Raw genomic sequence first — 60,372 nt, 5'->3', positions numbered from 1 at the left:
CAAGATATATCTAGAACAGCGATTGAGACGTTCTGTTTAAGAGTGTCTTATTAGTTATTAATTATTGCGCTTTTATTATGGAACATATCATATGTTTTGTAGAAATGATGAATACTTGTAAAAATCTACTTTAGTTTGTTTGTGTAATGCAACTAATTTTAAAAATTAAATTATGTCTTCAACCAAAATAATCATGTTATGATTATTTGTATTTGAACTAAATACATATTTTAATATTCGAAGATGGATTGTGTGTTTCTTTTTTTCAATTTAGCAACTGTCTATCACCGATTAAAGTTGGACAAATTTTCAATTTTTTTCTAAAGAAGTAAAATAACAAATGCATCGAACTCCAAGTAAAATTAAAAACGGAACGTCCTTAATCAAAGAGGGACGAAAGATACCAAAGGGACGGTCAAACTCATAAATCTAAAACAAACTGACAACGCCACGGCTAAAAATGAAAAAGACAAACAAACAACAGCTCACATGACACAACATAGAACTAAAGAATAAACAACACGAACCCCACCAAAAAACTAGGGGTGATCTCAGGTGCTCCAGAAGGGTAAGCAGATCCTGCTCCACATGTGGCACCCGTCGTGTTGCTTATGTGATAACAAATCCGGTAAATAGTCTAATTCGGTAGGTCACATTCATGAAAGGGAAGGGGAGTGTAGTTACGACGTAAGGAACATATCCGATATCATTTGTGAAACGGTTATTCCATAACGATCAACTAACTCGTGATGGCGTCCGTAAAATTTACGAAGGGATGATTTCAACTTCACCATTTGGAACTCTTGGTTTAATAGCTTCCTTGTGAGCAGCAACCCTCTATCAAGAAAATCATGATAGAAAATGCAAGCACGGGAATATCGTATCAATTGGGAGATATATACCTCGTATGAAAGTGCTGCTGGAATGTTGCTACTTAGAAATGGAAAGTTCACAATTGGAAAGCTGAAATCATCTTTTTTGTCATAAAGTTTTGTTTTCGTAATCAAATTGTGAAATCTCAAACACATCAAACAAATTGTAAACAACTGTTATATACCTGACTTGGTACAGGCATGATCTAATGTAGAAAATAGTAGATTTATTAACTGTACTGCTCTTCACGCCGACCATTTCCTTTATCCAAATGAAAAAGCCCACCAATGACTTAACTACACTTAAAGCACGTTTCGTACACACAGAACTTTTCGGTTGCACTGAAATCACAATAGTTTAACGAAAATTAAACTTCAAAGTAAATTGAAAAAAAATCACTTAGAGGAAATTTTTACAATTTGCTAAGCGGTATAAAACGAAGTGTATAAATGGTAAATTTGAAGCCATCTCGTCATAAGTGTAAAAGACGCAATCATGGTGCATTGGCCGTTATGAAATGTATGTCTCCCATATATGTTCAACTTGTAGCCCAAATTAAATCCTGCTTTCCTCCTTAACGACATATTCAGACAGTACCATCACTGAATTAGTCTTTTGAATTAAAATATCATCCGTTTAGTAGTAAAGTAAAATTAAAAAAAAATTCTGAACTCCGAGGAAAATACAAAAACGAAAGTCCCTAATTATCAAAATTATAAGTTCAAACATATCAAACGAATTATATTCCTGACTTGGTACAGACATTTTCTATTGTATAGAATGGTGGATTACACCAGGTTTTAAAACTAACAAATTGATACGTATTTACCCTTTACACACTCATTCAATACATCCGATCCTCGTGGTATCTTTTCCCTCTCTTTTGAACATTGATATATGAAATAGACCAACGTAGATAAAGCTATCCTGTTTAAGGAAAGGATAAATAAAAAAAAATCACTAAACTGAAATGATCATAATGATAGAGTTTGGAAAAATCACAAAGACCAGCAATGGGGACTTTTCTACTGGACTGAAAATGATGAGTGGGTTCACATTGTATACATTATCACAGAGTTCTTGAATTATAGTGATCACATCTAATTCTCCCAAACCATATAATAGGTACTTGAAGTTTCAGATTATCCCTAAGCCTAATTTGTAATTATTGGAAAGGTAAAGGTAATAATTTTGAAAGATATTTTTTGTAGCATTATAAACTATTAAATTTAAGTTCCAAGAAAGTAACAAATAATAATAGAAGCAAGAGTTCCAAAAGGTGAAGTTGAAAACATCACTTCGTGAATTTTACGGACGCTATCTCGAGTTGGCTGACCATTTTGTAATAACGATTCACATATGATATCGGATATGTTCCTAATGTCGTAACTTCACTCCCCTTGCCTTTTCACGAATCTGACCTACCAAATCAGACTTATCACTGGGCTTGTTATGACATGAGCAACATGACGGGTGCCACATATGGAGCAGGATCTGCTAACCCTTCAGGAGCACCGGAGATCATCCTCATTGTTTGAAGGGGTTTGTGTTGCTTATTTTTCAGTTTTCTATGTTGTTTTTTGAGTACTATAATTTGTCTGTTTGTCTTTTTCTTATTTGGCCATAGTGTTGTCAGTTTATTTTCGATCTATCAGTTTGGCTGTCCATCTGGTATCTTTCGCCCCTCATTTATAACGAAAATTGTTTATCTTTAGTTGAAATTGCACAAACAATACAACAGGTTTACATGTAGAAATGTACTATTTCATTATTTATTTATGTATTTCTCTGACTTACGAGATTTTGCATGTATTTGTACTGTATTCCCCCTTGTCATAAAAAGTTGTCATTTTAGCTTTTACTTTTATTGTTGACATGATCAGCACGAGGTTCTGCTAGTTACAAAACCAGGTTCAACCAACAATCTGTTTTTACAATGTCCTGTACCAAGCCAAGAATATGGCAGTTGTTATCTAAAAGTTCGTTTTTATGTATGTTGCATTGTCTTTTTTTTTTGTTGCACTTTACTGTTCTGATGTTACGTTTTTTCCTCTTCTAGTTGATTTGTTTCCATCGGTTTTAGGTTGTCTCCGGATTTGTTTTCACTCAATCGATAAATGAATTTTGATCAGCGATACACTACTGTTCCCTTTATTTAAACTGTTCAGGATCTCTATCGAGTTTCTTTACATGTATAACTATATTTGTAGGCTGATTAATAAAAACTGTAAAACATGTGGTAATGTTTGGGCGGATTTTCTTTTCATTTAAAGAATTATCCTTTTTAATATTCACTTCAGCTTATTGATATTCTAAATTTAAGTATTACAGATTCTGTTAATTTCAGTTTTTTTCAGTAGAAGTCTGTCATTCATGTAAACTAGCAGCTGATACTTATTTTATAGTTATATTGTCTCCATTTATAACTCGTATAGTACATGTAGTACACGACCGGTTATTATACATTGATTAAATTGCTCTAACCACTCGTTTCTTACATAATTAAACTACATGAGATTTCTTCCTGGAAAACAATTAAAATCCGTTTATCTGTCAATACCAGTCCTCTTTTTCAAGCACTGTTAAATACGTTTGTATACATAGTTATTATTTGCTCCAAAAGTGTTAATGACACATTGCATAATAATAATGTAATATTAACTTATACAAAAGGTACAGTTTGTTTGTATTGTTACATAAGATAATCTAAAATCACTTTCTTTGGATTATTTTTCGAAATTTGATCAGAGAATACGTAATTTTTAAAGTAAAACAAGCACCAAGGGAATGAGTAGTGTAAATATGTGTTTTCTATTATTTGGAGATAAACTCATCATATATACCAGGATTGATTTTTATATCTACGGCAGACGCGCGTTAAGTCTACAAAAGACTCATCAGAATTTAGACGGATTTTTTTTCAGATTTTGGCCATATACTCAATTTCGAAAGGGCAAAGTTGCCACTATGCCTTTAAATATAAAAAAAAAATGTAAAATACGCTATACATTTATCGTTTTTGGATACCATACGACATCGTTTGTTAATAGTGAACAAAAGGGTAAAACTTGCAACACATATTCTTACTGACGACATATTTGTTAAATTGAGGTAGATTTTTTTTCAACAAATTATCGGCATTCCCATGTAAAACAGCTGTGTGTTTCTCCTTGCGATTTCTTCTTAATTTCACATCAAAGTATATTGATGATGTTTTTTTTATCAACAATCTAAATATTTCCCCCATTTAATAAGCAATATACCTTCTTCAGCTCCATATGGGATATAGATTTTTCCAACATCGCGTCCTTTTTCTAAAACAGTTCATCAGAAAATACCAAGACCTTGATTATAAAAATGACGTATCAACTTCACAAATAGTTCATAATAGATTTTAGGTACTGATGGTGTTTATCATTTGAATTGCGTGTTATTGTGTTCTTTTAATTTGCCATTGTACATTTCTAATCTTTATTGTGTAGTGCTTTTAAAAAGTAAAATAATTAACAAAAATACTCCAAGAAAACATAAAAAGTGGAAGTCAATTTTCAAATGACAAAATCAAAATCTCAAACACCTTAAACGAATTGAAAAGAACCGTCATATTCCTTACATGGTACCGGCATTTCCTTATTTACCAAAAGCCGAATTTAACCTGATTACTGTCAGTTTGGTATTTTTTGAACATCTGAACGATACTATCGTAAAGATGACAATTGTTAACTGACATTGCATTTAGCTAAACCTCTAACTTGTATGACAGTTGCATATAATTAAATTACTATGACAACAGGTAAAATTGTCAAAACATGGGGAATAGTAGACAACAATGTCTTATAATCTTAATCACTATAAAAACAAATGACTATATCACTGTATATATACGCGCAAAAACACAAGGGCGGGAAATACAAATACCGAGCTACACCAAAAGTATATTACCAAAAGAGGACTACACAGTAAAGGTTGGAAATGTACAAAGACACGCCTAAAGAACACTATAACGCGTAATTGACATCAAAACCCAGAATCTATACTACAAGACCATTATGTATTAGTTCAACTACATTTTACCTAACATTTAACAACATCGCACTATAACGGGATGGATTTGATTACAAATATCAGCAGTAGTATACCGTTGTTCAAAACTCGTAAATCTATGGACAAAAAACAAAATCGTGGTAACAAACTAAAACTGAGGGAAACGCATTAAATATAAGAGGAGAACAACGACACAACATTAAAATGTACACAAACAGCAACGGACTAAGCATAAGACAAAATCCGATGAGAATAACCAATATAACATCAAAACCAAATACATGAATTTGGGATAGAAAAGTACCGTGACACGTCGTATAGTAATGTGAATTCACACTCAAATATAGGAGAAAACAAACGACACAACGGAAACACAACGTAAAAATGTTACATACACAGAAACGAACTATGATATATCTATTGTCATTTTCCTGACTTGGTACAGGACATTTTTAAAGAAAAAAGTGGTGGGTTGAACCTGGTTTTGTGGTATGCCAAACCTCGCACTCTAATGGCATTGTTAAATATAACATTAAAATGACAACATAATAATACAGGACTACATTACAAATAAATAGGAGAACGTATTAGGCAAAGAAACACATGATCAATAGATAACAAAAGGCATCTGGTTAAACATTCAATACGTCACACGTCTCGTCCACACAAGACTTACCAGTGACGCCCAGATATAAAAGTTCGAAAGTAAAAAAAAAGTACAAAGTTGTACAGCTCTGAGGATCAAAAGTTGAAAAAGGTTGTGCCAAATACGATTAGGGTTTTCTGCTTGTGTTAAGAACATCCTTATTTTTTAAAACAATTTATGCTATTGCAAACAGTAAATAATATCAAATGAATATAAAAGATATACATGTTAAAACTGACGTCTTAACTAATTACAGAAAACAAAACCCGAATACATAATACATTGGAGACCAACATAGAAAATAGACACACCCGACTTAGTCCAGGCCTGAACGCAAAAAGTCATAAAAATGACGTCACATACGAAGTGGTGAAAAGGCGCAAAAATTACGTCACATTTGAAAAACTATATCTCAAAAAAAAAGATAGAAATAGGATTGATTTAAGATTATGATTTCAAATTTAAACACAATGCACATTGCAATACTAATTATAACAATTAACTATATTATATATATGTCCGGTTTGTTTTGAATCTAACTTTAAACATAAAATATCGTACAGATTACGTTGAACAAAATCAAAACTAATAAATGAAGGCGGTGACTAATTTTCTTTACCATAACACATGAATCTACGTCAACCAATTTGACAAAATCCGATGAAAATTACAAATATAACATCAAACTAAATACATGAATTTTGGGATATATAAGTACCGTAACACGTCTTATAGTAATGCGAATTCACACTCAGCAAAACAGTCACAATTGGGAATAAGTCACGTTCGGTAATTAAAAAATTAGACGACGTAATGACAAACCACAATCTACCATGTGGTAAAAATGTCCGTAGCTAGTTTGGTCAAAGACACATCGTATGGATCAACTAATTCGTGATGGTGTCCATAAAACTTACGAAGTGTCAATTTCAATCTGTCCTCCTCATAACTTTGTTGAAGCTGTTTCTGTGTAAGGAGCACACTTCTGTATATGAAGTCCGTAAAGTGTAAACATGCACGAGAATAACGTATCAATTGTGATATGTAAACACCATACGAAGGGGAAGAGGGAATGTTACTGCTGAGAAATGGGAAATTGATAATTGGGAAGTTGAAATCGTCCCGTTTATCATAGATTTTCGTGTGAAGTCGTCCATCTGCGTCAATATTGAGGAAAAGATCAAGGTATGAAGTAGTCCTTCTAGTATCAGTAGTATCCTTAATTTTAAGTTCGCTGGGATATATGAGATGTAAGTATTGGCTGAAATATGGGTTATTCAATGATAGAACATCATCAATATATCAGAAAGTAAAATTAAAGAATTCCGCAAGGTGCTTTTTCTTTTTGTCTTTTAGAAGGTTCTGAATGAATTCTGCCTCATACGAGTACAAAAACAAATCGGCCAGTAGGGGTGCACAATTAGTACCCATTGGAATACCGACTGTCTGTTGAAATATAAATCTTCCAAACTCAACAAATATATTGTCGATCAAAAAGTCCAGCATTTTGATAATATCATCTTCTGTATATTTTCTGGAAGATTCAGTGTGATTCTTCACAAAATATGAATTAGTGTAACCAAAAAACAGAAATTTGTATCTACAATTCCCATTTTTATAGAAAAAGCTCTGTTTTATGAGATGGTGAAGTCGATCTTTCAACTGAGCATGGGGAATAGTAGTGTATAGCGTAGAAAAATCAAAAGTCTTTATGTTGCTGCAAAATTGCAAAGATTGTGATCGAAGATTAAGAAGTAGATCTTCTGGTTAACACCACTGGTAGAATATATCTCAATATTTGTGAAGCCCATCTTTAACTGTAGAAAGAATAGTAGTCAGTACTTTAGAAAGATGTTTAGTCGAACATTTTGAAGAACCAGCTATGTATCGTTCTTTATATGGATTTTTTGTGTAATTTAGGTTTCCTGTATAAGTAATGTAAATATTCTTCGTTTTCTTTGATGTTGATACAAAATAGAGCTATTGAATATATAATAAAGTCTTATGTTTTGAATTATTTTTTTCATGATTTGATTGAGTTTAAATTTAATAGCATTTGAATTAAAAGATGTCCCTTGAAGTTTACGGATAAGAGAGCAAACGCATAAACACAAGTTTCAATGTGTTAAAGGAAAGTGGGAATTTTCCCCGGTGTTCGGTATATTTGTGATTTTTCTTGTTTGGTACAATCAAAATTAATTTGTTATTTTAACCACAATATTTGTTAAGGCAAATACAATACATTACATGAAAAAAAAAAACATCTTAACAAGTTTTAGCAATAAGGTCAAACTTTCTACAACTAATCTAGAAATTTTAATTTAAAGTGACATATGATTTATAATACGTTCGACAAGCTATCAATAGTTCATCGTCAGAATGACTGTCTTGTTGATGTATGTTTCTTTTTATCCCATTTGTCATTTTGACATATACTGAAATTGAATTCTCCTGAACAATATATATCTTCTCTATTTTAAACGCAGTCCAGACATGACTATAATCTTTTGTTTGTTAGGTTGTTAATGGTAAGAAATGGACTATTTTCGCTTTCTTTAATTTGATAAACATATGTTATCTATCCGATTATGTTCAAGTGGATTAATCAATTATCAGTAATATGGGTTGAATGAATTGTGTTAACCTGAAACAGTAATGGATGAGAGGAAAATGATTGTTGTGAAGATACGCAAGAAGGAAGAATAAAACAAAAAGAAACGTAGTACTGTTTTGTTTACTAAATCGTACATTTGTACAAAAGCGACGTCTGTGAATTCTAATACAAGAGTAAAATCATATAAATTCAAATCGCCTTATGGATTGCAGGGCCACGGCCGACACTCGGCTAACCGAGAGATTGGTCGGTTAATCTATCTTGAGTATGCGGCTATATGGGCGATTGGTCTGTTAATCGGATTGGTTATACGTCTGTTAAGAGTAAAACACACAATGTAATGCTAAACTCTGTTAAATACACAGATTTTTGGCATATAATAAGAATCAAATCAAAAAAAGAAAAGTGTCTGACAAAATGATATATATCATAGAACATTTTCCACCTGTAAAAACATTTCATAGTCTGCGCAGTTTTCAGTAAAACTAAAAGGCGTCACGCAAGTGTGTAGTATTTGTGCTTATACGCATAGCATTTTTTTGTTAATCAAAGGCGAAACAAGTTTTAGATATCATTTAGAGGACACAAAACAGTACTTTGGTTCTAAAAAATAAATTGACATTACTAAACATTTCAAAATTGTAATATGACGTGAATAATACCACATTTTAGTGAAAATTATGGGAATAAAGTCTGTTAATGGGTTGGACAATTAAAATTGTGTCAGTTTAAAGTTATTTAGCCATGACATTAGTTTTGATACCTTTATATTTTTCCATTGAAAAAGTTAAGAATGAGATGATTTTCAATAAAAAAAAAATGACAATACGGTGCAACAGTATCCTGCTAGTAAGAGCATTTTTATTGTGACTTTATTTGCATTTTATTGAATGGTGTGTCACTTCAAAATAGTGTGATAGATTATTTATGGGTTGGCCGCTGGACTATGCATGAATTTATTATTAACGTTGTTAATCTTGTATGATTTTTAATTTTAGTTTCTTGTGTATAATTCGGAGTTTAGTATGACGTCCAATATCACTGTACTAGAATACATATTTTTAAGGGGCCAGCTGAAGGACACCTACGGTTGCGGGAGTTTGTCGCTACATTGAAGACCCATTGGTGGCCTTCGGCTGTTGTCTGCTCTATGGGCGGGTTGTTGTCGCTTTGACACATTCCTTTCTTAATTTTATATGACAAATTGGTGTCATTCATGACAATTAAACAGAATCCTAATGATATATGCGACCATTCTTGGATGAAATTAATATTACTTTAATATTACACTTTTTTAAACCATTTTTATCAATTTTAAATTTCCAAATGTCTAAATTGTTCAATGTTCATGTGTTGTTTCCGTATATTTCATGTTTTTTTTGTACGTGTGTTTTTTTCCGTATATTTTTGCTGCTCGTCTTCAGCCTACCCAATTAATCCGATAACACCCTATATAGCAATACAATTATACTTTGATTGCCATTCTTACCTCTTAACAGACCAATTAACAGACCGGGTTTTATACATCCGACCCATTAACAGACCAGGTTTTAAATAAGAATTGATTAATGTCACTAAAATACAGATTTTCGTTTCGATTTTTCACACAATGATATTAATATGATTAACAACCACAATGCCTGTCTTTTTTCGATGTTCAAAATATGGCATGCAAGTAAATTCAACCAACGTGTCATTTTGTGTACATTTTGTGTGTGTGTAAAATGTGTATAAATTTATTGATGAGTAACCCGTCTTTTTATTTTATAGATTGATTATCGAAGCTAGAAAAAAATAATTTCACCACTGGATTCAGTACATTGAATTGTTTTGTCAGACACGAATAATCTTTGTTATAAAAATATACTTAAAAAGTTATACAATGAAACATACTGAACTTGCAATGATTTTCTCGATAACACCTGATTAACAGACTTTAGCCAACCCGATTAACAGACCAACGCCGATATAGCCACATACTCAATATAGATTAACCGACCAATCTCTCGGTTAGCCGAGTGTCGGCCGTGAGGGTTTGTTATTAATGCTACAATGTATGTGGTTGACGTAGAATATATTCCTATCACTGGTATTAAAGAGATAATCGTAACTGAAAATACGATTATCCCAATATGGCGACGGTAGAAATAGGTAAAATCTTCACACTTATTTTTCTTAAATGTAGCATGTTTTTGTCAATAGTTACTCAGCTGCAAGGTTTATCTATACCATTACATCATATTTGAATCGTAACGGTGCACTTGACTTGTCTAAGCGCTTTCAAAATAGCCGTTGAAAAATTCGGGATGATAATCGTAACTCTATGGTATTTTTCTTCTTTGACAATCGTAATTTTCTTTATCGGATAATAGTAACTGAAACATAATAAATGTGTCTTTCAGCATTTTAATGGTATTTTGTCTGTTAAAAATGCAAATGTCCAGTTTAACGATGACATTAACGCATATAAAAATAAATGAAGAAACTTACAGGTTAATATCTAGGACAAATTTACCTATATATCTCTATTTATAACTGACAACAATATGCATAACCTCTTGATATATACATGTTCTTGTTAAAGATATGGAAAATGAAGCAGCTGTCGAGTCAGTTATTGAGGTAAGTAAATATTTTGTTATTTTGTTTCAAAGTTTCAATGTTGTGTGCACTTTTAAGTTTGTTTTTGTTTGTTTGGTTTTTTTTAGGGAAAAATGGGAAAGGGGGGGGGGGGGGGGGGCGGGGGCGGGTGAGAAAAAGGGTGGATTAGCTATATCCCATATCCGAAAAGTGCAATCCTTTCAATTCATTGCTAAAACTGAAAGTCACGTATACCACATTTTCATATGTCATGTTTTGCCTCCAATATCACGTTTATACTAAAATTCTATGCGAAATGAACAAAAGTTTCCGTCAATAACTTTATGACTGCATTATCGGATTTAACAGTTGATACTTTTATCGAAAGATATGAGTGTTCATATTTCCCTTTTCCTTACAATTCAATAAGTATAGCCGTCCATATTTTTCCCTTGGATTCACTTTTTTCTATTTTATACTGATATAATATATGATTTTAAAAATTAAATTCAAATGTTTTGATCAAATACCCATGTATTTTATGACGTTTCTTTAAAACAGTGTGGATGGTAAAGAATCTAAAATAGTTACCAGTTTATTGTTACTATTGTTTATTTTTACTTTTGTTTATCGTTAATTTTGTTTATTGTTACTTTTGTTTTTTGTTTTTATTAGCCTTACCTATAGTCTTACGAAGCATTTGACGGACTGAAAAAAACACAAATATGAGTATTGATAAATTACATCAGAAGGCATAATATGTAGATCATCACAGTCGGAACTGGTTTAATTATAAAGATTTTTATAGATTTTAAAACAAATATTTTGTGTTTCAGAAAAATGGATGACAATTAGGTAAGGCTAATTTTTGTTTTCATTTAATAGAAAAGTACTAATTATATGGCAAGTATGGAAATACAAAAAAGTTCCTTGTTTAGTACCTTCAATATTTTTCTCTACAATATCTTTCATGCATATGTATGCAGCATACTTTTCATATACCGAGTATTTATGAATTTTTTCATAAGAACTATTAATAATATATGCATTAAAAGAAATGTCATAAGATGTTGGAACGTTTCGTAAATAATTCATCGCCATAATTTCATAATATTCTATCAGATATACGTGTTTAGTGTCAATATCAATAAAACACTTTCCAGTTACGATTATCCTTCATTTTTAGATACCATAATTACGGTTATCTTTTTTCCGAGTTACGATTATCATCCCGAATTTTTCAACGGCAATTTTCAAAGCGCTTAGACAATTCCAGTGCACCGTTACGATTCAAATATGATGAAATGGTATAGATAAACCTTGCAGCTGATTAACTATTGACAAAAACATGCTACATTTAAGAAAAATGAGTGTAAAGATTTTACCTATATCTACCGTCGCCATATGGTCCGAGAACACAATTAATTCGTAGTGCATTTCTTTTAGAACATAAATGAAAATAAAAAAAATCCCACCTGCGCTTTCTCAAAGAAACTTTTACAGTGTGTTGTACTACTTTTGGGACAAATTATATCAAATTTATAGAAAACTTCATCGCCTCTAACTCAAAATATGGCCAATTTTATGTTTAGGGCGTCTTGAAATCTTTTGACAGCTTCCGAAGTGCTCATTTTCAACCTTTTTCAGCTGGACCAAATCACTACTTTCCTTTAAAATTCTGGACCCAAATTTTTTTACAGTGTAATTTCAACCCCCTTCTTGCAATTTGAGGCAGTGAACATGGAGAAATAAATTTGGAAGGGGTATAAAAATTAATGGCAAGTAACCCACTGTCAACACTAGGGACTATATTTGTGAACAACGAAAATCAAGGGACGACAATGGTGGTCTCGGACCTAATATTGGGATAATCGTAATTTCGGTTACGATTATCTCTTTAATACCAGTGCCTATGCTCTTGTATATTTTACAGTTTTGGACTAATATTTGCTTATGTGAAAGCAGAGAGTTCCAGTCAAATATAGCTGTGGTGATATGGTTAAAGCTGTTGGTTATGATTTTGTCAATAATTGTTGAACGTTTACCTTACGAAAGCAGAGTTAAATCTTGTGTTTTCGATGGTGTTATTTATAGAGTACGTTAATGTATGTAAGCAAATTTACAGATCTAACATTGTTGGGTTGATGTTTAGACGAGTTGTATATACATAATGTACACAGCCATGTCTCACCATCATTGCTGGTGATCTGATAAATAAATATGTTGTAGAGTTGTCACTGACTCAGACGTACTTATAAATATAATTATTTTCTGTGACTGTATCTTGCATTAATGTGTACGATCCTTTACTATAGACAATTGATCTGATTTGTAACAATAACATCTCCATGTCTATATATCATGTACTGTATTACGACGCTAGATTAAAACTGACGAGGAAAGGTAACATCCGGCCACCGAAAGCTTTGTTATTGTGAAGCCAGCCGAGGTGGTCGTGTGGTTTAGCGCACCGGATACAGTGCAGGCGATTTGGTGTCACGATATCTCAGTAGCATGGGTTCGAGTCCCGGCGAGGGAAGAACAAAAACTTTCGAAATCAAATTTACAGATCTAACATTGTTGGGTTGATGTTTAGACGAGTTGTATATACATAAAAGAGGGACGAAAGATACCAAAGGGACAGTCAAACTCATAAATCTAAAACAAACTGACAACGCCATGGCTAAAAATGAAAAAGACAAACAAACAACAGCACACATGACACAACATAGAAAACTAAAGAATAAACAACTCGAACCTCACCAAAAACCAGGGGTGATCTCAGGTGCTCCGGAAGGGTAAGCAGATCCTGCTCCACATGTGGCACCCGTCGTGTTGCTTATGTGATAACAAATCCGTTAAATAGTCTAATTCGGTAGGTCACATTCATGAAAGGGAAGGGGATTGTAGTTACGACGTAAGAAACATATCCGATTTGTGAAACGGCTATTCCATAACGGTCAACCAGCTCGTGATGGCGTCCGTAAAATTTACGAAGGGATGATTTCAACTTCACCATTTGTAACTCTTGCTTTAATAGCTTCCTTGTGAGCAGCAACACTCTATCAAGAAAATCATGATAGGAAATGCAAGCACGGGAATATCGTATCAATTGGGAGATATATACCCCGTATGCAGGTGCTGCTGGAATGTTGCTACTTAGAAATGGAAAGTTCACAATTGGAAAGCTGAAATCATCTCTTTTGTCGTAAAGTTTTGTTTTCAACCGACCATCATTGTCAATTTCTAGATGTAAGTCAAGATATGAGGCCGACTTAACTGTATCTGTAGTATCCTTTATCTCTAGCTGGATGGGATAGATGCGTTCTACATAGTCACCAAGTTTTGAATTATTTAGTGAAAGAACATCATCTATATAGCGGAAAGTAGAGTTAAATGATATTGTTTACTTCTTATCTTTCTTCCTAAGAAGTTCCTGCATGACGTCAGCCTCATAATAATAAAGAAACAAGTCGGCAAGTAGAGGGCACAGTTTGTTCCCATTGGAATGCCGAGAGTCTGTTGAAAAACACGTCCTCCGAACGTAACAAATATGTTGTCAATCAAGAAATCAAGCATCTTGATAATATCAGTTTCAGAGATTTTTTTGTTTGAATCAGAGTGATCCTTTACAAAGTAGGATTTATCCTTCCTTAAGACAAGATACTTTTATCTACGTTGGCCATTCTTTTTTACGAAGCAAAGCAATACCAACTCTTAGTTTGGAATGTGGAATACTTGTGAAAAGAGTAGAAATGTCAAATGTTTTAATACTGTTACAAGATGAAAGAGAGTTAGATTGTATGTACTCTAAAAGATCTTTGGAATTTTAACGTATCCACATCTGATTCACGCCCCCTATAGAATAGGCAGTTTCACAATAACTTTGAAGCTCGTCTTTGATTGCTGATAAAATATATGTTAAAAATTTAGAAAGAGGTTTCGTGGAGCACTTGGAAGACCCAGCAATATACCGTTGTTTGTAAGGACACTTATGTAGTTTAGGTATATGTACACAGCCAGGTATCACCATCATTGCCGGTGATTCGATGGATAAATCTGTTGTAGAGTTGTCACTGACTCAGAAGTACTTATATTGCGCTATCAATAAATCACCAAAATACATATTTTCCCATTTTACCAATGTGACGACCAATTCACCGAAGAAATGAGAATTAATAAAGAAAATATGTTTATACAAAAGTACAAACTAAGCCTTAATAGATAAGACGTTACTTTTGTAAGGGTTACGTCCCTTTAATGTATTGTTACAGACTATCGTGACGTTACGTTACCGTCAGTTACATTCATCCATGATTATCACAAAGATGTGAAACCGGTTGGAGAAAAATGTAGAAAATTAAAGGACTGTTAGAGCATTTAGAATTTAATTTTGTTTATATATATATATATAATGTGTTCAATTAATTTGACAACAGAGGTCAAGTGCTTTTAAAGTCAGATAGATGAACAATGCTGTTTTTATTCTGAATGTTATATTTCAACTTTTTGTGAGATTTTCAACAGCTTTTATTTGCGCGTCATTTAAGAGATAATTGTATTGTATTTGAAGCTTTAAGGACGTCCATCGGTAGTTTTACTGTCGCAAATTTAGTTTACCTGGCGACGCGGAGCGGAGACAGGTAAACGGATATTTGCGATAGTAAAACTACCGCTGGACGTCCGCAAAGCATCAAATACAATACAGTTATCTCTATTCTAATGCAAAACAAGTTCATAATTAAATTTCAATCATAATTTCAGTGTAAAATCTTCATTAAAGAAAATTCCGTGAAAAGATGTTATCTTCTTTGGTCCCTACACTACGTGACGTCATAGGTATGCTTCCGGTGTCAAACATAAACACCGGGCGTTTTCTGGGTTCTGTGCCGCTTCAGAATGTAATAAAATTTGATAAAAAGAAGATTTTAAGGCGCAAAAAGTGAGTTATTTGTTTATTATTGTAGAAATAACATGTCAATACATTCCGAAATTCAAAATGTCGGCTTCCTTAGTTACAGACAAGGAGATAGAGAATTTTACGCTTGCTTTCATCCAATCAGAACACTTGTTACAAATTAATTGCATTAGAATAATGAGTTAACAACAGTTTACTCCTTGTGTCTGTGATTGGTTGATACATACAATTAAATCACAATTAACGGATGAATATAAAAGAAAATTAGCAACTTTGTTGATTACAAAATTTATCAACTTTCGGTAGTCAAACTTTCAAATGCTCGGTATAACTCACATATTAAAAAAATTGACATTTCGAGGGATCAAAATTGTTAACTTTGGGATGTCGCGGCAGAATCAATGTTCAGCTTCCCAATTGTTAGCAACACAAACTACATTTTGTCAAAACACTTACAGTAAGACACATTGTTTCAATAGATTATGTGTATACAGGAAGCAACTATAAAGCGCTTTAAATAGAAAATTCAGGTTTGGGAATATCATTGACTAGAAGCAGAATATCTTGGATGTTTTTAGGGTATTCTACGATTTCAGTGTTAAGTTAATAGTGTGACATCCGTTTGTGTCTCGTATGTACTCAGTAGTAGACCTACAAAGTCATTTGACATCCGTTTGTGTCTCGTATGTACTCAGTAGTAGACCTACAAAGTCATGTGATATCCGTTTGTGCCTCGTATGTACTCAGTAGTAGACCTACAATGTCAGAAAAAAATAAACGACTCCCATTAATAACTAAATATCTTCTGGATACCATTTTTCATAAACAAATGTAGTTTTATTACATCACATAATGTTACAGTTTTTCATAACGTAACGATAATTTAACATTCTCTCGTTCCTTGACTGTAACGTCCATGGTTTTTCAGGCTACTGGAGAAGTTGATTTCTAGGAAACATTTCACAGTTAAACAGCTTATGAAATGTGTTTGTTTTGTGTACAAAGTAAGTAAGGTACTTGAAACAACAACAAAATAGGTCCTTTGTACATGAGCGATGCAATTATTCTCTTTAAATTTTATGTTTACAAACATATATTGTTCTACATTTATCATGAGCTATGTTAGAACCATGTACTGAAATAAGGAACGATAATTTACTGCATTCGAGTTTATTTTGTGTATCAGTTCATCAGTGTGTATGTTGTTCACTTTCTTATATACCTTTCAGCACTTTTGATAGAGTGTTTTATATATAAGTCATACATGAGCGCATGCTTGACAAACGTTAATTATCACAACAAATGATAGTTTTTTTTTACATAGAGGTCTACATGTCATGATCATTCATCGGTTGTTTCAAGCACCGAGTTTCATTAATTAAATCTGTTTATTGTATCAAATGAACCATTTCGTTCTTTTCTCACTAAGTATAGCCAAACTTTTGAAATTAATTGATTTCAACAACTGTTTACGTTGGATCCTAGATATCATTCATTTCAAATTTGATTGAATCATATACGTATGGATAGTTACAAAAATTGGATCTTTAACTGGTGCATTAAGTTATAGGAAATGCTGATGACATTAAAAATTTTCTTTTTGATTATTCGTTTAAATGGTAAAAGAAAAACAAACTTCCGTTGACTCCTCTCTTACTATCGTGTGATATACATATATATATAGATATATATATATATATATATATGTTGGAAACGACTTTAAAGTGAGGTTGGCATCGTAGCGGCATCATGTGATCCATACGAATGTCCATACGAGTAGCCATTGTTATATATATTAGTCTTTTCCTTACATGACACACAATGCCAAACTCTCTGAATACCTACAACAATAAAACAAACTTTAATATAAAAAGAAAAACGTTAACGACAAATCATGTCTGTTTGGCATAATTGTTTTAGAATTTCTGGTATCTGATGATCTTCAACTGTTTTGATTTGAGCATCCCTTTACTCTACGTTGTGTCTTGTGTACTAATGGTTGTCTGATTGTGTGTTTTGTTTTTTGGCGTTGTCAGATTATTTTCAATCTATTAGTTTGACTGTCGCTCTGGTATCTTTCGACCCTCTTTTACGAAATGCTACTTTATTTTTATTGTTGTTCTCATGAACAGTGGGTAATACTCGTAATTGTTTCTCTTTTACCTGGGATCTCGTATTTTGTCTTTAGTCGCATTAGCCTATCTTTAAGAATTTGATGTTGATGCTACTCTTATGTTACTGCTTATGTAGATTTTTGTCTGACTCGTAAGTCTTTAGTTGCATTAGCCTATCTTTAGGAATTTGATTTTAATGCTACTCTTATGTTATTGCTTATGTAGTTTTTTGACTGATTAGTAAGTCTCGGGTACAAAAAAAATGCCACTTTTCCTACTTCTACTGAAATTCTCACTACACCCTGAACATATCAGTGGATTATATGCACTATACGAGTATACCATCAGACGTGCTGAATAAAAGTGCTTACCTCTTCTGAAGTTCTCGTTAAATCCTGTATATATTAATGGATTTAAGGCACTATTGGAGTACGCCATCAGACGTGCTGCAAAAGTCAGATCATAGTACCAATCACCGAGCTAAAAACAAAGATAAATGAAAGTTAAAAAGTCAGGTAAATAAAAACATTTACATGAACACTTTAATTGAACGGTATACTATATCATAACACTGCATATTATCTGGTGGCGGTATCATCAACGAGCATTTCGGGAGGTGAAAATAGTGGAAACCATTTGTTTTATTGCACCTGGTCGATTGACGAATTGTTGACCTAGTTTATAATTTTCGCATTTAATTCAGTCAAAGTACATTCATGTCTTCCCGTTTTTTTTCTACACAATGAAAATGTATATAAGCAAATTAACCCTGTCTGTAGACCGACAGATTTGTGAAAAGAAGATTACAGTCTCTATTTCTGTCCTATAAACGTGTCAAGAAATATCGACAGCTTACACAAACCATCATTGAAGATTTGATTTAAAAAAAAATCTTTTAGGCTATTCAAGGTACGTAAAATCTGCTTAAACTAATGAAATTAACTCAATCAGGATAGTGAAGAAGGAGTGTTGATTGAGGTTTTCTGCATAATGCCGTCTCGACCTTCAAGTAATGAAGACTTGCCCATAAAGACATTGTTTCTGTAATTATCTACCATAGTCTACTCCATGCCTGATTACATGTTAATTACTGATGGTAAGGTTAATACAAAATTGATTTATAAACCTATGTTTCAAGTTTACATAGATTTTACGGTTAATGTAAGTTACTGACAAGTACAATTACAAAAAATGTAAAAACTGCATTGTTCTACGTGGGAGGGAAAACGGTGATCATCATTGTTTTAAGTTTGACTAATATGTGAGGACTTGTGTGTTGGCTATTGAACATGGAAGTTTGTTCGTTAGGGCTTCATAAGTACTTGAACATACATTTGCAGATTTCGGACACTGAAAGAATGGCTGATCCTGTTAACTAGACTCAAAGGTCCAACGTATTTGTATCGTATCAATAACCAATGTATCATATATAAACAATTTATGTTGATTTACCTTATCCCGAACTACAGAATATCAAATATAATATAAGTATTTCAATAATTATCCACCAAATCTGCTAATCAAGATATCAACCTTTGTTGTTTCTGGCATCTACACAGGAATAATTTTATATCATATTTTAGGTCACTTGATCTCAATTCATTGGTCAATTTTCAATTATGACAGCAAGTTATCTTGATGTTTTCTAGTTCGACTACTAATACATCATGGAAAGGAAACCGTTTTTTTTTTTGGATTTTCTGAAATTACTTTGAATAATTACCAATTTATATTTCTCATGGGAGTTATCATTGATGACATATTGTGTTTGTTGATTTATCACAGTGAACCGTCAACAAACCACTATCCTGCACAGTAAAATAAATCGAATGCATTCATAAAACAGTAACCTTTGCAGTATTATTGCCCTATCAAGCGATAAAATGTTATAATATCAATGATATTACTTTCATCTGTCTCATAGCGGGAGTTATGTAACCGCTTAGATCATGCACCTTTTATATCAATCAGCAATCAGCAAAAAAAACAGGTATTGCATTTTAATGATTATACTTTTTCTTAAAAAGATGAAACTATGAACCGTATTTCTTTTGATCACTGATATATGTGATGTATTGATAATTAATAGCTTTGAGAACGTGTCATTCCTTTTAATAATATTTCAATGCAGTTTATACAATGCGTTTTCTTGTCAAATAAAAACAAGTCAGAAAGAAAAACATATTCAATTTAATATTGTTACTTTCCATTATTGATAGTTTGAACTAATTTATGCTGGATATCAGTTATAGTTGTTATGTACACAATTTGTTTTAGCTTTACAAAATAAACACGCTGTAATATAGTGCAGTTTGAAGCTCTATTTTTTACCTGAATAAGGCATATTTAGTTTGGACTTTTTTTGGTTGTTTTTCATTCCAAATGTAATGCATGCAGAATTTTAAAAAGAATTTAAGCCCTTTCCCACTGAAAGGTTGCAAAAATTCAAGCCCCTCCCACCAAAAAAAAAAATTACTATAAATCTTTACAAAACATGTTTTTATGATAAAACTTACCGCTTCCCTATTTGAACGTAGTTCACTGTATAGTAATATTATTTGAAATGGTAACCAACAAACAGCAAAGACAACAAGTATAGCCACTAACATAACGATAACCTGGAAAAAATACAACATATTCGATATACATACATGGCTTACACTGAGTAGGAAAGAACATTGAAAATATCTGAAAAACAATGACAAAACTTTATCGTTAGAAAAACGTTTTTTATGTAATTTTATCGGGATGTAAAAGCGTAGATCATTGTTCACTGATAGATAGAAATAATCCCAACCCATTTCCTATTTTAATGTCTAGCCCTATAAAAAGAAAAAGAATGTATATTATAAATTAAAATCAATGTCCTCTTAGTAATAAAAAAAAAGACATTCGTTAAAGCAAAAGAGATCGTGAGTTTAATGTACTCTTCTCTAAATAGACAAATTTCGGTAAATCGTTTATCAGTTCTCCCTGTTTGAATTTTATCAGTACAGAAGAGTCTTGATCCTGGTATATATCCGATAATGCATAATAAAATATATAATTCGGACAACTATTAATTGGAACATTTTAGTACGTAGTTAATGCATGCACATTTTTGTAACTCCTCATAAACAGATTTATACAAAACAGATAAATCTTTTTACATTTGTATGTTAATCAACGAAAGAGCGTTGACATTCAGACCACGGGCTTTTCTTCTTTTTCATGACTACTAAGAATTGAATTGTGGGAGAAATACGACAGAACCTATCTACTTACCGGTAATTAAATAAAGTAACTTTACAAGCATTTCCATATTCAATTATTCTTGCATTTAATCGTGTATTGATTTGCTTGTTAAATAAAGCTTTACGGCTATGTTTATACAAAACACTATCGACATGAAAGGATATGTAAATGTACGAACATATGCGTTATAGACTTCATCTGTTTATACAAATAATCAACTTAGAAAGTAGCTTAAAGCTTTGAAAACATCTAAATAAATGAAAACTTATTACGTTTAATAATTGTTTTATTTAGCCACCTTGAAATAGGAGATATGTGAATACATAGCGTGTAAGGACCGATTTCATTCATTTCGTTGATCTTTAGTATTACTCTTTTCCAAATTATTTAAGTTTTTTTTCGAAGGAGATTAGAAAACAAATAATTTTAGTGCTATGTCTGGTTTTAACCATTAATATGTATAAAACAAACAGCAGTTCTTTATTTTAAACTTCGTTCTGAATATGTACGAAAAATGGCATTAGATGTTAAGGAATCAATAATCAATCTAACATATAATGAAAATTTGTATGTTGAACTCAAAATGTATTTTAGTTATTTGTGTTGTAATGTTCCTGTTATCAGACGTATATCCTACAAATCCTTTTATCCATTGTTATCATTTGATAATGGACTGTAATCATGTTTAAATGCGACATATGGTGTCAATACTTTACAGAATTTTGACACAAACATACGACAATGATAAAACTGTATGAACCGAAGGAAATCAAACATGATGTATCATTTGAGACTCGATTGTTCGGAACATTCTAGATGAAAATAACACAATATCTAAGCAATTTAGCAAAAGTGCAGCAGAATCGACATATTCCCCACCACGCTAAGAACCAAGTATCAAAACGAAGGATATACAAGTACTTGGAGAACATACCGCGTTTTATAACAAAACAAGACATACATTGTTTTAAATGGTAAAGAAAATCAATCAAAGAAGAATGTCCAATCTCTGAAATAGTTCATAAAGGTTATACACTCCTTGTAATCTACCATTGTGTACGCCAGACGCGTGAACTTTCTGATCTTAGTCATATAAAATTATATAATATTAACACATATCTGAACATTTATTATAATACTGCATGTTCTATTTTGAATTAATTTCATATTTTAATTTTCTTATCGGTTAATGCGAGTGAATAATACTAAATCATGTGTTAGATCAAAATACTACCTTCGTAGAAATCAATGAAATTGAAAAAAAAACCTAGTATTTTAACATGGAATATAATCTACCGTTTTAATCAAATACGAAGTGAAAACTAGGCAGATAGTTTGAGAACCGAAAGATAGGTTTGTGATTAATGTTACATCCCATATATTACACGTTCATTCTATAGGACAGCATGTTGACGGGATGTTAATATGAACTGTTCAACGTGTTGGTTAAGAAGGTACAAACAAATTAAATGAATTTATATCTCCCTACCCAGGTATAATAATCTGATCAATTCATCGGTAAATATAAGTTGTTTAGATAGTTATCAAAGGTACCAGAATTATAAAAGTTTCTTTATATCGATTAAATCCTAAGGAGTCATTCCTCTTTTGAAAAACTGTCAGCATTGATATTTAAAAACAAGTTGAATTTGAACAATGTATAGATGAATGTTAGTTTTTGGTTTGCTTTATCTGGGAATTGTTATACTGGGTACACATAATGTATCTCAATTGTTTTGGTTACCAGGTGAATATCCTCTGGTTATATCGTTTTGACAAATGCCCACGTTTTTTTTTTGTTGTTTCTTATGCATTTAAACTGATAAATATCAGTCGATGCTAAGATGTGTCTTGGTCTTAATAATTTAAAATGTCAATGAATTACAAATTATTGATTAAAAATTACCATCGAACGCTAGTTATTATTAGAGGTGTATTCAAACTATTAACTGAGCAGATGGGTTTGTCACTAGCCATCAGGAAGAGGTAAATAACTATTGAATTTGACGTCAGTAATTGTCTGACAAGTGTATATCTCCCTCGGAAACATATGATATCCATTGATATACCACAGAAATCATACAAGCTGAAACTATGACGTTGGATTGACAGGGAGCACCTGTTGTTGACTAAATTATAATTACCTAGCAATAATTACTGATATTATTATAGAGTATATAGGAAGTTTTAATTATTAACTTTGGAAGCAAAATCTTACGTTAATTACAAACAACTTTTCTTATGCTGTTTTAACACCAAAGATTTCAAAATAAAATTAATAATAAATACACAAGCTTATTAAATTTCATAACACCTGGCGTATGGCTGTCGTTAACAACAATTTAAATTTACAGTTCATACTTAATAGGAGGTTTTCTTAATGGTTCAGAGAATGTACTGAAAATTAACATAAAAAATATGAAAAATAATATATAAACAGAGAACCTATATATTGAGAGAAAAATATGTTTTTGTTAGAGAGAGCAAAGAACCAAGATCTTTCAAGGTCTTTTTTATTATTCAACAAGAACCTAAACTGTTATCAATATAACCTGATAACATGCTATCTTCAATATGATGCCAATCCACTAATAGTGCAAATACAAGTTCCTTCCATATCAAAATGTTAAAAGAAACGTGTTATAAATTAACTAGTTACACAAGATATTATAAAAAAAATCTAATATGACATTCTTCTTTAGCTTTGGATACAAAGCCATGTTCTACATGTTCTAATTCCAATAAAACATGGGCTGTACGTGATTGACGTCACAAAAAAAATCCACATTCCACATAGTAATAATTGAAAGGTACAAAGAGGTAACGTATCGAGAGAATATTTCCTATACCGAAATCTAATCAATGCACAAACAATCCGAGATCATAGAAAATTACTCTTTTCGTGGAACATCACCAACACAGACAAAAAGGACAAAGGTTAAACAATTAAAAAATATAACCGCAATGTTGAGCCGCAGGTCAACAGAAGAGAATCAAACGTGCTGCAAATGAAACCCAAATAATTACCTGTTTGGTTAGTACTGAAAAAGTGAGGGTTTTCAATGAACACAAAAAGTTGTTAGTACAGTATACGATTTTTATCAAAATAACAACAAATCAAGGACGCAATCCAAGAAAGACAGGAACACGATGGCCTTACTTATTAATAGGAGGCAAGAAGATAATAAGGGTATAATCAAAATTAACAAGAGAAACAAATACCACAACAAAAATATATAACATACCAAAAACACTACATAGAAAATTATAGATTGGACCAAATTTGCCCCCGAAAAAAACCCACCTTGGGTGAACACTTATGTTTCGAAAGGGTTCTAAATTAGTGTTTCCCTAACAACAATTGTTTTGGATTTCAAATATTTTGGCCACGAGCATCACTGAAGAGACATGTATTGTCGAAATGCGCATCTGGTGCAACAAAATTGGTACCGTTAATTTTATTGTCTGTTGTTTGTGTAAAAAAAATGGGGAGGTGATGTCGGTGAGAAAGCTAGTTATCAGAACAGATCTTTGAATATCAAGACATTGAATTACCTGCACATGTAGAAAAGATAATCAGATGATTATCATAATTTAAAAATATAAATCTTTGTGAACTAAGAGAGACACAAATGGTGTTTTCAATTAAACAAGGCAACTTCTTTCCTGGGGCATTTATTTTTCCTGCCAAAAGTACCTGTGCACATCACTATACAGTTTCTTTTACATGTTTGATGATGATGAGTTGTTGCTAAATGTCTAGAGCCAAATATTTCACAATGTCATGACGAGTACATGTTTTTTTTTATTGAGTTAAGCCTTCTAATTGATATTATATAGTGTGTTTTTTCATGTGGTGATGTTATACTATTGTTTCAGAAAAAGGAGAAGGTTTGATATCATTAAAACGTTAAATCCCGCTGCTAATGTTTGCACCTGTCCTGTCAGGAATCTGATGTCGTCTGCTTATGTAGCTCATACGTGTTTCTCGTTTCTAGTTTTTATATAGATTAGACTGTTTGTTTTCCTATTTGAATTGTTTTACATTACTAATTTTTGAGGCCCTTTATAGCTTGCTGTTCGGTGTGAGCCAAGACTCCGTGTTGAAGGCCATACCTTAACCTATAATTGTTTACTTTCATAAATGATAAATGATTACTCTACATTATATACATTCTTTCTAGCCCTTGCTTGAGCTTCAACTCTTTTAAACACGATAAAAAAAATGATCTTATCATAATTGATTACTCTACATTATATACATTCTTTCTAGCCCTGGCTTGGACTTCAACTCTTTTAAACACGATAAAAAAAAATGATCTTATCATAATTGATTACTCTACATTATATACCTTCTTTCTTGCCCTGGCTTGGGCTTCAACTCTTTTATCCATTTTTTCTACTGGTATCGCACTCATCCATAATTTCATGATTATACGAGAATAGGCGAGTGTCATTACAATCATTGGTATGAAGTACAAAACAACAGATACAGTGGCATAATATGCAGTCCGTGATGGTATTGAATGTGTTGTTATATTGTTGTCAGAGCCAATAGATACCGGCCAGTCATCGTCACACCAACGTTCTGTATGATCCTTCCAAACACGTACTTTAAGTTGTCTGTAGATTAAAGTCGGACAAGCAATCAATGCCGAGGATAACCAAATAAGAATCAATGACGTTCGTGCCCTCCTGTCAGTCATGTGAGCTTTCAATGCAAATACTATACCAAAGAAACGGTCATAGGCTATCAATGTCAAGGACAAGACACTCGCCACAACGGACAAAACTGAAAAAGAAATCAATAGGTTTCTATTATCGGATCAAACTAGAGAAATAGAAGAAACGAACTAAGTTCTTAAATAATTGTGTAAAAGAAGAGAGGGACGAAAGATACCAAAGGGACAGTCAAACTCATAAATCTAAAACAAACTGACAACGCCATGGCTAAAAATAAAAAAGACAAACAGAAAAACAATAGTACACACGACACAACATAGAAAACTAAAGAATAAACAACACGAACCCCACCAAAAACTAGGGGTGATCTCAGGTGCTCCGGAAGGGTAAGCAGATCCTGCTCCACATGTGGCACCCGTCGTGTTGCTTAAGTGATTACAAATCCGGTAAATAGTCTAATTCGGTAGGTCATATTCATGAAAGGGAAGGGGATTGTAGTTACGACGTAAGGAACATATCCGATATCATTTGTGAAACGGTTATTCCATAACGGTCAACCAACTCGTGACCGTTTAACTATCGGGATTAAAAAAACAAAATATCAAAACAACAAACACCACTAGGTGAGTAGAGAGAAAAATAACAACAATACATGTTTTTATTTAACTTCTTACTTTTGTTTGCTACCATTTGTTTGATCGACGATCTGATGAACAGATAAGTAACCCCAATCGGAAATAAACCGTGGGAATAATCGAATTAAAGTCATTAGAAAACAAATATTATTCAAGTAAACATCCGGACAAAAGGTAAAAGTAATTTATCATGAAAATTTATTATCGATTATTAATTAAGTATAATTATATAAAGGAAATAAACATATTAAAATCAAACTTTGTTAATGTTTCATTTTTTTATCAAGTGTTTTATTCAATACAGATAGCTAAAAGGCATAAGTTTTCTTAAATCACTAAGACAATGGTTAATATAGATGATTATGTTTTAAATTGGCAATTATCAGAGCAAACCGTTTTGGGAATATGCACAATTGTTTCATTCTCATCTTTAGGTAAATAAAACTTTTATTACTTTTATGTGGTAAACCGTGATGATGACTTATCATTTGGATCATTACCTTTGTTTGTTACTTTGGTACTTTGTTTATTCCATAGAAACGGAATTGAAGAAAAAGTTTATGTCCTCGAAATGAAATGATCAATTTTGGCTTTTCATTTATTTTTGTTTGGCCTCGAGCATATCATTGATACAATTAATGCTATTATATAGCAACGGTTAAATTCATAATCTCAAAGTAGTTTCATATATATAGTGTTCTCCAAAATCGGAAAATAGATCCAAAGGCGAGAACGAAGATACAATAACATCTCTATGACAAAATGCTAAAAACGAAAACAAACCCAACACTTCAACCAAACGCAATACAGAAAACTCACATATACAACTAATCGATTATGACCCTTTGGTTGAAATATGGGACATTGCTTTATCTCTTTCGCTTTGCTCGTTGGAGGATGAATTTTGACCTTGTAATAGCACCCATGATAATTTTGTAGTTAACAACAGACACATTTGATTGTTAATTGTTTGTCAAGATTTTTGCTATTTAATTTGTTCCGATCATTAGTATAATAATTGAACAGTAACCAAAAATGTTACTCGCTGCTTTAATTTGACCAATCAATAAGAAGCTGACGTGTTCAAATTTAGCAAATGAACAATTGTATAAGACAGAAATGTCAAGGGGAAATTTCTACACCTTGTATCAATGAAAAGAAATAGTTTCATACATTTTGCATATGTACGTCAATTTTATCTCCTCTATTTTATGGAATAATTGGAGTAATCAAAGACTATCAGTGTCTGCATTGTTTAATTAAACAATATCAAAGAAGTCGCAAATAATACATGTATATAGCAAATGCATCTATCAAAATCTTGTTGTTGAATAGCCAAATAGTTATCAAAGGTACCAGGATTATAATTTAGTACACCAGACGCGCGTTTCGTCTACATAAGACTCATCAGTGACGCTCATATCAAAATATTTATAAAGCCAGACAAGTACAATGTTGAAGACCATAGATGACCCACAATTCCAAAACGTTATGCCAAAATACGGCAAATGTTATCTATGCCTGGGATAAGAAAATCCTTAGTTTTTCAAAATAATTCAAAGGTTTGTAAACTGGAAATTTATAAAAATGACCACATTATTGATATTCATGTCAACACCGGAATGTTGACAACTGGGCTGGTGATAACCTCGGGGACGAAACCTCCACCAGCAATGGCATTGACCCAGTGGTGTAAATAGTTATCAAAGGTACCAGGATCATAATTTAATACGCCAGACGGGCACCGTCTACATAAGACTCATCAGTGACGATAATATATCAAACTATTTATAAAGCCAAACAAGTACAAAGTTGAAGAGCATTGATTGAGGATCCCAAATTCCAAAAAGGTGTGCCAAATACAGCTAAGATTATATATGCATGGGATAAGAAAATCCTTAGTTTTTCGAAAAAGTCCAGTTTTGTAAACATAAAAGCACAGTTATATTAGGAAACTGTGCTATTCTGCTGTCATTGGGCTATTATATCCAGAACCAGGTCTGTTCGCCTATAATACAATGACATATGATACAAATTTTGTGAAAAGCAAAATATTTTGTTTTAAAATAAAAGGTGGTTTGATGTGTATTGCAAAAGAACAACTTTGAAAGAAAAAAAAAACAAGAACATGAAAACGACATTTTCTTCGGCCACTTCAGAACAACAAGAAGACAAAATAATCTTGATTATTTAATTTTAAATACTTGTACAGTCATATTGATGATTTTCTATCCATTTACAAAACAATCTTTTTTAATTTAGTCCCATATATATATAATAAAAATATACCCAAAAACGTGATATTCACAAAATTGTCGATTTACTCCCTACTTCCTCTATTTGGTTAACGTTTTTGTGTGATTATCCTATATGTAAGTTTGAATTTTTTAAGTCAAGTTGTGTTGTATGATTAAACATTTTTTGATGATGGATCCAAAATAATGACATATTAACTTTTAATGTCTATTTGGGTGGCTCACTTTTGTCATTTGTATGGACTTCCTTGTTTGAATTTGCCTTGGAGTTATACTGGTGGCTCAAAGACGGCTAGTGGCAATACACATAGAAATTCTAAAAATGAGTTTAGAAATTCACGGAAACAGAATTCAAAATGTTCCAACTTTGTTCATGATGTTCTGATGCGTTAAAGAGATTACAATTGAAAGATAATTTTCATCTTCTAGAAAACAAGAAATCAAACTGACAGCCTGGAACGGCGTTTTTATTTCCTTTTCTATGCTTCTGATGAGACTTGTCCATACAAAAAGCAGAAATAACTAGAGCAAAAGAAGGTAAGCTGTCAGTGTTTTCCCTATGGCATTGTTATTATTTGAGGCAAATGTTCAACTATCATAGAGGAATCATTTGTAAAAATATAAAACAACACGTTTAATAATTTATTGCGTCCGAAGCGCTTTTCTGGATTTACCTTCATCAGGAACGCTCAAAGCCAAACATTTGAAATCCGAAGATGTATAAGTACCGAAAATCGTTGAAGAGCTATATGTTAAAAATACCTAAAATAAATAGCCAAATTCATCTAAAGCCAACTTTGCCTGAGGGAGTTGTAAATGTTTCTTAGTAATGACATTTAGATGTTTCGTTACGAAATTTTCTCAAACGCTTAACAATAAAAGAAGAAAAGTTCTTTTCCTCCTGGATTTATATAGCGGAGACATGGTAGTAATATGTACGTTATAATAAACACGTTTGGAATGATACCATGGATGTATTTGTCTGTAAATTGTTTCTCATATAGTTAATGAGCTATCGTACAACTCACTACAAAAACGAAGAAATAATAGAAATTGTTAGTGCAAACTAATTAGAAAAATTCCACATTCGTGTAGAAATGCTATGATTTGATTATCCTTACAAACATATTGATTGATAAAAGCAGCTTATGATAAATGCAAGAATAAGTGTTATATAATACACTGAAAATCTATTTCAGATAAAAATTAGATCAAAATAAATCAAAACAAAATAAAACGTTTTGCATATTATGCATGATACTATTTTATGAGACGAGACAAGTGTCTTAAGTCATTCTCGTTTTTTCCATTAGAGACTTTATAAACGGCAAATGCTAATTCAAAACTCAACAATACACGAACAAAATAAATGAAACAGGTGTTTGTCTCTAGAAATAAAAAAATGAGCAGCCAGCAGACAAACACATACTCACACACACACACAAAATATAAATCAAAAGTAAGTTTTTGTATTTTTTCCATATGAGCAGCGCATTTATGGTAGACACAGGCTATAGATTTAAATGTTTAAAAAAATAGAACACATTGTCCTTCTTGTCTTATTTATTGAAAAAAGGTTGACCGTTAATTATTATTTCGATAATTTAAATTATTATCAAATCTTTGAGAATATAAAAAGTTGAAAAGAGGATCAAAAGCATGTACATATAAATAATTTTACAAAATATGAATTTTGATGAATACATTTTGAACACCGTATAAATTGACATTTGGTATACTTTTGATAGATTGATTTCTAACTGAGTTAATGTGAGTTTTAGTACAAATGATATCAATGTTATGACAAAAATAAAAAAATAATATATTTAACCATATCAATAGTCTTTTTACATTTTGTAATGAATCAGATAAACCATTACATTATGCTACTGCAGATCTCCTTATGGGAATGATGTTTGCTATTTGTTATTTCGTATCTTATTCAAGTATTCGAGGGACAGCTTTGTTAGACATTGATAAATATCTTAGTCCACGGTAAACATGACAAACTGATCAGTTAGTGGTCTAACCCAATGACATTATAGCATGCGTCAAAACGTCAAAAATTTGCAAAAATCGAAACGCAATTTATATTACGTCAGACAAAGTCAAATATTGAGAAAATATGAAAAATCCTAGCAGATGTTTTTGACAATATGTGTCAGTTGTTGTGTTTACATATGTAATTGTCAGATTATACGGCGGTGAAACATCAAGGCATATTTATCAATTACCGTACATTATCGACGCGTACGTCTTGACATAGTATGTAAATAACTGCTAAATAGAAATACTTAAGCTAATATCTTTCTACTTGTTTCAAATTAGTTTGAGTATACGGAAGGGTTATTAGAACGTTAAAGAACAAACAAATGTTCTTATCTCGGGTAGTAAGTAAAACACCGGAGAAAATAGTCTTAGAAGCTTCCCTTTCTTAGATAGTTAACAATACACTTTTTTTTTCGTCATAAAAATTTAGCCGTAAAATATTTCGGAAGTCAATTAATAGCATGGTGTTCAGTCATTAGACATATATCTTACATATTTTTAGTTCTTCTTTTGTTTGTTTGACCCCAGACCAATAGTGCAGGTATATCAATTGTAATGATAATTTACAGATGGAACTTGTACCATCATGTCTATATAAAAAAACAAGAGAAATAAAAGTGACTGCAGTGCTTTGATGGAAATTGCAACATATATCTAAATAATGCAAAAAAGTACATTAATACTAAAAACCAAACAAAAATGTGAGGGTTTAAGGACAATTTAACATACATTTTTTTTATTACAAAAGTGGAAAATAACAGGTGTAGAAACAGAAAACAAACATCTATGTGCATATATATTCCATGTACCGATACATAAACAGGTAAACATGTAAATTAAAATAAGACGGCAGTATACCAAAGTATAAATAAGAACATATGAAAGTGAAATTAGAATGGCATTGTGCCTGACAATGAATAATGTTCCGCCAAAGCATATGCGAAAGCAGCGCGAGAGAACAAGAACCCCATTGGTTAAGGGAATACGTCAAGTTAAATTTTGTATTGTAAGTTTAAGAATTTGTATATACATATATAGCTCAAATTATGAGATAAAGGTTTTGATGCTTTAATCAACCATATTAAAATAAAATTTTTAATCAAAAGTGGTTTTTTTTTGGTCCATGAAGATATGAAATGCTTCTGCTAATTTTCTTCAAGACCGATCGATATAGCTTTGCCGAACAAGAGGGACCATAAGAATATCACTATCACAAGGTTTTTGTATACAGATTTTCAAATTGATTATTATTATTTTTATGTTGACGATAAACAAATTGCCCATATATGTAATACACATTAGAGTTTGATCTATTTTTTAGCATCCATTAAAAGGAATTTAATTATGTTCGTCTTATTTTTAAATTGTGTCTTATTGAACATATTTATTTCAACAATGTATTATTAAAATTTATTAGCCACCCCGACTTCCTCGATTGTGAAATCGTCGAATAAGATTTGTAATCATATTGTTACTCGAAAAGAGTATACGTAATAAGACGTGTGCCACTAGTGGAGCGAGAACTGCTCACCTTTCTACAGAACCTGAGTTTATCCCTTTTTTATTTGGTTTGTGTTGTTCAGTCTGTTTGCTTTTCGTCATTTGTCTATCTAGTCATAGAAATGTCTCCTTTTATCCGACTTCTGGTTTTGATTGATCCTTTTGGTATAAGAATGTTGATACTATCCGTTTGTATTTTTTCATTCCATTTCTCTCTATTTTATTAGGTAAGTATGTTAAAAAAGGACGGTCTTTTTCTTTGATTGAACATTTATCAGTTGACAAAACATGATTGTTCTTCGTATCTTAGTAAAGGCAATCCTATCTCCGAATTGCACAAGTTATAGAAAAAGCAATTACACCTAAAACGTTTCTTAACGACTAAAGTATATTACCTGAAATCCAATTATCTCTAACATATTACCCTTTTAGATAACATTTACAGTGACGACTTAAAGGTGATATGTACATAGAAATTGCACATTAATAATATATTTAACACAGGTCGCACGCTAATTGTTACAAAACTATGCCCAGATATTTAGAAAAGTGTTCTAAATTTAATGTGCAGCAAGACTGTTTGAAAAAAACATGTTCGTGCATGGATTGATTTAAACGATATTTGCAGAATAAGTAATTATTTCATTACACTTAACCATCACTTTAGTAACATCATTATTCTGTTAGAATGTACGAACTGAGTTGTTTTTCTGTTGATGTTAATTAAAGATGAGTACCGAACAGAAGTGTTGTATCTGATAGTTGTAATCCTTTTAACAGCGTCTATGTTGACTACCTGTATAACTATTAGTTTGAAAATTTTAAATCCATGGAATTTAATTACTTACTTATCTACAATTGCCAAGTTTGATGTACAATTGTGTTCCTTCTGCGTTTTTTTTAAAATAAAAAGTAAAATCACAAAAAAACTGAACTCTGGGGAAAATCAAATCGGAAAGTCCCTAATCACATGGCAAAATCAAATGACAAAACACATCAAAAATATTAGGCAACATAAGTTTACTAGTGTTCAAGGCTTATAAATCCTTTACAAATATACAATCCAGGTAAAATAACAACAACTGTGATGAATTCTAAAAGGTGCAAGACAAGCTGTGTTGACAGGGTCCCCATCCGCTGGTATTCAAGCTTAGTAACTTCACATTATCATGAGTGTGTTATTAAAAGCACAGATTATTTAAAGGGAAGTGAACGTTCTACCAATAGGAGAAGCTCAAAATCCTACTGGATTTCTTGAAAAGTTCTATCTCATTTAAAGTTATGATTGTAATTTGTTTTCATTAAAGGTTTAGCCGAAGATAATTGTTGGATTCACAAATGAATAAGTAAATAAGCTTTAGCTATTAAGTTATCTACTACAAATACTATAGTTCATACTATAACCTATTGGATAATTAATACATACACATATTATTATAATACATAACTCCCTTAAATATTTCAAATCACCCGCCAAATTTTAAGAAACAGTACACAAACAATGCCCATGTTGCGATTTTTTTTTTAAACACAAAAACAAAATGGCACTACTCCTAAATATGAAATGTAAACATAATTTAAATGTCAAGACAGTAAATATTAAACACCAATATGTTAAGACAGAAAATGTCGACACATCAAAGTATAGTTTTGGAAACACCATAGTGTAAATAAAAGCAACAGTAGTATGGCGCTGTTCAATAGTCATAAATCGATTAAACGAAAACAAAAGATAAGAGGAAAACAACAAAAGAACATAAAGTTTGTATTTGCAACAAAAAACAAATGTTAACATACATAGAAACGGAAAATTTGATGCCAACTGTCGTAAATGCAGAAAATTATAAAAGACAAAACATAATAACAAACTATTTCGATACAAATAAAAAAAAACAATTTTGGGTTTATACCAAGGAATAAAAATAATCAATGGTCTGACTGTAAAATGGATTGGTCATATACTTAGTATCATGTATAAATCTTCGATGTAATACAATTTTAATTTGAGCATGCAGTATTTGAAAATATACAGCACTTCAGACTCTTGATTTTTGAAAGGATGGCAAGAATTATATTACTTTAAAAATGGTTATGATGATGAAGTTCTACATAAACGCTCTTAACAGCCTTAGTTTTATGTAATGGTGAATATTATTAGATGCTTGAAGATGACGCGCAAGGTTGTAAAGAATGTATGAAATATTCGAGTATTCACTTTCGACACTCCAGTTCAGGTGCCATTAATTAACATTTTCTTGTATTTTACTTGTTCCGACACAGAAGTGTTCGTTATTGTAATAAAGAATAACTGTTGAATTTGTTAATGTTTTCACAGGTATGCCATTTTATTAATCATGAATAATATATTTTTTGGTGTTTATTGCGCAATGAAAGAGTTCATTTCTGTTAATGGACGACGTCTTGTCATATATTCAAACTTTGAGGTGTATATACATAATAACAGACATTGCTTCGTCTGGTTCAATTTTAGACTCATATTTCGACATTTGACAGAAGCGGTCATCTAAATAAGTTATCAATTGTTCCCACCTACTGCTACTACGTAACAAGTTTCTTAGCAGTTCGTTGATAAACCGGGGTAATGCATAAAAACGTCTCGTCATATTTGTTTGTTTTTATAGTGATTAAAATTAAAACATAATGTTGACTACTGTGTACCTATTTTTCACATTTCTATCTACTATGTCTGTTGGTTTTGTTCACACATTATTTTTAATATAATGGAATTTTATGCGAGTGATTAAGCTGGCTGTAAAACTAGATTTATTCCACCATTTTTTACATAAGAAAATGCCTGTTCCATGTCAAGAATATAACAATTGTTATCCATTCGTTTGATGTGTTTCAGCTTTTGAGTTTGTTATTTGTGTATGGACTTTCCGTTTCAAATTTTCTTCGGTTTAATTTGTCATATAGAAATCAAATCATCATTTTAAGTCTTATAGGAAGACTTTTAGAAATGACGAAACCATGATAATAACTTGAATATTCCAGGGCCTCCTGGTAAACGCCCCCTCCAATATTGTAGAATAACTTCCAACAATAACATACATTCCTGTTCAAAGATGTTTTATTTCATTTCTTCTTGTAGCGTTTTCTTAAGTTTATATAGAAATATTTGCTGTTTATATAAATATATTTTTATATTCTGTTCTTTCTGTAATTAGATAAAATGCGCTGTTTCTTTTCTCTGATAATCAACAGCAGCCGTTTGTAAAACGTGAAAAGTGAAAACGAGGGCTAGAATGAGATTATTTATTAAAAATGTTCATGCAAATGATTAATCTTTATTATTGTTATTTATTCAATTGGCACATATATACATATAGTCTTACATATGATCACTTGTGTTGCATGAATGAAGTGCACCACAGATATACTCCATTGATAGAAGAGACATGCATGTTTATATATAAATCAGTGAGACTAAATGTACTACCCGTTGAAACAATAAGGACTTGTAGTATACTTGCAAAAGAGACAAACCTCCATTCGAAACCATGATTGATATTTAGTAGAGAGTTGATTCATTGTTAATCACATTTCATCGTCTAATTATTAGTTTGGACTTCAATTTCCCGGTAATAACATTTCCTGATGAAGGTTAATCGAGAAAAGCGCGTCGTACGAAACAGTGAATTAAGTGTTAATTTCTTTTTTTAAACGTTTATGATGGTTTCAAGTGCCTAACATCGAAACACGAGAAACAATAACACAAACTTATTTCCTTTGTTTCAATATTAATGCATGCGTCTTTAAGGGCATCCGATACAGATTCCATCCCATAATGACTTTTACGAAAATTTGCATACAAGCTATTCTTTACCTAAGCAATCCAAATGCTTATTTTATACATTTAATCTAAATTTCGTTTTTGTTTTAACATTTCTACTCTTTCAATATACACACCTAACTTTATTTCAACAGATAAGCGCAGACGGATTTGTGTAAAAACATAATGATAATCTTCGTTACAAAAATATGCTCTTAATATGTACAATTCTTTGGAAAAATTTAACTTTTGACAAAGTTTCAAAATGTCAGGAAAAAAACTGCATTTTTCGCTGTATATTTATCAACTTTAAAAAAAATTAATGTTGACCTTTTCATTCAAATTGGTACAAATAATGTCCATACGTTATCAAACCTCATGCCACGTTTTCACGTTAAATATTCTTAAGTTTCTTATGTATAAAATGGTGGCTTTAACCTGGTTTTATAGCTAGCTTAACGTCTCACTTGTATGATAGTCGCATCAAATTGAACAATTGTTCAACTCATATTCATAAGAAATAAAATAAGAAAAATCAAAACATAAATGCATAAAAAAAAAATGTTTGAAACCACGTGAATTCAAAATACGTATCGAAAATTTTAACAATTACTTCTATAGTAACAATTAAGCTTTTTACAATCCATTTCGTGTTCATTGTAATGCATGCTAACTATTTCTGTTTTCAATAACATTTTCCCTGATTATACTTGCTAATTGTAGATAAGAAATAACTGAAATTATTCATGCCACATCATACAAATGTTTAGCCTGAAACAATATGAATTGGTTTGATTTAAAAGACAGGTCATAATGTATTTGATAATTTTAGTGATTATTTCATCATTTTGACACTGATTTTTAATATCAGTGTCTAATATCGAACATTTCATTTTCCCTCGGGGTTTTTTGATGATACATTCATGTTTACATGTAATATGTTATCCAAATGAATTTACGAACATCGGATAACTTCTGTTACGTATTACTTACAGAAGAAAATATTAATTCGGTTGATTAACTTAGTTATTCTATAACTTGTTTCCAGGCAATAAAAACATTTCAACTATAACATTATTCAAACAGTAAAATAGTGCTGTACAAAAAAGTTTAAACATGCATAGCCAAACAGTGTCTTCTTTTTCTAAACGAAATATTTAAACTTTACTTTTCAACTCTATCGTATTATCCACTGATTCAGGTTTCATGCTCAAGGTGTTATCTAATAAATAATTAGCTTTATTATATATTCTCCTAACACATGTTGACCTGTAGATGTCCTTTTTCTTTCTCGTTGGTGCACATCGTACATTACCTTTATTCATGGTACACCTGGCTCTTCGAAAAGAACAGTTGTATAACTATAAAAAGTCAGATATAACAACAAAAAAAAAAAAAAAAAACGTACTCTTTTCACATTTTGATTCTTTTAGATTACAAATTTGCTTGTCAATGAGAGCCTAAAAATGCTGGTTCGTGAAGTCATATTAATTACTTAATGTTGTATTTAGTACCAAAAAAAAATGATAATTATTAATTTTGGGAGGCCGACTTTATTTGTATAGCTGTTTGGCAAATGCAATCCATTTTGGTAATTTCTCTCCATCGGCCAACTTTAGTTTGGAATTGGAAATCGCAACTTTTAACCTACAGTTTATATACGATCATATAAAATTATTTTCCTTTACCTGTGTATATTATGACGCAGGTTTTTCAAAAGTGATGATTTTTTAAAAATTGTTTTACAGCGGTATCATACTTTAACTTTGTTTAAACCTGTTTATTTACTTTTTACTATAATTATTTATTCCTTATAATTTTTATTAACTATGTACTTGCATTCAGATATCACAGATCAAAATTGTTCGTTCCTTGTGTGTTAATTTGCATTTTTTGGGTTCAGTTAAGCCTTCCAATTGATATTGTATCGTGTGTCTTTCTATGTTGTGATGTTATACTATGATTGTTTCAGAAAATGGGGGAAAAGTTTGGTATCATTAATACGTTAATCCCGCTGCAAATGTTTGTACCTGTCTTAAGTCAGGAATCTGATGTACAGTGGTTGTCGTCTGTTTATGTAGTTCATACGTGTTTCTCGTTTCTCGTTTTTATGTAGATTATACTGTTGGTTTTCCCGTTTGAATGGTTTTACATTATTAAGTTGTATGGCCCTTTATAGCTTGCTGTTCGGTGGTACTAAAGGCTCCGTGTTGAAGGTCGTACCTATAACGGTTTACTTTTATTTATTGTTACTTGAATGGAGAGTTGGCTCATTGGCACTCATACCACATCTTTCTATATCTATTTACTAATGTCTTTTTGTGGTTATATAAATATTGCTCTCCACATAAATGCATGCGTCATAAATGTTTATACAGATAACAAAAGCTATAGTGAGAATTTGTTGAGTTTGCTGTTTGATTGCTGGGACATGGACATTAGCCTCGGCCCTATGTTTCCGTTCAGGAAAGCACTACGTTCTTTTTCAATGCCGTATCTATAAATCTTTAATGCATAAATTGGACATGCATATTAATATAAAAAGTAAAACAGCCTCTTATCTCATCATTTAAAAAAAACATTTTTGCTGAACAAAAAGATGTAAACATGCGATGACCCTGGTACACAAAAATTAAACAGACCTAGAGTTGTCTAGTATTCAATTCAGTATTTGTATGTCAATAAAAATTGGTGATGCGGAAATTTTATTTGAATAAATGACCACTTTATTGTGTTTATCTTTAGGATTTTTTATTGTCACATTAACATGTACATAATTTAATATAAATCTTGCTTTTTTTCAAATGACATTGAACATTTACAATTGAGTATAAATCCAAAAGTGTTCTATGTCATGCATATTTTAAGATATTGACATTGGCATCGTAAGTAAATACGCTCTTTATTTGTGTTTGATATATCTATACTATTAAATGAGAAGACCTCATTTTGTGTGTCGCTTCTCTTCCTTCCACGATAAATTAATCATCATGCCTCTGTGTTCTATATGTAACATGCATAGTCGCATTTGTCAACCATTCTTATGATTATTCAGATTGTGTTATTTTTGGAGAAAAACGAAAAAAAAGGTGTCAGACCACCAATTAAAAAATCCCTATCTGTTCAACCATATTTTGCAATTTTCACAGCTTTCTAAATATTTTACCTTAAGTTTAACTTCATAGAAACCAGGTATATCCTTAATTGTACATGTATCAGCTTTCTACATGCCAATTTTCACCATACCTTTAAAGCCTTCTAACAAAGTAACTGACCTTCAAACAGAGGTACTCCAAAAAAAAAAAAAAAAAAAACCCTGGTTTTCTGGAAATCTAAAATTAGTATACTATGGAGCGCATTAATCCTCATTTTTTTATGCAAACTCATAGACAAGTAAATTTTGGTTCAAAATGATCTAGATATATTTTTCTTTCACCAAAAGTTTCATTTCTGCAAATTTGTCGGTTAGTTTAAGTAAACAAGGACATCAAAAGCACTATTTTGTATCAGAGTAGGGCTACTTTTACAACGTTCTAAATTGGAGGGAGTAATTGGTGGTCTGACACCTAAAGGAGTCATCAGATGGACTTTTAGTCATAGATAAACTTCTGGTTTGAAACACGCACAAGTACAACCAATCGTATCATGATAGATAACAAAAATGAAAAAATAAATAAGCCAATCGGAGCGTTCTCCATATCATGGTGTTTAGATCTTAGAGAGGACAATAATTTTTCGCGTTTATCTACATGTAAATTACGATTATAATACTTTAATATATAGAGACTCTCTGTATGCTGTCTGAAGTTTTCTTTGAAATATATTACTATTAAAGGGAGCATACCAGTTGAATATATATTAACATAAGTAAAACATGTGGAAACAAGAATGTGTCCATAGTACACGGATGCCACATCGGCACTATATTTACTAAGTTTCGAGTTGATTGGACTTCAACTTCATCAAAAACCTCCTCGACCAAAAATCTTAACCTGGAGCAGGATAGACGGACAGACGAACGGACAAACGAACGGACGCAGAGACTAGAAAACATAATGCCCATAAATGGGTCATAAAAAGTATTGTTGGAATTGAAAGTAGTGATTTGGCACAAATGAAAGTAGGGAAGAGATTAGAGGGAGGCAGGACCTTTTCGGGACGTGTATTTTTAAGCCCGGGATTTGGGGATTGTTCCATACGGGATCCGGGAATATATTTTTCGATTTCGGGATATGAATTTCTTTAAATTCTGCATCTCGGGATTTCATGTTTTTAAGCCCGGGATTTCGGGATCAGGACCCCTCCGACCACCCCAAATTGGCCTTAGTCGGTCTAAGTCATTTATACAAGATTCATATCCTATCATTGGCATGTCAAAAGAAAAAGCACTTAAGGATTGTCCTAGAAGCATATTTTATTAGACTAATAATGGTCTATATATAAGCATCTACATTTATTTCATGTTTAAAACGGTGCAAATTTTTAATCTAATTTAACTTTTACCAAAAGATGCATTGTAGCAAAGGAGAAGAATAATTGTGGTCTGAGGCACGAAACACGAAAATAATTGAATTTAACAGAAAGGAAACAAATATAGGACTTTGGAAAAAGGGAGAGGGCTTTTGATATCTTTTATGAAATTCTCCATACATAATATTTTTTACAAAAAAATCACCCGACAGCAGTTCACAAGCTGTATATGCCCGCGATTTCGCGGATGTGTTCTAGTTTAAATTTGTTAATTGGGAAGAGCTAACCATTGAAGACGGTCTTTATCCGATACATCGAGAGAGATACAGTACTAACAAACAATTGAACTCAAAGGTAAATACAAAAACGAAAAAGTCCTGGCAAAAACAAACGCTCGAGCTAACGAATGGAAAAGATCTGTCATATTTCTTCTTACTTTGTACAGGCAATTCTTTATGTGGAAAAAGATTATTAAAACATCGTTTTATAACTAGCTAAACATCTCATTTGTATAACAGTCGCCGAAAATACCATTATATTGACAACAATGTGTGAGCAAAAAAACATACAAAATTGGTAAAAAATGTAAAAATTGGCGTACATCAGTCAATTGTTATTATTACTGTGTTATCTAAGTCACTATAGAAAAACAAAATGGCATGTAAAAATGAAGTTGATAATGAATATCTATTTACAAGGTATTGACAAAATTATATCAAATACTAGCTTTAAAGGTATTCAGTGCCAAATGATGAAGACATAATCTTTCAATCAGTTTAGTTGAGGTCTGGAGCTGGCATGTCAGTAACTGCTAGTAATCCTTTGTTAATTTATGTATCATTATCATTTTGCTAAGTTCCTTTTGTTAACTTTTCTTAAATCGGACTTGGACTTTTTTTAAACTTAGTTTAACTGTGCGTATTGCTATGTGTTTCTTAATTCTGCATTGGTTAGAGGTATAAGGGAAGGGTTGAGAACTTAAAAAAACATATCATACCCCGCCTCATTTTTGCGTCAGTCCCAAGTCAGGAGCCTCTGGCCTTTGTTTGTCTGGTATGTTTTTTTAAGTCCCAGCAACGAAGTTGTCGGTGCCATATAGTTTTACCCTTGTCCGAAATTCCGTAATTCCAAAATTCCGTAATTCCAAAATTCCGTAATTTCGAAATTCCGTAATTTCGTTATTTCGTCATTCCGCAACAAACCATTATACGGAGTTTTTTTTCTAAACGTCTTCAGATATTGGGCTGATTTTTGGTATGTGAGTTAACCATGATGAGTTACAGATCAAGTTTAAGTTTCGTTCTGCTCCGCTAATTTTTGTCGAAATTACGGGCTTTGGACTTTGATAAATTGTTGAAAATCACAGTTATACAGACTTTTTATCTAAACTCTTTCGGATATTGGGCTGATTTATGGTATGTGAGTTAAACATGATCAGTTACAGATTAAGTTAAAGTTTTGTTCCGCTCCGCTATTTTTTGCCGAAATTACGGGCTTTTGACTTTGATAAATTGTTGAAAATCACAGTTATACGGACATTTTGTTCTAAACTCGTTAAGATATTGGGATGATTTTTTGCATGTGAGTTAACCAAGATGAGTTACTGATCAAGTTTAAGTTTTGTTCCGCTCCACTAATTTTTGATAAAATTAAGGATTTACAACTTTGTAAATTGTTGAAAATCACAGTTGTATGGACTTTTTTTCTATACGCCTCCAGATTTTCAGCTGAGTTTTGATACGTGAGACTATCATCATGTTTGTGTCCATATGTGTTATTGAAATTGCAGATTTTTTCAACTTTTTGAGACGGGGCCATTCGTGTCGCTTTGACACATCTAGTTTAATTTTAGTTCATTTATATGTTTTTGAGTTTAGTGTGACGTCCATTTTCACTGAACTAGTACACACTTTTATTTAGGGGCCACCTCCGGGTGCGGGATTTTCTTGCTGCATTGAAGACCCATTGGTGGCCTTCGGTCGGGTTGGTGTCTCTTTGACACATTTCCAACTATCTTTCTCAATTTTATTAAAATTGATATAATATCCCCATCTTGAATCCATGCATTACATAATTGATTTCCGTTTGAAAACTAGACATTCGAGACGTTCGTCATTTAAAATTCAATCGTAGGAAAATTTGTTATCTTTTATAAATACCACTCGTTATCTTATTCCTGGTACAGATAAATTCTTATCAAAACAAAACTCAAAATGATTTCCGTTAATTCATTCAGAACGCGTGCACTTGTCTACATGTTATGATATATTTTAATTGGTCTTTTTGTCATGCAACTATGAAAGATCGTTCGCTTATCTTAGCATTAAACGGCAGGGAAATGTGTTGTAATTTGATTATTAAAAAAAAAACGAAAGAGGTTTCATTGATAAAGTTCAGTTTCAGAAGGAATATTGGGGAATGAAATTGAAGTGGAACTTAAAACAGTTTTGGAGTTGGTTTGGTTTTACTTTATCTAATGTAAAAGAGGCATTGTAATTCCAACATACAATGATTTGATATACCAGTGTACAGTATGTGAAGCTAGACGAAGTGGCCGGTTCTCTTGTCCAACCGGTCGCCAGTACAGAAATTCATGGAATTTTCATTTGAAATTCACGTGAGTTTCACATTAGATTCACGTGAAAACAAAAGGCAAAACAGTTCACGTGACTTTCGTGACTCGTTTGAAGTGAAATTCACTGACTTAGGCCTTTACACGTGTACTAATTGGAAGATACAGTTATTGTTGTTAGTTGTAACAGGCTATGCAGAAGTACTCTTAAATCTTTTGTCGTTTTGTTAGTATTTTTCTGTGTCGATCTGATGAGTTAATCATTTATGGGTTTGTCATACATGACAACATGACAGTGCCACATGTGGAACAGGATAATCTTATCCTTTCGGAGCACCTGAGATCACCCCCAGTTTTTGGTGGGGTCCGTGTTGCATAGTCTTTAGTTTCTATGATGTGTCTTGTGTACTAAATCATCTCGATTGTTAAATAGGTGACAACTAGTCCAAAATTTACGCACGAAATTTTGATAATTAATAACAACTTCATTCATTATTTATTGTTTCTGGTAAATATTTTAATGTTATAAATCAAATCAAAGAGTTCGAGTAAATTTGACAGATCCTGAATGACACCATACCACAAGCTGTTACTACGGTAGATTACCAGCTATCCATACACTATATCATTCTAACAGCCCCGGTCGCCATTAAACATTAATGGTGTACACAATGTCGGCTGTCTCCTTTGTCATTGCAATACGAGTCCCGGTCGCCATTAAACATTAATGGTGTACACAATGTCGGCTGTCTCCTTTGTCATTGCAATACGAGTCCCGGTCGCCATTAAACATTAATGGTGTACACAATGTCGACTGTCTCCTTTGTCATTGCAATACGAGTCCCGGTTGCCATCAAACATTAATGGTGTACACAATGTCGGCTGTCTTCTTTGTCATTGCAATATGATGCTGCCACAGTACCGTCAGCCGCTTAAAAAGGGCGTGTTAGATTAAGCCAAAATATAAGATCACTACTGTTTTCTTAGAATTTTCTTACCTTTCCTATTTATAATGCCTCAACATCCCAAGTTACCCTTATGTTTTAATGAAACTTTGGTAATTAATCGGTGTACAGTTCCCCTTAATGGTAGTACGAATATGTTTTTAAAAAAAGTATGATAAAAATTACGAAAACAAATCATATGAGGTATACATTCATTAAACAAAATCAGTATATGAACATCAATAAGAAAACACATAAAAAAAACCACTAAAAAACAGTGCATTTATTGGTTTGTTTTTTTTTTTTTTTTTTTGGTTTTCTATGTTTTAAATCCAAGAGTCACATACCCATTAGCCCTACCTTGCCCATTTTTCTTAGTTAGAAGCCCGAAACACGCCTCTTTTTTTAATTTTTAATTGTTTTTGTTTTCGCTTACTATATTTGTTCTTTCTATTGCGTAGCGGTTTTCTTCTAGTGTTTTTTTCTGTCAACATAAAAATATTTTTTTCAAACTGCCACTGTCAAATTGACTTTATCTCTGTACCATTCAAATACACATGTAGAATAAATCAAGGTGTGTTTTATTAACTGCTGTCTATTTTCACCAATAAAATAATAGGCAGTAAAAAGTAAAATCACAAAAATACTGAATTTAGAGGAAAATCTAATCGGAAAGTCAATAATCACATGGCAAAATCAAAAAACAAAACACATCAAAAACAAATGGACAAGAACTGTCATATTCCTGACTTGGTACAGGCATTTTCAAATGTAGAAAATGGTGGATTAAACCTGGTTTTATAGCGCTAAACCTCTCACTTGTACGACAGTTGCATCAAATTTAATAATGTTTATAATGATGCGTGAACAAAACAAACAAGCACAATAGGTGAAAAGGTCAAAAACAATTATGGTAAAAAGTCTAATTCGGTAGGTTAAATTCGTGAAAGGGAACGGGACTGCAGTTACGACACAAGGAACACATCAGATATATTCTATACAACATACATTCTATAACGGTCACTCAACCCACGACAGCGTCAGTAATTGAAATTCCGGTTTTAGATATTTTATGCATTTACTTCTACATGTAATTAGTAAAGCAAAGTTGCTAAACTATATAAAAAAAATGAGCGAACACCAGTTATTCAAACCGATAACTAGAAATCAATATAATAGTTAACCTTATTCAAAATAATTTTCTATCAGTACTTCTATAACAATATTTAAAGTCGTAGATCCCATAGAATTATTGAAAATCAATATTACGTATAACATCATTATGTTCTTTTTTATTTATATGTACCTGTAGACTAAAATATAGTCCAAGATTACTCTGACGTCCAACGACTGTTTTGCCAGACAAGCTGGGGCCGTGGGACGTCAGAGCTCGTCCCATATCAAAAAGTGGATATTTGCCCACCCAAAATAGATGCGCTGCTTCGTCGCTTCTGGTAGCCTGACAGCCTTGGAATACATGTAATATAAATTGGGCATCAATCTGTTCATTTTTCATTTATCTTTTCATTTATGTAAGTTTCGCCTACCTGCCAACCTTTATTTTTCATTATTTTAACAGTTTTCACAGAGACCAATCGATTTCTGCATTTTGACTTTCACTTTCAAATGGACGTCAAGTTACGAGAGAGTTCGTGGCCTCGAGACTCAAATATGCAAATAATATTAACAGGGCTGTAACTACATGGAGGCAAATGAGGCAAATGCCTCATGCTGGAAATGTAAAAAAAAAAAAGTTGAAACAAATTAACAAAAGCTTGTCTTCATATTAAATTGTATTCACGACAAGTTTCTTACAACAAGCAAGTTCTCTTCACTCTCTGATGTCACCCCTGCATGTTTTTCGAGATCCATTTGTCTTATTTGTACCCGTGTTGGACTTTTGTTCATTTATTGTCATACTGTATGACTATAGTCTAAGTGTTGTATTGCATTTGTAAATGAGTGGTTTGGAAATGTTGCATGTCCACCGATGTCCAGACCTTGCAATATTTTTAGAAGATACGATGCTACTGGACACAATAATTGTTCGTTTCTTCGTGAGTTTAACTTAATATCAAAGAATACAAAACTTGCTCTTTTTTGTAGATAAAACTAGATAGCTGACATGTTTTAAATCAAAGTAAGACCACCGACCAATCTTCCGGCTTCAAATCAGTTGAAAAAAACTACTATGTATTGCCATAAGACCTTTTATATTTAAGGGTTAAACGTGCATTAAGTAGTGTTCAGACCCTTTAATAGAAAATAAAGGAATATGGAATCGCGCACGAGAAGTAGTCGCACACAATGTCAATGCATAGAAAAAATACAAATTATCAATGGTCAGGGTTTTTATTCCTGTTCTTCATCTTGATAGTTGCTGGAGGGTCTTCAACAATGAAAGAATTAGTAATTACATGAAACAAGTTCAAGATGGTCCCTAGTGTCGACTTAAGCAGTACTTAAAGTATAATACTGCACTGTCACTATATTTAAATCCAGTCCTAAATAAAAGTCAAAATCGTCATTATTGAACTTGACCTCCATTTTGTTGTCAGTAACAACATATTAAAATTTTAAAAGCTTTGGTTAAACGGTCCATGAGTAAATGAACGGACAACATTTGGCTGCCGACCGCCCGCCCGCCGTACATCCCCAAATCAATAACCGACATTTTTGTCACAAAAATCCGGTTAAAAACTCACCAAAGTGTAAACACAATACAAGACAAGAACAGAACAGAAAGATCCCATATTAATGATTATGAGAATAACAATGTTTGCTTTATCCTGCATATCGGTCTTTTAATGTTATCCTTAAAACCTAAAAGTCTTAAATTACAATGAATCTATATATTTGCTTTGAGACCAGAAGATTGTCGAAAAAAATAGCTGAAAGAAAGAGTGTGAAGCTGGAAACTCTCAGAATGCGCGATTTTGTGTTAGCTTTCTCAGAGTTTCTGGGTGTTTTGAGTGGCCACCAGACCCTCGCCGAAAATTTTTCGCCTCGCTACGCTCGGCGAATATATTTTGCCTCACATTTAAAAGAGGCTAGTTACGGCCCTGATTAATAATTACTACCATTTTAATATGTAATTTTTTCATCTCCTTTGTAGGAGATCGATGTTTAATATTTAGTAGCCAACCACGATTTTTCACCTCCTTTACAGGAGATCGGTATTAGCATTTAGTTCTGACCACGAGAACAATCGGAAGCTCTATGACATTTAGATAACTTGCATCGTAAATGAACGAGGTGTTACATTATGGTCCTTTGCATAAATCATCACTGTTTTCTCGTGGTCACGTGATAATCTTTGAAAATGAAAGGCAAAATGCAGAAATCATGGGTCTCTGTGAAAACTGTTAAAATAATGTAAAATAAAGGTTGGCAGGTAGGTGAAACTTACATAAATGAAAAGATGAGTGAAAAATGAACAGATTGATGCCCGATTTATATAATTCCAAGACCGTCAGTCGGCAACAGAAGGACGAAGCAGCGCATCTATTTTGGGTGGGCAAATATCCACTTTTTGATATGGGACGAGCTCTGACGTCCCACGGCCCCAGCTTGTCTGACAAAACAGCCGTTGGACGTCAGAGTAATCTCGGACTAACTAAAATATTGCTGTCTCATGGGGTGAACATCATCCATGTATATTGTATATTACAAAACTATGATCAAACAAAACATCTTTCAATATAAAAAAAGAAGATGTGGTACAATATATATGTAGGACTCTAATGTGCGATGGTCACGCTAAAGTGCGAAGGTCTACACTAAAGTACGATGGTGTCTCACGCTAAAGTACGATGGTTGTTTGTTCGCTAAAGTACGATGGTATATCACGCTAAAGTGCGATGGACCAAAAGGGTAAGATTTCAGGGATTGAAACATCGAGGTTAATAGTCTTTTTGCAAAAACTAGTATGCTAAGGTATAACATACTATGTGATAGGTTTAATTTACCGGTAGGCCTAAATTTAGAAGATCGACCATGTAATAATTGCTAAAAAGGTAATATATGTGTCGCAAAATATTATATTTCATGTAAAATGAATTTTGAACAATTCAGAGCGTATTGAATATTTGTATAATTGGTGTAGATTGCCGTTCACACTAATGTGACAACCTCCCTCACAGTCGATATTGAATATTACAAATATAAAATTTGTTCATTGACTTTGTCGGAATATGCAACATTTATTTGTATAAGCAAGGAATTGTATATTTAAATATACAATTCCTTGGTATAAGCTTTAATTTAAATGCGAGAGAAAGGCAATGTTCGCCGAGGTTTCTCCTTTTTCGGAGCGAGAGCAAATACATGTTTTATTTTCCAACAATGTACAGTACAAACTAATGATTTAGCAGACAATTTTTAATTCACGCATGAAAACATGTCTCTCTTTTTTACCGACATTACTTTTCATGATCATGGACAGCATTTTAACGTCTATCGAAAAGTAACTGCTACATAAACAATAATTCAAATGTATCCGTTCACTTCAAATAGAAGCAGGATAGGTATGCATATACTGGTTTGTATTAATATTCTAGTAAAATGATCGAGCGTAAGATACAAGTCTTTCTTCCAGCATTTGGAAAAAATAAACATTGTGCTTCAGCCGACAAAAAGGTTGAGTTTAAATCAATCACTAGTAAGTAATGGACACTTGATGTAAAATTTTTACTGAAATATTCCCAATTTTCTTCCGGCATGTTCATTTTTAGTTTGTATAAACGACTGTTAACGTCATTGTCAAACTACGTTTCTAACGTCTATATTTTCGCAGACCATCGGACTTTAGCGTATGGAAGCATCGCACTTTAGCGTAGACCATCGCCCTTTAGCGTGAACCATAGTACTTTAGCGTCCCCATCGCACTTTAGAGTCCTACATATATGAGACCACTCTCCGTCAAAAAAAAAAAACATATTGAATACATAAGTAGGGGGGGGGGAATAGTTTTGTAAAAACTAATATTGAGTCAGAAGACGATATTCTCAGTGACGTGTTGAAGTGCTATAAATTAAAATCGCCAAATTATTGAACGAACGGAAATGGTTTATAAAATTACAGTTAAAAGGGCTGTCAAGTGATTTGTCACAGCTGTTTTAAATACAAAAAAGGTTAATATAAACAACCTTTTCATTAAAGAAATGATCATAAACTTATATATAGATCAAAGTCAACACAGAATATTAGTTTACAAATATGTCAATTTATGTTCAATTTTATTAAGGCATCTTGTCTCTTTCCAATCTCATTTGAATAAAACAAAACTTCCACAGAAAATAAGCCTTGTAAGTTATTTACTGTAGAAGTCTATCAAATAAATCTTATCTATTTTAAGAGTTAAGAGAACTGTCACAGTTGGAAATTTTACCATTGGAACACTTAATTGAAATTATTATTATGGATTAGTTCAAGTATTTATATATTTTGTGTTAATAAAATCTTTAGGTAAAATGATTTTTCAGAGAACAGTTTTTATCAAAAGTATATATATAACTAATTTTAGTTTATAAAAGAGATAATTATAAAAATAAACATAACTTATATGAGATCAATGGTATCAGAGGATATAACAAGAATACAAATATGTCAGTGATTGTACAAGTTATTAAAGACATCTTGTGACTGAGTGCCCCAAAGATACTATGATGGAAAATAACGATTTTATGTCACTTAACAAACAACTTCAAACGAATCTTGACCATTTCAGAACCGTAAAGAGATAATTTCATTGTTAGTTGAAGATAAAAATGATTTTACACTATTAGTTTATATTTTTGTATTCTATTGCGTACAAACCGCGGTAAAATGGCTTTACAATCTATAATTTGTATCAGTAAATAAAATAATTAAATAGTTCCTTAGAGAAAATTCTGTTAAATGAATAGATGTTAGTAAGATTTCAGTCGTATGACTTAAAATTAAATAAACTCTTTAGAGAAAATTGGTTTAAATACTATAACAATGTATTAATGTATGAGTGTTTCAGATATATATCAAAGGATAATTATGTTCGTGCAAAAATATGATTTAATAGCATTTAATATCATTTCAAGCAATGTGAAAACAAATTTGAATTCTTAAGGAGCGTTGGAACTTTATGACATTGAGGACCATAAGAAAATATAGTTACACCAGACCTAAGGTTGGGAACTTATGGTTTAAATTTCAAACCATCCCTTACAACTCAACGTTTTTGTGTTCACCCTTAAAAATCAACGTTTTTGTGTTCACCCTTAAAAATCAACGTTTTGGTATACACTTTAAAAAATTAAACGTTTTGATGTACACCTGAAAATAAACACTTTGATGTACATCTCCTGAAAATAAACGTGTTTGTGTTCACCGTTGAAAAATATACTACGTTCTGGTGTACATCTCATAAAATGGGCATGTTGGTGAACACCTCCTGAAAATAAACGTATTGGCTTACACCTTGAAAATAAACGTTTTGATGTACACTTTCGAAAATAAAATAATAAACTTTTTGGTGTACATCTTTGATGATAAACGTTTTGTTGTACACCTTTAAAGATAAACGTTTTGCTGTACACCTTTGAAGATAAAAGTTTTGCTGTACACCTACAAAGTACTTTAAAGATAAACGTTTTGGTGTGCAATTTTAAAAACAGATGTCTAGATCATGTTGAAAAGGTTTTAGATTCTCCAACTTAGAAGCATTTCTGTAAACTCTATCTCGAATATTTGAATTCATTTTGTATATTTTGTTTATTAACAGTGCTATTTCTTTCTTCGAATAATTAGTCACGGAAAAGACGAAAAAAATAATGTCATATGCAATCGCATGGTACAGAATATTGCTTTGGCGAAAACTATATTAACTAATAAATCAAGTCGATTCCGTAGAGATAGAAACCGATTTGACTGAAGGACATATTTATGCCTATGTATTGAGATTTTGATTTAAGTCAGTCAACTTCAGAATGAGGTGTATTGCCGCTAACCATGCAATGTTTTTATTTATTTTACCAATACATTTCTAGGAATATGATTGGTTAAAAGCGTCCTCGTGAAAACCGTGTCTATTTAATATAAGGTTAGTTGGGGAGCGGGGCTTATTTCATACACGGTTAGTAGTGGAGTAACGTCCCTTTACATTCCATATAAGGTAATAAGGAGGCGGGACTTATTTCATACACGGTTTGTAGTGGTGTTACGTCCCTTTAGAAAAATAAAACAGCACTGAGAAATAATCTTAAAGGTTTCAACAGACGAAGAAAGTGATGATAAAGTGAAAAACATAAAACACATTTAAATATAACAAGTTGTCATTGCTGGCATCTGTTTTTGTAGGATCAAAGGAAGTAGTTTCGTAATCATGTTAATGCTAACTGTATTGAAGACTTGGCAGGCTCATTTTGATAGATCACTAGTCTAAATTTTACACGTTAAGATAGTCGGTAAGATAAATTTGTTACATAGTGTGCTAGTGACGTAATACAGTATATATGGGGTCAGCAAATTCCATATGGGGTGAGAGTAAGTACAAAAAATAAACGAAAAACAAATATGTAAAGTGTTTTTGAGGGTATCACCAGCTCAGGAGTCAGCACTTCGGTGTTGACATGAATATCATTATATTGTCATTTTTATAAAATTTCCTGTTACAAAACTGATTTTTTTCGAAAAACTAAGAATTTTCCTATCCCAGGAATAGATTACCTAAGCCGTTTTTGGCACATTTTTTGGAATTTTAGGTCATCAATGCTCTTCAACTTTGTACTTGTTTTGCTTTTAAAACTATTTTGATCTGAGAGTCACTGATGAGTCTTATGAAGACGAAACGCGCGTCTGGCGTACTAAATTATAATCCTGGTTCCTTTGATAACTATTTACACATCAACAAACGACAACCGCTGAATTACAGGCTCCTGACTTGGGGCCGACAGACACACACATACAAAATGGGGCGGGGTTAAACATGATATCGGGATATCGACCCTCCCTAACCTTGGACAGTGGTGTAACAGTAAACCATAAGAACGAACTATAAAAATCAGATGAAAAAGGCTTAACTCATCAGATGGATACAAATAGTGCATCGGACTACTAACACAAAGGTTCCTGGTTCGATTCCCGTCTGGGATGAAAATTTCAGGGACTTAATTTTCGGCTCTCCCTTGAGATCATTTGCGAGTATGGTCTTGAGGAAACGATGATAGTCCGTCGGACGGGGACGATAAATGGCTGACCCGTGTTAAGAGAGAGCCATATCTCTTGCACGTTAAATACACCTTTGTAGATTTCGAAAAAGAACAGGCTAATGCCGCTACAAGGCAGCACGCGCACCCGCAAAGTGGAAAGGGATTAATATAAATTGCAAAAACTTGTTTCCCAATCCACTATAAATAAATATGTTTAAACTAAATAGAAATACATCTAGCAAAAAACATAGAGTGGATGTGGTCGGGTACTTGTAAATCCCAACATCACTCGCATTCACTAACAGCTAGTTCAAAGCCCCTAACAACAGATCATATTAAAGATTTCAAGTAGAAAAAAATATTAACAGTACAGGAAAGCACGATATTGTGCAATAAAAAGTATTGGAAGTCCAACTCGTGTCCAATATATAGTATAGGAAGTCACGATCTTATGTAGTATGTATTATATAATACAAGAAGTCAATATAATAGCAATATATAATACATAAAGTCATGATCTTTTGCAATATACAATATAAAAAGTCACGATATTTGCAATATACAATGCAAGAAGTCACGATCTTGGCATTATACAATGTAAGAAGTCATGATCACGGCAAAATACAACACAAGAAGTCACGATCTCGGCAGTATGCAATGTAAGAAGTCACGATCTCGGCAGTATACAATGCAAGAAGTCACGGTCTTGGCAATATACAATGTAAGAAGTCACGATCTCGGCAGTATACAATGCAAGAAGTCACGATCTTGGCAATATACAACACAAGAAGTCACGATCTTGTCAATATACAACATAAGAAGTCACGATCTCGGCAGTATACAATGCAAGAAGTCACGGTCTTGGCAATATACAATGTAAGAAGTCACGATCTCGGCAGTATACAATGCAAGAAGTCACGATCTTGGCAATATACAATGTAAGAAGTCATGATCACTACAGTATACAATACAAGAAGGCATGATCTTGGCATTATACAATACAAGTAGTCATGTTCTTGGCATTATACAATACAAGAAGGCATGATCTTGGCAGTATACAATACAAGAAGTCATGATCTTGGCATTATATAATACAAGAAGTCAAGATCTTGGCAGTATACAATGAAAGAATTCACGACCTTGGCAATATACGATACAAGACATCATGACATTGGCAGTATATAATACAAGAAATCATGATATTGGCAGTATACAATATACAAGAAGTCATAATAATAAAATTGAGAAAGGAAATGGTGAATATGTCAAAGCGACAACCACCCGACCATAGAGCAAACAACAGCCGAAGGCAACCAATGGGTCTTCAATGTAGCGAGAATTCCCGCACCCGTAGGTGTCCTTCAGCTGGCCCCTAAAATATGCATAATAGTACAGTGATAATGGACGTCATACTAAACTCCGAATTATACACAAGAAACTAAAATTTAAAATCATACAAGACTAACCTTGTTAGTATACAGTACAAGTAAAGGCAACAGTAGTATACCGCTGTTCAAAACTCATAAATCCATGAAAAAAAAAAACAAAATCGGGGTAACAAACTAAAACTGAGGGAAACGCATTAAATATAAGAGGAGAACAAGAAGTCAAGATCTTATCAGAATTCAATGCAAGAAGTCAGGAAGGCCCGATCTTGTTCCATATACAATACAAGAATTGATGATCGTGTACAGTACAAAAGAAGGGGGAAACTTTATACACAGACAAAAGAGGGGGGGAACGTTATACACAGACAAAAGAGAAGGATAAAAGTAACATTCAAATATGAATTCACGAATGAAAATTAAATACTCGCAATGAATAATGAATGACATTATAAAAGTAAGCTAAAGAAAATAATCTCTTAAGTCGGAAAGAAAGATTCAACAGAAAATTCTGAAACTTGTTTGCTCTGAAACTACAATTGCTGTAATACAACAATAAATCTTTTAAGTTATTTTGATGAACTTGGTTTAATAATCTGTTATATATCCGGATTCCTCTTGTAAAGGTTTTTAATGAAACCATTAATAACAATAATATTCCATGAAATATGAGATGTTAGTGCGAACAAAATGCCTGCAAGTATTCAATATGTGATAACAATACTTCAATTATTTAGCAAAGATTTGATTGACTATAAAATTCCTTCTCTGTTGACTTTTCTCAGAATTTCAGAATAATATAATAGTAGTTGACGTAAAATAATACCCCTTCCTTATATCTAAATTATTAATGAACATTTCAATTTTAGCAGATAATAAAACACGTATCTTAAATCTTCGTTTTGAATTCGAATGGACTTATTGTGTATCTTGATAACCAAATAGATTAAAAGACAGAATATTTTCTAGTATTAGAAATTAAGACTTTAAAATGAAAAGCTCCATCTTCAGAATTTCAAACTACATTCTATATAGCTTATTACAGGTTTAAACTTTGCTTTGTATTAAACTTGCAATAATTGCAAATGTTTTACCGTTAAGATTTTGAGTGTTTTTAGCTTAAATGAAAAATATGTGTTGTTCTTAGTTTATACAGTATAGGTTTTACTCATTGGTCGAGGCCGTGTGGTAACTTGTGGTGGTTAACGTCGTCTTTGGATCACTGGTAGAAATTTGAATTATTGGCGTTCGTATCAAGTCTCCTTATTAAATATTGAAGTCAAGTTGTTTTGCTATAATAGGATGAGATTATTCTAGAAGGTGTTTATGGTAATAAAAGTATCATTCGATCCTATTAATATTGATGATTTATTTTCAGAAATCATTTGTTTATTCATTTATAACTTGTATTGTTGGGTTTCTGTCATAATGACGTTACCTCGTGTCTCATTTTGAATTATATGCAAAGAGGAAATTAGAAACAACAATAGACAATATATCCTAACCTTGTGTGAAAGTGTTGATCTTGCAGAAAAATGCTCCAAGTACCCATCCTTCAGATACGTCATCAACAAGCGATACCCACATACAGCAGACGGTCACGAGCAGATCAGCCACAGCCAAATTAACTATGTAATAATTGGTGGTTGTTCTCATGGACCGGTTCCGTAATACAACGACAATTATCAAAAAATTTCCTACCAGTGAAAAATATATAATAACTGCAAAAAGTAAAGATTTAAGAATAACTTCCCATTCTGGAACTTGTTTAAGTTCACCCATATAGGGATAATCGCTGTAATCCTGTCCACCCTGGTCAGTTACATTGTATGTCCCGTTAACTCCAGAACTATTATAAACAATTACCTCCATTGTGTAATATATTGTATTAATTCATTGTTCTAATATAAAACTATCTGTTTGGAACTATCCAATAACTTTATATAAATGAAGACGTGAAGATAGCCTGTGTCACATGATACAGATCCACGTAAATCACGTGGAATCGATCATTAATTCTGGAGGTTCTCATTTGATAAATTATCCTTTGGGATTGCCATACAATGTTTCCTCACTCTATCAACCCTAACCGTCATAATTAGCATCAAGAAAATGAACTAAAGACGAATATTATCATACTTGCCAAAAACACTTTTAAAGAAAACATATGTTAATAAATAAATGCATATAAAAATGTAATTTTTCTTCGTCTAAACTATGTTTATTTCTGCATTTCGTTTCAGTTATATTGCAAGTTAAGATTAATAGCATTCTTTATTCTCTGGTCGTTTTGTCCTCCAGTATGAATTTTATGTGTTAAAAGTTGTAAAATATTATGTTTTTATAGATTTCATAACCCGATATAAACAAAACGTGTTTTCTTTGACGGCGCATAATAATTAAGTACACAATTGCCTGCATTAGTTACACCAGATATATTCACAACCTGTGGTTTTCTTACTTCATAACATGAAGAATTAATGAAAACTAAGGTGAATAGAGTCGAAGGACGTCTTAATAGTTATATTAATATATTTATTGATGTCAAGAAGCATATAAATAATGCAGTTATCTATGAAATATTGCTTAATGAACAATATATAATAGTGTATACTTCATGTAGTTTGTAAAGTATGTTTATAGAAGGTAATACCTTAATTAGTTTATTTTCAAGTTTAAATTTGTAAGATTTTGATTTAATGAGCAGTATTGATAAAGTTCGTCTATGTGAAGATAAGAAATATAAGCATCTAAGATCAAAGCATTTATCTTTGTTCCATGAGAAAAATTGTTTACACAGTTACATTTTGATGCTTTTTTTTCCTATTTTTTTTTAACATAATCTATCATGTTTTTTATGTTGTTTTTGGAAATGGAACATTTTTGAGTTGTTTTTTTAAACCACACACCTGTTTTTTTTTTCATATCATTTTTTTTAAGAAAGTGGGGTAAGTTATGCAGTTGTCTGTTGTGATGTTTTGAATTTCAAAGACAGTACCTGTGTATTACTGGTAAATTATTAAGTCAGGGGTTTCGTTACCACCAATTTCTTAAATCCTTTACTAAATTATTCCATTGGTATAAAGATTTGGTTTGAAAGTTTGGCTTTACCTGTAGAAAACGTATTTTAAACGGGATAACACATCATTAATTTTTAAGGAAATGTTTTTACAGAATCCAGAAATATAGATTTGATACGGGTAAACTTATCACTCCTTAGGGTCAATAAACAGTAAATGGGCTATGTCACAGATTTTGGTAAATTTTGCATATTAGTTGGGCTCGTTGAATTATATCTGAAAATTAGTCACCGACTTCGTTTTTGATGTACTTACAAATCAGTTACCTTGTCTGTAGTAAAGTAAAAATACGTAAACAATCGACGATTAAGGGTCTGCATCGCGATGACGATCCGATTATTTCGATGTTTTTATGCAATTTTTCACTAAGTACACCACATTGCATGATGTATACGGTAAAAATGAAGTTGGTGATCCTATTATTGAATTAAAATTAAACTAAACATTAAATTCGTATATACATGATTTATGTCTCTAAAATCTGTCGATATCTGTATGAGATTGTATCTTGGCATTGCACAAGATCATGTTTTTCTCTGGCTGTTAGTAACATATCTTAACAATAAATCTGTTTTATGATGGATGTGTATTGATTGATATTTATGTCTTAGATGCATGATTTTTTTATTAGTTGTTATACGCTTTGAACTAGCTGTCAGTTATTGCAAGTACTCTCAGGTCTGTATTTGGTGTCTTTTTTTGTTGTGGGTGAATTAATTATCTTGAAACGTCAGGTCTGTAAGTTAAGACCTTTTTCTGCTGATATTTATAGTTTTTTTTATGTTGTACAATTAAACCACTATCCCAGGTTATGAGGCGGGTTTGGCGCCAACAAACTAGGTAAACCCCGCCACATTCTGTACTTGCCTGTCCCAATTTAGGAGCCCGCAGTTCAGTCAGTTGTTATCTTTTATTGCTGTGTATCATATTTGATTTTCGTTCATCGTTTTGTACATAAATCAAGCCTTTATTGTTCTAGTTTTAATTGTTGGTATTTCCGGCGTAGCCATTGATAGCGGACTGTAGAGTTGTCTCATTGGCAATAATACCACATCTTCTTCTAAAAATTCATCTTCAAGTTAAAAATTTGAAACAAAATGGATTAAAAAAAGTATCTAGAACTATATATTTTTCAATCAGTGTCAAAAAACTTATGATTTATATACCTAAAGTGACATGTTCCAAACCGGTACAAGTAAATTATTTCCTTATTTCATAAAATAAAAGGGTATAGAAACCATACACTTTTGTAATCAGTTTTAAGTAAGCTATCGCTTGACATAATAAAAAACTGTTTTCAGTTTTGGATACATATACAATATATGTATGTTGTCGGAAAATATATAATTTATTTGTTTGAGCTTTAAAAACGAGCTTTTCTCCTGTTTCGTAGCGAGTACAAATAAATTGTATATTTTCCGACAATGTACATAATTATATTTTTTTTATCCTAAAATTACTCCCATCACTTAAAAACAGTTATTAAAACCTAAATGATTGTCTCTAATTTCTCAAAGAAATCGACATAGTTTGAAGGCGGACCGCGAAGAGGACACAAAAAACAGAAATATTCATATTAACACTACTTCAACATGTAAGTGGGATAACAGGAGACTTTATTTGTACAAGTACAAATAAAGCAAATACTTCAGAATTGAATGCTTCTTTTTGTAACTTCATTGGGGTGTAAAAGCGTTGACTGAAGTACATTTTGTATGAAGCGCGGAAGCGCTTCATACTAAAAATGTGCGCACGGTCGACGCTTTTACAACCCTATGAAATTACAAAAAGAAGCATTCAATACTTATAATTACATTTTTTTAGCAATGATCATGAAAACACGAATTTTATTATTGTTTTATTTAATTCACCTGTGCACTTTTTTGTGGGACCACGTGTTATCATGAATGAAACGTTTTATTGAGCAATGCAATTGCTTACGGAATAACACGTGATGTGCAGTTAGCCAATCAGAATAAAGTATCATAATGAAATATACATCTAATGTAATTATTTGTTTGTATACCTGTTATTTGTTCAATAGTTGGACAATTGCAGGATAAATGCTTATTTTTATTAGTTGTTAGCAGCTTTGAACTAGCTGTCAGTTTATCTCAGATCTGTACTTAGTGTATTTTTGTTGTTTGGATGTACATGTACCATACTGCTTTTTTGTTAGATACATTACTATTTATATCAATCTCATGTTACGCCTTTTTCAACTGATTGTTATAGTTTGTTTTTATGTTATACTTTGTACACCACTGTCCAAGGTTATCAGCATACGATACAATAGAGATCCCTCGTTGTTTTTTTTTCTTAAAATTTTGATAGATTTTTGTTTTTTGTTTTTTAATATTTCCATTCCTAGTATGTGCATTTTGGATGAAAAGCCCTTCAACTGTTCTCTGAACAACCAAACAATCGGTTTAACCGGTTTTTTTTTTTTAACTACAAGTATATTTATTTTTCGCCCCTATCTAGATGGGGGGCTATACCGATTGGCGTCCGAGGGCTGTATCCTAGGTGTTAGATGATTGACCTTCATTTCACTGCCTCACGGCTTTGGTCTTGATAATGCTTCCTGTCATCTTTAGAACTACGTCCAAGACTCATCTACCAGTACTCCATCATCGAGGTAAGAGGGCTGCAAAGCAAACCAAACTGGCCATAAAAGCAGCCGTTGTGAAGAAATAAGATCAAAATAGTCAACAAACCAAAAAGAACTCACCAAAACCAAGATGGCGACCTCCAAAATGGCGTCCACCACCTATTCCTGACCGATGGCACAAAATTATTTAAACGCTCACCAAACGCCTTTGGGCACCAAGCCGACCGTGGCTGTATAGCCAGTCAAGGTCGATAGAAACTTCCATTTGTTGTTGTTTAGAAGTATTTTATACTGTTTATCTGCTCTATTACCAAACCCATTGCCGAAATAACTTGATGTATTATATCCTGTGATATTTTGTATGTTGTAATCATCCTATATATGATTTTTTTTTTCTCGGAGAACTATAACGAAATGATGTTTTGTCCTTGACCTTGTTACATGCTATCGGCCTTAAAACTTATCTACATTTAAGCAACTGTCAAGACGACACGCAATAAAACGCTAGTCTGTAGAAATTTGTTATTTCCTGGTTTTTGATGAAATTTCTGTCTCATATAGATCTACTACATGCCTCTACTTATCCATATCAGGAAGTTAAAGTAGTTTAACAACTTACTCGAATTTTATTTTATTGTCAATAACAACAAAAACAATTGAACCCAGACAGAGTTATTAAAATTAAACATTTCATGTCAAGGACACAAACACTATTTTATATGATAATAATACATTATCCTCATAAAAAAAACATTATTATAATTCTATCATTGTAACGGTCCTACTAAAAAGCGCCCGGGAGCGCCCGGGAAAAGAAAAAGCGCCCGGGGAAAAGAAAAAGCTCCCGGAGAAGGAAATTTAGCGCCAGGAGAAGAAAATTAGCGCCCGGGAGAAGAAAATAATAATATTTTATAACATTTTTTTTTTCCCTGAAAAAGTAACTAATCATTGCTTGTTTTGTCCTTAATATAAGTGTTGAAATGTACAATGCTACATCTAAAGTGTTGTGGTACTTTTACATTTTAGATTTCAAAATTGTATATAAGTAAGTGAATAAATATAAATAAGAGTATATAGAAGAATCATGAAAGACATTGTCCTCGATCCAAATGTATATTTTGTTACTAAAAATAATCGGTGCCTGAGGTCTAATATTTTCGCAAATGCATGGTGAACACTTTTTTATACA

The 60,372-nt window shown here is 32.3% G+C and overlaps 1 protein-coding gene across 2 annotated transcripts; it reads right to left on the bottom strand.

Annotated features, from left to right (window-relative positions):
• Positions 1–17,030: 17,030 nt before the first annotated feature.
• On the bottom strand, positions 17,031–55,722 carry LOC143046236 (tachykinin-like peptides receptor 99D). 2 transcript variants are annotated; one of them, XM_076219284.1, is made up of 5 exons: positions 54,998–55,712; positions 25,376–25,815; positions 20,306–20,407; positions 18,161–18,269; positions 17,031–17,516 (listed from the first exon to the last, which is right to left on the bottom strand). In XM_076219284.1, exons 1-5 carry the CDS (start codon positions 55,362–55,364, stop codon positions 17,395–17,397), a joined length of 1,140 nt encoding a protein of 379 aa, XP_076075399.1. In that variant the 5' UTR covers positions 55,365–55,712; the 3' UTR covers positions 17,031–17,394. The 2 variants fall into 2 exon arrangements, with proteins under 2 accessions (XP_076075399.1, XP_076075400.1); XM_076219285.1 differs by lacking the exon at positions 20,306–20,407 and having other exon boundaries at positions 54,998–55,722.
• Between the last annotated feature and the right edge of the window lie 4,650 nt (positions 55,723–60,372).

The sequence above is a fragment of the Mytilus galloprovincialis genome, chromosome 9, assembly GCF_965363235.1.
Source record: "Mytilus galloprovincialis chromosome 9, xbMytGall1.hap1.1, whole genome shotgun sequence".
Taxonomy (NCBI): Eukaryota; Metazoa; Mollusca; class Bivalvia; order Mytilida; family Mytilidae; genus Mytilus; species Mytilus galloprovincialis.
The sequence above is the reverse complement of the archived record's forward strand: the minus strand, read 5'-3'. Positions and strand labels throughout refer to the sequence as shown.

Coding starts and splice junctions, on each gene's coding strand:
- LOC143046236 (XM_076219284.1), bottom strand. CDS start 55,364: ATGGAGGTAATTGTTTATAATAGTTCTGGAGTTAACGGGACATACAAT. Junction 20,408..25,375: donor AAGCCAGGGCAAGAAAGAAG/GTATATAATGTA, acceptor TATTTTTTCCAG/GTTATCGTTATGTTAGTGGC. Junction 18,270..20,305: donor TACGTTCAAATAGGGAAGCG/GTAAGTTTTATC, acceptor CTTTGTTTTTAG/CTCGGTGATTGGTACTATGA.